The sequence below is a fragment of the Bubalus bubalis genome, chromosome 14, assembly GCF_019923935.1.
Source record: "Bubalus bubalis isolate 160015118507 breed Murrah chromosome 14, NDDB_SH_1, whole genome shotgun sequence".
NCBI classification, from domain to species: Eukaryota; Metazoa; Chordata; class Mammalia; order Artiodactyla; family Bovidae; genus Bubalus; species Bubalus bubalis.
The window spans coordinates 9,061,206-9,132,290 of NC_059170.1; the positions used below are offsets into that span (position 1 = coordinate 9,061,206).

The 71,085-nt window shown below is 43.5% G+C and overlaps 3 protein-coding genes and 2 non-coding genes across 5 annotated transcripts; all 5 read left to right on the forward strand.

Annotated features, from left to right (window-relative positions):
* Positions 1-17,652: 17,652 nt before the first annotated feature.
* Positions 17,653-25,965, forward strand: WFDC8 (WAP four-disulfide core domain 8). The gene is made up of 5 exons (XM_025264707.2): positions 17,653-17,821; positions 21,449-21,589; positions 22,872-23,039; positions 24,598-24,738; positions 25,826-25,965. The coding sequence occupies exons 1-5, from the start codon at positions 17,653-17,655 to the stop codon at positions 25,963-25,965; spliced, it is 759 nt and encodes a 252-aa protein (XP_025120492.2).
* Positions 25,966-33,350: 7,385 nt separating this feature from the next.
* On the forward strand, positions 33,351-40,415 carry LOC102391237 (eppin). The gene is made up of 4 exons (XM_044927589.1): positions 33,351-33,736; positions 35,233-35,364; positions 39,397-39,564; positions 40,096-40,415. Exons 1-4 carry the CDS (start codon positions 33,646-33,648, stop codon positions 40,107-40,109), a joined length of 405 nt encoding a protein of 134 aa, XP_044783524.1. The 5' UTR covers positions 33,351-33,645; the 3' UTR covers positions 40,110-40,415.
* Positions 40,416-46,887: 6,472 nt separating this feature from the next.
* WFDC6 (WAP four-disulfide core domain 6) lies at positions 46,888-48,393 on the forward strand. Its single transcript, XM_044927482.2, has 2 exons — positions 46,888-47,028; positions 48,137-48,393. Exons 1-2 carry the CDS (start codon positions 46,907-46,909, stop codon positions 48,387-48,389), a joined length of 375 nt encoding a protein of 124 aa, XP_044783417.1. The 5' UTR covers positions 46,888-46,906; the 3' UTR covers positions 48,390-48,393.
* A 2,879-nt stretch (positions 48,394-51,272) lies between these two features.
* On the forward strand, positions 51,273-51,415 carry LOC112578949. The gene has a single exon (XR_003103390.3). It is a non-coding gene; the product is annotated as a small Cajal body-specific RNA 17 (non-coding RNA).
* Positions 51,416-51,482: 67 nt separating this feature from the next.
* On the forward strand, positions 51,483-51,565 carry LOC112578940. Its single transcript, XR_003103381.3, has one exon. It is a non-coding gene; the product is annotated as a small Cajal body-specific RNA 18 (non-coding RNA).
* Positions 51,566-71,085: the final 19,520 nt, after the last annotated feature.

Here is a 71,085-nt window from a genome sequence, read left to right on the forward strand (position 1 = left end):
ATAGCACCAATGGTCTAGAATGAAAGGAAATACCTCTGGCCTCCCCAAGTTCTCGTCCTGAACAATGCCTAACGTGTTACCATTACTTATTCAATCATTTGGCATCTACAGGGATATTTTCAGATGTAAATACTCCTAGAAATCATAAGCAAGGCCACTCCACATAAATGAGGGTGTCACAAACTCTATCTGTTAGCATTTTACTCAAGGAAGGAGGTATGATCCAAACACGTAGAAACCAGAATGAGACATGACAAGAAGGGGCCAATGGACAGACAGTTGGTGCATTAAAGTACAGAAGACAGGGTAGTTGGTATCGGTGGATGTAATCAGGCTTCCTGCAAGGAGAGATGCTTGGTCCTATCTTGAAGGATAGAGAGGAATTGGAATGCCCCAAATGATAGTTATTTTCCCTCCTTGAGTAGATTAAATATAGACTTGGGAGGAGAGGAAAGGGAACTTGAAAAACATGAAAGCCTGCTACCCTAACCTCCCCCTGCCTCCAATAGCAGCAGACAAGTTTGCCGAAAGGGTTGGATCATGAATTTGGTATTAAATTCTATGACCCTAGCATTTCTAATTTGCAACTTTTCCATTTTGATCTGTGCTGTTATGCCCATTAAGCCTGCAGAGAATAAGTTGTTGTTGTTCAGTTCCTAAGTCACGTCTAACTCTTTGTGACCCCACGGACTGCAGCAAGCCAGACCTCCATGTCCCTCACCATCTTCCAGAGTTGGCCCACGTTCATGTGCATTAAATCGGTGATGCCACCCAACCATCTCAACCTGTTTGCCAAAATTAGTAATGGAGAACAAACAGGCACTAACAGGTGACTGAACCTATCCAAACTCACTGGGCAACTTGATGATGAATGAGTATGCAGACCCCATTCTCCAAACACCTCTGCACTTGAGTTTACTGAAGTTTATCTGTGTCGGGGGACAAAGATGTGTTTCAGGGAAGGGGTCTGGTGGGGAATAGAGTTAGAGAGGGGCACTGTGCAGAAAAACCATTAAGTGAGATGCATGATGGAGGACAGGTCCTCAATGTTTTCCTGGACAAGCAGGGGGTAATTGCCTTAGGACAAAACCAATGAACTAGTCACTGTTGAGTGATTAGAGAAAAAGAAAGTTGAGAAAAATCTCTGGAATCACTTGTCAGAGAGAAGACTCTCATTTCCCCAGGGGTGTGCTAGGAACACACTGAAACAGCCTTTGCACCTGGTTATCTAGCTTCAAAGCGTGGAGTCAACCCACTCTGGAAACGGGTGGTGATTGGTACTCAAAGATGTGTACTGAGAGCCCCCCAGGGGATCTCATTTTGGCTTTACTGGGAGGATTGGTCCTAAGTAAACTGGACTGCCATGGTTGATCAAGCATGATTGATCAGCAGCAGACAGTTTTAACATCCTTCTCTCAGTAACTGATAAAATAGGATGATATGTCTGCTCCCTCCTCCACAAAATCAGCAAAGAGACAGAATATTTGAGCAACATAAAGTGACTATCTGACTTATATCAAAAAGAATTCAGGACTTCCTTGGTGGTCCAGTGGTTAAGAATCATCCTGCCAATGCAGGGAACATGAGTTCAATCCCTGGTCTAGGAAGATTCCACATGCCTCAGGGTAATTAAGTCCCTGTGCCACAACTCCTGAAGCCCCTGCACCTAGAGCCCGGGCTCTTCAGCAAGAGAAGCCACCACAGTGAGAAGCCTGCTCAACACAATAGAGGGAGAGTCCCCACTCTCCGCACCTAGAGAAAGCCCAAGTGTAGCAACAAAGACCGAGTGCAGCCCAAAATAAATAAGTAAATAACAAAGAATTCAGCATTTCTGTGGAATATACTTTTTTCCCCCCAGAGCACGCGTGTGTGGGCTCAGTCCCTTCAGTCATGTCCGACTCTTTGCGACCCTGCGGACTGTAGCCCACCAGGCTCCTTAGTTCATGGGACTTTCCAGGTAAGAGTACTGGAGTGAGTTGCCATGTCCTCCTCCAGGGGCTCTTGCCAACCCAGGGACTGGACCTGCCTCTACTGTGTCTCCGGCATTGCAAGCAAGGTTCTTTACAACTGAGCCACCAGGGAAGCCACATGGGAACGTTAAAGGATGTCTCAATGAATGTCAATAAACTGAAATCAAACTGACTACGGTGGAAATTCAAAGTGACCACTGTGGAAATAAACTAGAAAATAAAATGAAATAGCTAGAAAATTATCCATACATGATTAAAAATAAGGCAATTCTAAGGAACCATGGGTCAAAATGAAATCATGATAGGAAATAGAAAATATTTGGAACTGAAAAATGAAAACATGACAGATCAAAACATATGGATACAGAATGATGTCAATAAAACAATGACCTAGGAGACCCCAGTCTCTGTCCCCCTACAAAGGACAATAATTAGACAGCTATCTGTGAACAAAAATGGCTCTGGGGGAGCTTTGGAGCCCACTTACAAATTCTGAGCAAGAAAATCTGGGCAACACAATGGAATACCACCTGAGAGAACCACGTAAGAGGAGAAGAGAACCGTGAGTTTGTTTTTTGTATTTGTGAGCTTGTTTCTGTTTTGTGAATAAGCTCATTTGTGCCATATTTTAGATTCCACATATAAGTGGTGCCATACATACAAATATGAATAAAACTGAGTCACTTTGCTGCACACCAGAAACTAACATGACATTGTAAATGGACTATTCGTTGTTTCGTCTCTAAGTCGTGTCTGACTCTTTGCGACCTATAGCCCGCCAGGCTCCTCTGTCCATGGGATTTCCCAGGCACGAATACTGGAGTGGGTTGCCATTTCCTTCTCCAGGGGATCTTCCTGATCCAGGGATCAAACAGGAATCAAACCCAATCTATTGTGTCTCCTGCCTTGGCAGGCAGATTTTTTTTTTTTTTTTTTTTTTTTTACCACTGAGCCATCAGGGGAGCCCAATACTTCAACAAAAACAGAAAAAAAAATTTTTTTTAAAAGGAGAAGGGAGAATGGCTGCATTTTGCTCACAGCATCCCATCCCTGAAAGAATAATTGCTTAGGCATTGCTCAGTCCCTAGTATCGAGAAGAATTTTCCCAGGTAGAAGGAATTCTCCTCCCTAGGAAAGAAAGGATTCTCCTAAGAAAGAAAGAATTCTCCCCTAGGAAAGAAAGGAAACATGTCAGAACTTTGGTTATCATCCCTGAGGCTCTGAATACCTTTTTCAATATATTTTTCTCTGTTGTTCAAATTGGATAATTTCTATTGCTCTGTCTTCAAGTTCACTGCTCTTTTCTCTGCCATCTACTTTCTGATATTAAGCCCATCTAGTGAGTTTTTTATTTCAGTTATCATATTCTTCTCTTAAAAAGTTTCTATTTCAGTCTTCTTTATCTCATCTATTTCTTTGCTGAGGCTTTTAACTTTTCCATCAGTTTCAAGGGTGTTCATAATTGCTTGCTGCAGAATTTCTATAGTAGCTGCTTTCAAGTCTTCATCAGTGACCTAAATGGGAAACAAATCTAAAAAGAAGTGGATATATATGTATATAATTGACTCACTTTGCTGTACAGCAGAAACTAACACAACTTTGTAAAATAACTATACTCCAGTGAAAAAATCAGAGAAGGCAATGGCACCCCACTCCAGTACTCTTGCCTGGAAAATCCCATGGACGAAGGAGCCTGGTGGGCTGCAGTCCATGAGGTCGCTAAGAGTCAGACACGACTGAGCGACTTCACTTTCACTTTTCACTTTCATGCATTGAAGAAGGAAATGGCAACCCCTCCAGTGTTCTTGCCTGGAGAATCCCAGGGATGGGGGAGCCTGGTGGGCTGCTGTCTGTGGGGTTGCACAGAGTCGGACACAATGAAGCGACTTAGCATCAGCAGCAGCAGTGAAAAAATACTTTTAAAAAAGATAACAACAACAAAATCCCTCAATCGTAATTACCTTGCCTCTCCCAACTTTATAGAAGAGGGAACAACTCTTATTGTAAGACCTTTGTCATTCAATACAAAGTAAGTTACAGAAATAGGAAAGATTAGGATGCCTATTACAAGCTGTTCATCAACTAAGAATGGATGCTTTTGGAACAGTTAAGATGTGGTCAAGGTTTAAAAATTTTGAAAAAATATTAAATGATTTATTTACAGAGAGAAGTTTTTAGATGCATAGAGTAATCTTTGATCTTTACTATGTGAATCAACAGAATGCAAGAAAACTTCCACTCATGTTTTTGCTCTTCTTCAAGAACATCAGTGAATTTGTGGAGAAAATATCACTGGAACGTCCATATATACATGTACATACTAAGTATTTTATATTTTTATTACTTGATATCTTATGAAAAAATATCAAAGAAATGTAAAAAAAAAAAGTCTTTGTCAGATAATTCCAACATTTATTTCATCTAAGAATTGGAGTCTCTGGATAGTCTTTTCCCTTATGAGTTATCTTCCTTTTCCTTCATCCAGTTTCTAGTTCACTCACTCAGTCGTGTCCAACTTTTTGTGATCCCATGGACTGCAGCACTCCAGGCTTCCCTGTCCATCACCAGTTCCTGGAGCCTGCTCAAACTCATGTCCATTGAATCGGTGATGCCATCCAACCATCTCATCTTCTGTGGTCTTCTCCTCCCGCCTTCAGTCTTTCCCGGCATCAGGGTTTTTTCCAATGAGTCAGATCTTCACATCAGGTGGCCAAAGTATTGGAGCGTTCAGCTTCAGCATCAGTCCTTCCAATGAATGTTCAGGACTGATTTCCTTTAGGACTGACTGGTTTGATCCCCTTGCAGTTCAAGGGACTCTCAAGAGTCTTCTCCAACACCACAGTTCAAAAACATCATTTGCTGCTCAGCTTTCTTTATAGTCCAACTCTCACATCCATGCATGACTACTGGACAAACCATAGCTTTGACTAGATGAGCCTTTGTTGGCAAAGTAACATCTCTGCTTTTTAATATGCTGTCTAGGTTGGTCATAACTTTCTTTCCAAGAAGCAAGCATCTTTTAATTTCATGGCTGCAGTCACCATCTGCAGTGATTTTGGAGCCCAAGAAAATAAAGTCTGTCACTGTTTCCATTGTTTCCCCATCTATTTGCCATGAAGGGATGGGACTGCATGCCATGATCTTTGTTTTTTGAATGTTGAGTTTTAAGCCAGCTTTTTTCACTCTCCTCTTGCACTTTCATCAAGAGGCTATTCAGTTGCTCTTCACTTTCTGCCATAAGGATGGTGTCATCTGCATATCTGAGGTTGTTTATATTTCTCCTGGCAATCTTAATTCCAGCTTGTGCTTCATCCAACGTGGCATTTCGCATGATGTACTCTGTGTAAAAGTTAAACAAGTAGGGTGACAATAAACAGCCTTGATGTACTCCTTTTCCAATTTGGATCCAGTCCTTGTTTCCATGTCTGGTTTAACTGTTGCTTCTTGACCTGCATACAGATTTCTCAGGAGGCACGTAAGGTGTTCTGGTATTCCCATCTCTTTCAGAATTTTCCATAATTTGTTGTGATCTACACAGTCAAAGGCTTTGGTGTAATCAATAAAGTAGAAGTAGATGTTTTTTTCTGGAATTTTCTTGCTTTTTCTATGATCCAACAGATGTTGGCAATTTGATCTCTGGTTCCTCTGCCTTTTCTAAATCCAGCTTGAACATCTGGAAGTTCATGGTTAATGTATTGTTGAAACCTGGCTAGGAGAATTTCGAGCATTACTTTGCTAGCATGTGAGATGCTAAATAATTTTGGATTATATACTGGGCATTTTGAATATTGTATTATGCGACTCTTGGGTCTTGTTTAAATCCACTGGAAAAAACTGATATTTTGTTTTTAAAAGTCATTGAAATGGTTAGGTTCAGGTTTAAAAGTTCCATCTGTCTTCTGTGGGTGGTGGTTCCAATGTCAGTACAATTTCTAAAGCTTTGCAGTTCATTCAGTAACTTCCCTGCCCATGTACCACTTGGTGGCTAGTCTGGGACCTAGGGAGTGGTGTATTTGTTCATTTCTCAAGGCAATGGCACCCCACTCCAGTACTCTTGCCTGGAAAATCCCATGGTCGGAGGAGCCTGGTGGGCTGCAGTCCATGGGGTCGCTAAGAGTCGGATACGACTGAGCGACTTCACTGTCACTTTTCACTTTCATGCATTGGAGAAGGAAATGGCAACCCACTCCAGTGTTCTTGCCTGGAGCATCCCAGGGATGGGGGAGCCTGGTGGGCTGCTGTCTGTGGGGTTGCACAGAGTTGGACACGACTGAAGCGACTTAGCAGCAGCAGCAGCAAGGTATGTTAAATAGGCTTCCATACATGCTTGGAGGTGAGCCTAGGAGTAACCAAATAACTTTCCTGAGTTCTTTTCCCTGTGATCTCCCCAGTATCTTGTGTTTCTTCAAAACACCTAAAAGTAAGGGCTTTGGTTACCCTGCTCCTCCAGGCACTTCCATAACTGCATCCATATTCAGGGCCAAGTGGCAGAAGAACAAAGAAAGAAGTGGAGGATGGCAGGGGTCCATCCACTCTCTTAAAAGTACAACTATACCCCATGAGGAAGATTTCCCTTCTTTCAGGGTCTTGGTTCCTTCTAATTCCTGTACTAATTGCAGTCGTCACTAGCATAGAATTTCTTAGGGGCCAGGGTGAAAAAGAACAAAAAAAAAAAAAAAAAAAAGAAAGGAAAAAATAAAAACAAAAAACCTGCACCTGTGTTGAACATTGCAAGTTCCTTTTCACATGCATCAAGCCAAAATTAGAAGGTTTCTTTTGAAGCTCTGTCTCTCTGCACCTTAGTGCTTATTTCCTGGTTAACCAGGAATATTTGATGGAGGAAAAAAATGCCAGTAAACTCATGATTGGTAGTGTGGCCCTTGCAGTCTTTCCCAGTCTGCCGGCTATTACTTACTTTACAGCGTTTATACTCTATTCAGTGGGAGACACAAGGAACCAGAACCAGTAAGTAGCTTTTCTTACCCCTGGAAATAGGCTCACCTTTCCTTCTACTAGGCGTTGAGTTTGTGTGAATCTGTTTCAGAGCAGGGCTGAGTTTGGGGTGACTGGTTGATGGTTGCTGTGGTTGCCCTTGAGTGCACCGTGAATTTTAAATTTCATCCTCAAAACAGAAATAGTGTCTGTGTTTAGGGTGGAGCTGGGTTTATCAGGTTTCCCCCCCCCCCCCCCCAACAACTGCTCTGATTTCAGCTTCGGGCTGGCTCTGAGAATGACACTCTTGCAAGTTGCTTATTATTCAGTGTTTTTAGCCAGGTGAGGCGGGAGGAGGTGTGGTTGGGGTCCATTCTGTGTTGTTCTGGTTAAGCCTCAGTCTTAGGTAGACGCACTGTCCTGAGTCTCAGGGGAGTGGTCTTAGTGATCTTACCCTTCCCCGCACTCTCAGGGACAAAGTTCTGAATCTGGCCAATATTTGGACCCCTCCTCCGGCTGCACAGAGATTTCACTGGTACCCTTAGGGCAATAGTATTGCTTCATTCTCTCTAAATGAGAAGTCCCTTTGGAGGAAGGACAGGAAAGCTTTCAGGTGGAATTTCTTGCCCTTCCATAGTGGGGGCTGCCTCGTCTCCCCCCACCCCCCCAAGTGTTGCCCCTCCAAGAGACTTTATCAGAACTGTAAATTTTTTTCTATGAGGGCCCCGTGGGATTCCTGAGAGGAGCGTGTGGACTTCCCGCTGTAATTGCAGCTTCAGGGACTGCACTATCTTGCCAGTGCCCACTCAGCCCCCAGCCATTTGCCAGCCCTGGAGGTGTACTCCTTTTACACGTCCTGCATGGTGACTGCTGCACTTCTCCAGGTAATCCAGCTCACGGTGTGTCTCTCTCAACAGGTGCCCATCTTTCTCTAGATCCTGGACGGGTTGATTGGTGAATTCAAGAAAAGCTGTCCACCTTTTTTTCAAGGTAAGTTTGGGAGGTTTATTCAGCTCTCTGCATCTCTGAGCATAAAGCAAGAGTCTCTTTCCTTTTATTATTAAAATTATTTTCAATTGTGGTAAAATATGCATATATAAAGTAGACATACACCTGTGTGTTAGTTGCGTGGTCTTATCCAACTCTTTGCGGCCCCATGGACTGGGGCCCGCCAGGTTCCTCCTCTGTCCATGGAATTCTCCAGGCAAGAATACTGGAGTGGGTGGCCAGTTCCTTCTTCAGAGGATCTTCCTAACCCAGGGATTGAACCTGGGTCTCCTGCATTGCAGGCAGACTCTTTACCATCTGAACCACCAGGGAAAACCAACTACACAGTTCAGTGGTTTTAAATACATTCATCTTGTTGTGCCACCATCATCATCACCCATATCTATTACTTTTTCTGTTATTTATTTTCCATTATGGTTTATTAAGTCAAGTCAAGTCGCTCGCTCAGTCGTGTCCGACTCTTTGCAACCCTGTGGACTGTAGCCCACCCGACTCCTCCGTCCATGGGATTCTCCAGGCAAGAATACTGGAATGGGTTGCCATTTCCTTCTCCAAGGGATCTTCCCGACCCAGGGATCGAACCCAGGTCTCCCGCATTGCAGGCAGACGCTTTAACCTCTAAGCCATCAGGGAAGCCTTATGGTTTATTACGAGATATTGAATATAGTTCCCAATCCATTCCTCCCCCTCTCCCTCCACCCCCTTGGCAACTACGAGCACTTACTACTTTTTATAGCCTGAAATAGCTAATTCTTTTGGCTATATCAGCAACGTCATGACCCAGTCATCTCTGAAGCAAGGAAGAAATGGCCCTTTCAGCAAGGAAGTATCTTCACTGAAATGCAATTGGTAGCCTGAGGGCAGCTTCTATTACTCTTTTCATTTTGCAGAACTGAAATTCTATATGTACTAATTAATGACTCCCCATTTTTCCCTCTTTCTGCTCCTGGAAACCATAATTCTACTTCTGTCTCTATAAATTTGACTGCTGTTTGTGGTTCATGTAAGTGTAATCATAGAATACTTGTCTCTTTGTGACTGGCTTATTTCACTTGGTTTATTGTCCTCAAAGATCATCCATATTGTAGCATATGTCAAAATCTTCCTTCCTTTTAAAGACTGAATAATTTTCCATATATATATATATATTCCACATTTTATTTATCCATGCAGTAGAGTAGGGAAAAAAGACCCCTACAAGAGTTCTACAAACTAGTTTCCTAGTGACAGTGAAGCAGGAATTAGTACATGTGATATAGAGTCTGAGAAATCTAAAGCAATGGGTCTAATTCAAAATAGTTTGAGTTGTTTGGGTAATATGGACAATAAACGGATTTTGAAAATGCTTCCTTAAATACAGCCTTTCAAGAAATTCTACAGATAAAGTACCATTAGAGGTAAAGTGAAAGTGAAAGTTAAGTCTTTCAGTTGTGTCCGACTCTTTGCGACCCCGTGGACTGTAGCCCACCAGGCTTCTCTGTCTATGGGATTCTCCAGGAAGAATACTGGAGTGGGGTGCCAGTTCCTTCTCCAGCTTCCATTAAATATAGGAGCTCACATACAAACACACACAGACATACACATTCACACATAGGTTAGAAAACAAGAAAAGATGGGGGGGAAAGAGTAAAGAGAAACAAGAGAGAACATGTTAAAACAATGAGATTAGAACATTTATTCACACCACATACAAAAATAAACTCAAAATGGAATAAAGATCTAAATGCAAGATCTGAAACCATAAAACTCCTAGAAGAGAACGTTGGCAGAACACTCTTTGGCATAACTCATAGCAATGCTTTTTCCTTTTTTTTTTTGGATCTGTGTCCTATGGGCATAAGAAATAGAACCAAAAATAAACAAATGGGACCTAATTAAACTTAAAAGATTTTGCACAGCAAAGGAAACCAGTAACAAAATAAAAAGGCAACCTATGGACTGGGAGAAAATATTTGCAAATAATATGACTGACAAGAGGTTAATATCAAAAATAAATAAACAGCTCACACAACTCAATGTCAGACAAACAAACGACAACCCAATAAAATATTGGGTTCAAGGCCTGAATAGACATTTTTCCAGAGAAGAAATACAGATGGCCAACAGGCACACAGAAACAAGCTTAGCATTGCTTATTACTAGCGAAGTCCAGATTAAAACAACTATGAGGTATCACTTCACACCTGTCAGAAAGGCTATCATAAAGAAGTATACAAATCACAAATGCTGGAGAGGATGTGGAGAAAAGGGAACACCTGTGTGCTGTTGGTGGGAATGTACATTGGTGTAGCCACTGTGGAAAACGGTATGAAGGTTCCTCAAAAACTAAAATTAGCATGCCATATGATCCAGCAATCCCACTCCTGGACATAGAGCTGGAAAAAATGAAAACACTAATTTGAAAAGATACATGCACTCCAATGTTCATAGCAGTATTATTTATAACTGCTAAGATGTGGAAGCAACCCATGTATCCATCAACAGATGAATGGATAAAGAGATGCAATATATATATGAATATTAGCCATAAAAAAGAATGAAATTCTGCCATTTGCAGAATGGATCTAGAGAATACTATGTTCAGTGAAGTAAGTCAGACAGAGAAAGACAAGTACTATATGATATCACTTATGTGGAATCTTAAAAAAGTCAAACTAGTAAGTATAACACAAAAAGACTCACTTGGGGAATTCCCTGGTGGTCCAGTTGGTTAGGATTCAACACATTCACTGCTGTGGGCCAGGGTTTGATCTCTGGTCAGGGACTAAGGTGCCATAAGCTGTGTGGTTGGGCCAAAACAAACAACAGAAGGCAGATATAGAGAACTAGTGGTAATCAGTGAGGAGAGGAAAGTGGTGGGGGTGGGAGGGAGCAGGCAAAATAGGGGTAGAGGATTAAGAGTTAGAAACTAATAGGTATAAAATAAATAAGCTACCAGGATATATTGTGCAGCACAGGGAATATAGCCAATATTTTATAATAACTATAAATGGAGCATAATCTACAAAAATTTGAATCACTATGTTGTACACTTGAAATTAATATAAAACATATAAGTAAATAAACTATACTTTAATTAAAAAACACATAAGTGCCTTGAAAGGTTGAAAGCAAGAAGATGGAAAAAAGTCAAGGTGTGTCTGTGCTCAGTTGCTCAGGTGTGTCCAACTCTTTGCAATCCCATGGACTGTAGCCTGCTAGGCTCCTCTGTCCATGGAATTTTCCAGACAAGAATAGTGGAGTGGGTTGCCATTTCCTCTTCCAGGGTATCTTCCCGGCCCAGGGATTGAACCCGAGTTTCCTGCAGCTCCTGCATTGGCAGGCAGATTCTTTACCACTGAGCTACCAGAGAAGCCCCAAAGTCTAGATAACTGCGAACAAAAGAAATGGTATAGTTTGGTTAATATCCGACAATCAAGAACTCTAAGGTGAATATTTATTTTAGCGATAGAGAGTAGGTCACTATAGAATGACAGAAGATACAATTCACAAGGAATGCATTGTTTCGCTGGTGGATCAGAGGTAAAGAATCCACCTGCCAATGCAGGTTCAGTCCCTGAGTCAGGAAGATCCCCTGGAGAAGGGAATGGCAACTGACTTCAGTTTCCTCACCTGGAAAATGCCTTGGACAAACGAGCCTGGCGGGCTACAGTCCATGGGGTTGCAAAGAGTCAAACACGACTAAGCGATTAAAACAGCAACAGCAACAATAAGTATATAGAATCAGGATATATTAAACAAACATTAGTGGAATTACAGGCATAAACTGAGACACCTATGGCTATATTGATAGCCCTCAACACATCTTTTCCAATTACTGATAGGTTAAAGAGACAAAAAACTAGAAAGATTTAAGATCCTTAACACAGTTTGGAGACACATAGCGCTCTGCATTCCACCCCTAGAGACTGCCTTTCCTCAGTATCAGAGTGTAGATCGCAAAGTAGGAGTTGTTTAGAAGGCTGTATCTTTGGAAGAGGCGTCTACTTACGCTACCTGAGCTTAGGGCGTGCTGTGTGTGTGCTCAGTTGCTTCAGTTGTGTCCGACTCTTTGTGATTCTATGGACTATAGCCCTCCAGGCTCCTTTGACCATGGGGATTCTCCAGGCAAGAATACTGGAGTGGGTTGCCATGCCCTTCTCTAGGGGATCTTCCTGACCCAGGGATCAAACCCACATCTCTTACATCTCCTGCATTGGCAGGTGGCTTCTTTACCACTAGCGCCACCTGGGAAGCTCATCCACAGAGCTAACTGTCCTCCTCAAGATCTCCTGCCCAGGGACGGAGGCTCAAGGCACATTACTGGTTGAGCCACACTACACCAGAAGAAGATGAGAGTGAGGAGCTCTCAGCCATGGAAACAGGGCTGGGTTTGCTCCCAGTAGGGGAGTTAGAGCATAGTGGGACATAGTGGAGACAAGGTGGAGCCTTTACCTGTGGTTCCAAAGGTTGTAACCTGGAAATTCACATGTTCCCCCAGCTCCTGGCCATCTGTAGACCTTTCAGTTGCAACATGCTCCTCAGTCTACTGCCAAGAGCAACCTCAGCCACGCAGGGAAGCTGGGAAAAGAGGTAGGTTCAATGATGGGGCTCTGGGGACACTCCTGACCAAGCAGGCTCAGGAACCAAGGAGGATGCTGGGCTTGAAAGTGCCCTAAGGAAAGTTGGAAAATAGGAGAAATCTCCCTGTCATCCTTCTCGGTGGCTTAGATTCTTACAGATCTAGAAATTTAAGCAAACTACTTTAATCTCTTAAAAGGTTTTGCAGTCTTACCACTATGCATCTATGAGAATGATCAAAATAAAAGCATTTACATTAACACATTTACATTACTATATATATGATAGATACCCAACAAAGACCTACTGTATAGCATAGGGAAGGATACTCAATATTGTGTCCTAACCCACATATCTATATCTGAATCACTGACTGTACACCTGAAACTGACATGGCATTGTAAATCAACTGTACTTCAATTAAAAAGCAAAAAAATATTTACAATACTAAGTTCTAGCAATCGTGTGGAGCAGGTGGAACTCTCATCGAATCCTTGTGGAAATGCAAAATAGTACAGCCATTTTGAAAAACATTTTGGTAGTTTCTTATAAATGTGTGTGCCTGTCTCTCAGTCGTGTCCGACTCTTTGTGAACCCATGGATGACAGCCTCCCAGGCTTTTCTGCCCATGGAATTTGTCAGGCAAAAATACTGGACTGGGTTGCCATTTCCTACTCCAGGGAATCTTCCAGACCCAGGGATCGAATCTAGCACGTTCGATCAACTTCAGTACTGAGAGGCGGATTCTTTACCAATGAGCCACCAGGGAAGTAAAAAGATACCTTACATTCATGCAAAATCCTATATGCAAATGTTTTTAGGGAGTTTATTCATAATTGTCCCAAACTGGAAAAATCCAAATATCCTTTAGTGAATGGATAAACAACCTGTGAGACATCCATATAGTGGATTTAGGACTCATCAATAAAATGGTACAAACAACACATAGAAACATGAATGAATCTCAAATGCATTATGCAAACATGTTGTAAAGTTTTTTTTGGCCATGCCATGAGGCCTGTGGGATTTTAGTTTGCTGATGAGGGATTAGAACCCATCCCTCAGCAGAGAGAGCATGGTGTACCAACCACTGTACTGCCAGGGAATTCCCTGTTGTAAATACTAATACTTTACAAAAACCCTGCTACATAACAAATGAATCAGTTGGGGCCAAAATACCATAATAACTTGATATAAAGCATCATTCATTTAAAAAATACGTGAAAAGCACTTGAACAGTTGGAAAATTTAAAACACTTCTCCTTGAACTTCTCTTTCCATTGCTCTTACCCCACAGACTTAATCTGATGAAATACAATCTTACGCTCAAAAGCCTTTTATTCATGACTTTTTCATATTGCTATGCAACAAAAACATGAGTATAAATTAAAATTTAGCCTTTTCATTTACAGTGATCATAAGACTATAGGAATAAAATGTTTTCTTTGGATTGATTTTTCACTCCATTTGTTATTTAAATAACATAATAATAGTAATGACTATATAAATAAATACATTGAAATTATTGATAAATAAAAATTTATTGATAAATTCCATAGGTAATGCAACTCAATGATATGTAAGTACATGGGAACAAATGGAGTTTGGTTATAGGTATGTCACTCGGTTCTTTGAACTTCTAGCAAGTTGCCCCCCAGTCACATAATTCTGTATAATAAAAATGTATTTTAATGATCTAGTTAAATGTTTAAGAAAGTTTTATTAAGCCCTCTTTCAATTTTTATTTAGACATACAATTGGAAAACCTACCCTTGAAAATAATTTGTTTCCAGTAATTAGAATACTGATCACAAATCACAAGTGATTTTCTTAATTTCTGGAAAGTTTACCAAAAAGGTTTTAAGAGTATTTGCCAAATGATCAAAGATGTTTGATTACATCCATTACTCTTTTACTTAGACACCTTTATAATCTTATACATTCTGTAAATGTTGGAAAGCTTGAATACTATTAACCTGATTGACCTTTGATAGCGTATTTTCATAAAATGCATTAATCTTATTGCAGTCTCTTAGTACATTAAAAAAAAATCTTTGATGCTACAGATTTTCTGTTCAGTTCACTCACTCAGTCATGTCTGACTCTTTGTGACCTCATGAACCACAGCACGCCAGGCCTCCCTGTCCATCACCAACTCCTGGAGTCCACCCAAACCCCTGTGCATTGAGTCAGTGATGCCATCCAACCATCTCATCCTCTGTCATCCCCTTCTCCTCCTGCCCTCAGTCTTTCCCAGCATCAGGGTCTTTTCCAATGAGTCAGCTCTTCTCATCAGGTGGCCAAAGTATTGGAGTTTCAGCTTCAGCATCAGTCCTTCCAATGAATATTTAGGACTGATTTCCTTTAGGATGGACTGGTTGGATCTCCTTGCAGTCCAAGGGACTCTCAAGAGTCTTCTCCAACACCACAGTTCAAAAACATCAATTCTTCGGTGCTCAGTTTTCTTTATAGTCCAACTCTCACATCCATACGTGACCATTGGAAAAACCATAGCCTTGACTGGGTGGACCTTTGTTGGCAAAGTAACGTCTCTGCTTTTGAATATGCTGTCTAAGTTGGTCATAACTTTCCTTCCAAGGAGTAAGCATCTTTTAATTTCATGGCTGCAATCACCATCTGCAGTGATTTTGGAGCTCAGAAAAATAAAGTCAACCACTGTTTCCCCATCTATTTCCCATGAAATGATGGGACCGGATGCCATGATCTTAGTTTTCTGAATGTTGAGCTTTAAGCCAACTTTTTCACTCTCCTCTTTAACTTTCATCAAGAGGCTCTTTAGTTCCTCTTCACTTTCTGCTGTAAGGGTGTTGTCGTCTGCATATCTGAGGTTATTGATATTTCTCCCGGCAATCTTGATTCCAGCTTGTGCTTCTTCCAACCCAGTGTTTCTCATGATGTACTCTGGATATAAGTTAAACAAGTAGGGTGACAATATACAGCCTTGACGTACTCCTCTTTATTTGGAACCAGTCTGTTGTTCCATGTCCAGTTCTAACTGTTGCTTCCTGACCTGCATACAGATTTCTGAAGAGGCAGGTTATGCACTATATTTGTGGAAAAATGTTAACCAAATTGTCTAATTGGCAAAGTCAGTCCTCAGTCAACCAAATCAAATGACTTTCTTCCATAAAAAGATTGAATTAATTGTTCAATTTAAATGTTTTAATACACATCCCTGTAGCAACTATCATTCTTCTGAATTCTAATTCTATTGCCCAAACAAGTCCCCTTCCAATCAAAATGAATTGATTCTGTTTTAAAGTTTCCAGATTTAACAAGTACAAATACGTGATGACCAATTCAATTTGGGGGGTTCTTTTGGCTGTGCTATACAGCTGAGGGCCGAAGAATTGATGCTTTTGAATTGTGGTGTTGGAGAAGACTCTTGAGAGTCCCTTGGACTGCAAGGAGATCCAACCAGTTCATCCTAAAGGAAATCAGTCCTAAATATTCATTGGAAGGACTGATGCTGAAGCTGAAACTCCAATACTTTGGCCACCGGATGCGAAGAGCTGACTCATTGGAAAAGACCCTGATGCTGGGAAAGACTGAAGGCAGGAGGAGAAGGGGATGACAGAGGATGAGATGGTTGGATGGCATCACCGACTCAATGGAAATGAGTTTGAGTAAACTTGAGGAGTTGGTGATGGGCAGGGAAGCCTGGCGTGCTGCAGTCCATGGAGTCGCAATAAGTTGGATATGACTGAGCGACTGAACTGATTGACACAGCATGCAGGATCTTAGATCCCCAACCAGGGATGGAAACCATGCCCTCTGCAGTGGAAGTGCAGAGTCTTAGCCCTTTAACCTCCAGGGAAGTCCCAACCAACTCAGTTTGAATGAATAATTTTTGGTGTAACTACAGTCCTTACATTGCATGGGATATGCTTATACTAAAAATGATAACTGGACATCCTATATTATATTTGGTAATCTTATTTATCCGTATCCTTCCCTTTACCCCTTTACAGGCGTTCTGCTTCCTACTAACTGACTATAGGCTAATCCGATCAACTAACTTTCACGAGTTAATAGGTGTTACTTCCCTGGTGGCTCAGTGGTAAAGAATCCACTTGCCAACGCAGGAGACTTGGGTTCGATCCCTGGGTTGGGAAGATTCTCTGGAGAAGGAAATGGCAACTCACTCCAGTATTCTTGCCTGGAAAATTTCAAGGACAAAGGAGCCTGGCAGGCTACAGTCCATGGAGTCACGAAAGAGTCAGACCTGACTTAGCAACTCAACAACAACACACTTTGGCATAAAAACTTTCTCTCTTCCCTACCCTCTTCCTTTCTGTCTTCCTCCCTTTCTTCTTGCCTCCTTCTCTTGCTATTTTTGAAATTTACTCCAAGAGAGGCAATACAGTAAGACATTATCAGTTCTTCACATTATTAAAAAAAAATAGATAAAGGCCAGGAAAATACATAGAAAATGGAGACTTAAGTAAGTGGGGGAAGATGTCCATTTATCTGGTTGTCTGGACATGTCATAAGCTCCTAGGCTTGGATAACATCAGAAGGAATAAGAGGGATCCCTTTGTTAACCTCGGGCTTCCTTTGTGGCTCAGCTGGTAAAGAATCTGCCTGCAGTGTAGGATACCTGGGTTTGACCTCTGGATTGAGAAGATCCCCTGGAGAAGGGAAAGACTACCACTCTAGTATTCTGGCCTGGAGAATTCCATGGACTGTATAGTCCATGGGGTCGCAAAGAGTCAGACATGACTGAGCGACTTTCACTTCACTTTGTTAACCTCAGATCAACTGGCATCTTTTTGGCTCTTGGGGCACTAGAACCCAGCGGGATATGCCCAGGCCTCCCTGGAAATCTCATACCATCATCAGTTTCTTGTTCAGTGGAGCAAAGAAAAGATTCTCAGTAGTGTCTGGGGTTGCCCCAGGACTGATTGTGGGCAAATCAACTTTGTGTTCCAAACAGATCCCTGTGATCATTCATATGTGGCCTCTAGCCTGGGAGCAAGACAAAGGGCAAGTGTCTGGGTAGGTAATGTACAATCCACAGCAGAGCGTGGGGCCCCTGGGAGGGTGTTGGGGCTGAGAGACCTGCCCTGCTTGCCATGTGACTGATCTCACGTGATGTACCTTGGTTTTCTGCTCTGTGAACTAAGGGAATTGGTGGATCAGCTCCAAGGTTCATCTGCAGATGCTTGCGCCTCTCTGGCTTGTGCCTAATCCCTGCCCTCTTCTCTTCCCCTTCCACAGGCATCTTCCTCTCCACAGCTCCACCTTCTCCTGGAGAAATGTTGCCCTCCTGCTGCTTCTCTCCCTCTCTTTGGAGCAGACATCTGCCTCGCCAAGCTACAGAGTCAAAAGTGGGTTCAGAAAAGCTGCAGCTGCTCTTCTTTAGAAGGAGATCTTGGGGACTGAGGATTAGATACGTGGCAAGGACTTATGTCAGAGGAGGCCACTGCAATGGTGGCTTCAGAGAACTAGCCCCACTCACCTGTCCTGAGCCCTTTAAATCCTTCCCTCACCTTCCTCCCCCCAAATTATTCCCCGACTTTTCCTGATACATGTCTTTTCCAAGTTTAATTTTTGAAAATTTGTCAGTGGCTAGGCAGGACTCTGAGGGCAGAAGACTGATGAGGAGCCTGGTGCAGTAGTTGAGGGGGGAGATGGGAGAAGGTTGGGCTTCCTTAGCAGCAAGAGTGGTGAAGAATCCACCTCCTAAAGCAGGAGGTGCAAGAGACACAGGTTCAATCCTGGGGTTGGGAAGATGCCCTGGAATAGGAAATGGCAGTCCTTTGCCTGGAAGATTCCATGGACAGAGGAATCTGGCAGGCTCTAGTCCATGGGGGTCTCAAAGCGCTAGACATGACTTGGTGACTGAGCACACAAAGCATGCCTGGGAGGAGGTCAGCTGCTGCCCTGAGGAAGTGGAGCAAAGAGGAAGAAGAGATGGGATTTAGAGAGCTGAATTGACCCAAGTCTATGGCTGGTAAAATGCTGGGGTGGTGGCGAGTGAGGGAATTGCATCTCAGGATTCTAATAACAGATCAGGGGACTGTTGATGCCAAACATCAAGACGGAAACAGAGAGAAGGTGCTGTTTGGACGTGGGGAGATGCTAGCTCCATTTTGTCTTCTTCTTATTTTTTTAACTGAAGTATAGTTGATTTACAAAGTTGTGCTGATCTCTGCTGTGCAGCAAGATGACTCATATATATACACACATATATACATTTTAAAAATATTCTTTTCCATTATGGTTTATCCCAGGGTATTGAATATAGATCCCTGTGCTATATATCAGGATTTTGTTGTTTATCCACTCTAACCCCACACTCCCCGTCCATCTCCCTCTTTCCCCTCTCTTCCTTAGCAACCATGGGTCTGTTCTCTATGCCTGAGTCTGTTTCTGTTTTGTAGATAAGTTCATTTGTGCCATATTTTAGATTCCATGTGTAAGTGATTAGTTCCATTTTAAACATGTTGGAACAGAGGTGTTTATTAAATGCCCAAATGGTGTTTTCCATTGGATATAAGGTGTCTTAGCTTGGAAGAGAGGCTAGGTCTGAGAGGAGCTATAGGAACCACAGTTGGGATTGTGGGAATGGATGTGATCTCCTGGGAAGTATGAGCCAAGGAATGACAGGAGACGGCTGATACCATCTTCTTTTCTCGGCTTCAGGCCATCCTTTGAGAGTGCATTAAGGATAGCATGAAGGGGGGGCATCCCTGGTGGTCCAGTGGTTAAGACTTTGCACTTCTGATGCAGGGGGCACAGGTTTGATCCCTGTTAGGGGAGCTGAGATCCCACATGCTTTGAGGCTTGGCCAAGAAAATAATAAATAAATAAATAAATAAATGTTTTTAAAAAGGGTAGTATGAAGGGCAAGAAATATATTTGGAAAGCACTAGAAATCTCAGTGGCCAGTCCTCACCAAAGAAGCGTGTCTTCTGGAAAAAGCCATGGACTGGAAGTCCCAGACCTGCCCCCAATTCACTATATTATTCTACGTGACCTCGCTCTTTCTTATTTTAACCTATTAGATTAAGAAGTTGATATCAATGATAAATATGTTTTTTCTAATTCGAAACTTCTGTAATTTCAAGATTCAGTAGTATCCAAAAGATTTATGTCTCTCCGGTCAGATTCCACCAGAGAGATGCTCAGTTTTGAGACATGGAGCCACAATAAATATTGTATCAGTTATCTTGCTGTGTAACAAATTACCTGTAGGTTGGAAGTCTGGCATGGAGTGTTGAGGTTCTCTGCTCAGGTTCTCACCAGACTGAAATCAAGGTGTCCATCAAGGCTGCCATTCTTATATGGGCTCAGGGGTCTCCTCCTATCTCATTGGTTGTTAGCAGAATCATTCCTGGCAGCTGTAGCACTGAGGTTTCCTCACTGGTTGTCAACTTTTAGCAGCCACCCTCATTCCTAGGCAATTAGCCTCTTCCATCTTCAAAGCGACAAATAGCAGGCCAGATTCTTCTTTGAATATCTCTGACCTCTTCTCTACCAATCTGGAAAAAACCTTCTTTTAAAAAGACTTAACAGATTGGGCTGAACTCCAGTTACTCCTTGCCTCTCTGGGAGGCTCTCTACAATCAGCAGGGGGTTCTGACCTTGGCTCCTTTCAAATCACTGCTTCTGCCCTGGGTCCCAGAGCAGGTGAGATTTTGTGTGTGTCCTTCAACAGTGGAATCTTTTTCACAGCCCTCTGCCTCTCTTGAAAGTAAGCCCCTCTGGCCTTTGAAGTCAAGCATTCTGGGTCTTGTCGTCCTGATATAGGACTCCTGTGTTGGGGAGCCCAATTGTGGGACTCAGACCCCCTCACTTCCTGGTGATAATCTCTTCAAATTGTAATTATCCTTCTGTTTGTGGGTTTCCTACCTGGGGTATAGGTCTTGAGTAGACATCTCTGCCCCTCCTACCCATGTTATTGTGGTTCCTTCTTTGTATCTTTCATTGTAGAAGATCTTTTCTGCTAGTCTTCTGGTCTTTCTCCTGCAGAGTTGCTCCATGAAGAGTTGTAATTTTGGTGTGCCTATGGGAGGAGGTGAGCTCAGAGTCTTCCTACTCTGCTATCTTAATCCTTCTGAAGAGCCTATAGAGATTGTAATTCTCATTTCATAGATGGGAAATTTATAACTCAGACAAAGGAAGACATTTCCCCCAAGATTATTTAGCTGTTGTGTAGAGTCAAGCACCTAAGCCAGAGTTGTCTTATTTATAGTGATTCTTCCACTCCACCATTTCTTCCTCCTTAGAGACAACTGCAGAGTCGTAGAGTGGAACTCAGATTGGTCTTGAATTCACAAGGAGTCAGGAACCAAAATCAGGGCTCCTGACTCCTATGTCCATGATATTTCCACCACTCCTCACTAATTAACTTCCCTTATCAACTAAGATACAGGAGGCAGAGGAATTAGGCATTAAAATAATTAGTTTTGAGAGGAGAAAGGAGATCCTGAATTTAAGACTAGGGTCTTGATCCCTATAAAACCCCCTGCCCTGGAATCTGAATGGGTAAAGAAAATGTGGTGTATATATATGTATATATATTACTATTACTCGGCCATAAAAAGAATGAAATAATGCCATTTGTGGCAACATGGATAGACCTAGAGATGATCATGCTCTGTGAAGTAAGTCAGAGAAGGACAGATATGATTTCACTTATATGTGGAATCTAATTAAAAATAATGTAATGAACTTAGTCATGAAACAGAAACAGACTCACAGATTTTGAAAACAAACTTAAGGTTACTAAGATGCTTCCCCTTTGGTTCTACCTGGGCATAAATTCCTGATTCAGATCTACCTAAATGTGTGAAGAGTAGGGAGAGGTAGACCCTGAATACAGCAGAGTGACAGTTAGGAATTGAAGGTAGAGCATAGGATTGAAGGAATCTCACTATCCACTTTTTTCCATGGGCTGATAAGAGCTGAAACTCTCAAAAGATGTGAATTTGGACATTTCTTTCTTACAGTGAAGCCAGGAAAGTGCCCCCAGGAAAGGATCACCTGTAGTTCTAAAGCCCCAGACTTATGCAAAACAGATTTCAATTGCGATGAATACCTCAAGTGCTGCTCTTTCGCCTGTGGGAAGAAGTGCATGGATCCGTATGAAGGTAGGGCCATCCAGGCTGAGAGCAAGGGTGTCTGTGAGGTGTCCTGCTTCCTGCTCTGTCAAGACCTGCTGGAATGACCCCCTTGAATGTTGGGATAGGGAGGCCAGGGTTCAGGCTTTTCGCCTTCTCTAATGAGCCTCCCAACCCTCAAGTACAAACAATGAGTCTAGGCATGGTGGACATCAATGGATACTCTTGATGTTATTCTTCTTTGGTCCAACATCCAGTCACTCCCAGTAACTAAGGCTTGCTGCTTGTTCACTGTGCGTCAAGAAACTATTGTTGGCACTGTGGCAAGTAGCAACCTCAGGCAGTTCAGAGGCTGGACTTGCTCTCTGATTCTTTGCCCTTCGAGGAGGTTTTCTGGTAATTCAAAGTATCTAATAGTAGGGAACTGTGCATTTTGTATAGATTCACTCTTCATTCATTCATTCCTTCAACAAATAAGTAGTATCAATGCCCTTGGTTAAAGACCACCAGGAACAGACCTGCAGTTGAACAAGTTGAGCTTATCACTTGCTGCAGCGAGGGAGAAAGTTCACCGCAGACAACTTGAAGTGTCTCAAGAAGAAACTGTTAGGAAGTATCTACTACAGGATGAAGGCTTTGGGGAATTTGGGGGAAGATCTAAGGAAGTGGGAATTCACCCTAGATTGGGTGCTGTCAGAAAGTGGGGGGAGTTGTGTAACTATCCTGGTAAGTCTCTTCAATAGAGTGGGAAGGTTAGGAGGAGGGTAAAGCTGTAACTGGTAGAGAAGCATACATCACTCATAGGTGTTTGGTATTTTGTAGGTTTCACAGTGATCTTTTTTTTTTGGTCCCACTCTATCACCTCAGAGTAACTTTGTTTGATGTGGATATCCTGTGGGGTTAAGCCCAACAAGAGAACAATATGGCTTAGCTGTGAGCATCAGATCAATTTCCAGACAGAGAGGGGCTGCTCTTTTTCTGTCTCAGGACCTCATTCTATGTGCCAGGTGCTTTGATAGGCAGTTTGGATATAGTTCTTGAACAAGTCTTTCCCTCTCAAAACTCAAAGCAGTGAAGAAGTAAGATCAGCTCTGAATCTTTCTTATATGCTCTTTGTGACCTCCCTTGCAAGGTAGGAAGAATGCTCAGGGATGTTAAAGAGTGACCATATAGAGCTAGGACCAGAACTTTTATTGATCATGGATCTTTCTACAACTTGGATAATAACACCTTGAGCTATACAAAAGCTGAGGGCCTAACCCCTATCTTTTTTGCTACTCTTCTGTTCTTCCCTCTCTGTCTCCTGTCTCAGAACCCTGCTTGTTACCCTTAGACCAAGGACACTGCAAGAATACAGTCATGCAGTGGTATTTTAACACCAAAGAACGTGTATGCAAACCCTTTTTATATGGAGGCTGCCTTGGGAATGCCAACAACTTCTCCAAGAAGGAAGACTGCATGAGGGCTTGCTCATCAGCTGGTAAGACTCATACCCTTGGCAATCTGTGAGCCTAGTCTGATGAGAAATAGTATACCATCCCAGTTGCAGATTCAGGCTTTGAGGTGAGATTGCCTTGGTTCAAATCTCTGCTGTGTCATTCACTGGCTGGGTAGTCTTAGTTTTGTGTCTTTCATGGGCTTTAGTTCTCCTGTCTATAAAATGGGAATAATAATAGTCTTTACCTAATGGAGTTGTGCCAAAAAATGAGGTAGTGCACATCAATTGTTGGTAAACTTTGGCCAGTGGGATCTGAGAGTCAGGTCTACACTTTGAAAACAGGTTATTTTCTCATGACATTGACCTGCTGAATATTACCTAAGGATTCACCCAAGAATGAAGCATAGACAGGTCAGCTCTGGAATCCCATGGAATAGGGATGGAGCAGGGAGAAGGTGGAGAGTAGAGCAAGGAAAGGGTTTCCCTGGTGGCTCAGAGGAATGGCAACCCACTCCAGTATTCTTGCCTGGAGAATTCCATGGACAGAGGAGCCCGGGGGGCTACAGTTCATGGGGTCAGAAAGAGGTGGACATGACTTTCACTTTCAGAGTGGGCTAAAGGTAAAGTCTGTGGATTAATTCCTATGCAATGACCAGTAAGGATACAGCATGACAGCGTGATACAGAGCTTAGGAGTCAAAATACTGGCTAGAAATCTGTCTTTCTCACTGCAAATTTCCTCACCTCTTTGAGTTTCAGTTCCTCCCCTTGTAATACTGGAATAATAGTATTGGAATACTGGAATAGTACCTCACTGAATTGTTGACAGGGTTATGTATTATCAAGGACACAAAGATTTGACAAGGTTACAGGGTCACTAAGGAGGAGGAGGAGGAGAGCAAGAAGGAGAATGACAAGGACAAGGAGAAAAAAACATTTCTTGCTGTCAGGGAATTTACAATCAGATGAGGACAAACAGAGACATGCACATGCATCCTTGATATCTGTCTTTCTCAATCAACATCCTTTGTTAAGAAGTCATTTTAGACTCACCTGGAAAAGAGATCCAGAATCGGATCAGTTCTTACCACAACCACAGCCGCCACCCTCACCTGAGGTGCCATCTTCTCATCTAGAGTAATCGCAATGACCTCCTAACAGATCTCCTTGTTTCTCTCCTTCCCTTCTTACAAGTCTGTTATGAACACAGTAGCCACAGTGATTCTTTCAAAATTCGAGTCAGATCACATCACTCCTCCTGCAAAGTAAAGCACGTCCCCTAAAATAGCTTACATGGACTTGTGTGGATGTCACATAATTAATCCTACCTTGTAGAGAAGGAAACTGGAGTCATTCATTAACTGGCAGGACGGGGATTTTACCTTGGGCCTTCAAACACCAAGTTTAACTCTCTTTCTACTGCATCTCCTGATACAGCAGGGCATTTCATCACTCCACAGCCTACTAGAGGTGCCTGTGGACAGGGTAGAATGAACCAACATCCCAGAAAGAGATACTAGTTTTAAAGAAAAGGAGAAGCTGTTTGAAGGGTGATGGGAGAGGATGGGGTTTGAAGGAACTCACATCTGCTCTCATTTCAGTCAAGGATGGACAGTGCCCACTCTTCCCTTTTAAGAACCGTATGGAGTGTTCAGCTTCGTGTAAGAGTGACTACGATTGCCCCTTAAATGAAAAATGTTGCGAATCCATGTGTGGCTTTGACTGTGCCATGGCCTGGACAGGTAAGGACTGCAGATATACTTCCCAAAGTCTACTGGGCAAACCCTGAGAATGCCAAGCTGTCCCAGAGTGGTGGATGCCCCTTTGTTTAACTCAGAAGTCTCTCGGGAAATTTCCCTCACTTAATGGCCAACCAGGGCTCTCATGTTGCCTTCTTGACCTTGGGAGACTGTTGTGCTATTCTTCCAAGCCAATCTTGCATGGTAACCCTCTTCATATTTCTCAATGAAAATGTATTTATTTCAAGTCTCATTCTTCAGTGTCCTACAAGGTGACTGTATCCACTTATTCATATAGAAAATTCATAACCATTCATAGGTATAATTCAGATGAATCCTATGTCTGCACAGAACCTCATGTAAAGTGTGCAGGGGAAAAGATGGGTAGCAAAGTGCTACTGGAGTAGAAGCGAACTCTTCCTCTATAGATGCTATTCATTCCCTCATGCAGTGCTAAGATACTGTAGTCTTGTCCCAGGGATTGTCAGTGTTTTGAGGAACAACATGGTATGGCAGAAGGAGTCAAAGGCTTTTCAACTGACTTCAACTTTCCTGCTTGTTCTCTGTGTGACCTTAGGCAACTCAATTCCCCCTTTATGGTCCTTAGTATCTATGGTTTATAAAACAAGGAAGTTCTTCGTGTTCTCTAACACTCCTACTTCTGGTACTCTGGGATTAGATAACCCAAATCTATTAATTTTGTAGAGTCAATAAGGAATCCTATCAGATTTTATAAATCAGAGATGGCAAAACTTTGTTTTCTGCCCATTAAAAAAATATTTATTTTTAAATGAAGGATAATTGCTCTACAGTATTGTATTCATATCTGCCAAACATTAACATGAATCAGCCATAGGTATGCATATATTCCCTACCTCTTGGCAAGACTTTCTGATTCTCCTCAAATAATTATTAAAATTATCACATAGAAGTTGATACTCCACCTATTCCACCTTATTGTTACTCTAGGGGGGAGGGTAAGAAGCTTAATTAGAGGAAAACCTTATTTAAGGTTCCCAAGATACCCCTAATTTGTATCAAAGTATGGTCAAGTATTTCAAGGTCAAGTGTCTTGCTTTACCTCATAAAGTCAAAGCAGGTTTTTGCCCAAACAAGCCGCCAATATGTTCCACGATTGATAGACCCAGGTGCCTGCAGGATAATGATTGCCCATTGACAACGAAATGCTGTTCACGCTGTGGACTAAAGTGCCTGGAATCCCTGAAATGAATAGTAAGTTTAAAATGTTATCATCAAAGTAATTAATGATGAGCAGCATAATAAAAGGGCTTCCCTTGTGGCTCATGTGGTAAAGAATCCACCTGCAATGTGGGAGACCTGGGTTCCATCCTTGGGTTGGGAAGATCCCCTAGAGAAGGGAAAGGCTACCCACTTCAATATTCTGGCCTGGAGAATTCCATGGACTGTATAGTCCATGGGGTTGCAAAGAGTTGGACACGACTGAGTGACTTTCACTTTCGGTATAATAAAGAGCTATCAATTTTGTCTTGCATCCGACTAGTTTGCTGAATGGCCTTATTAAGTATAACAATATTTATTGGGGTTACTTTGATTTTATATACAATCATATAATCTGAAAATGATGATAAATTTGACTCTTTTTTTCCCCAACTTTATGACTTACTTTTTAAAAATTTCAGGGCTTTTTATATTATATAGAACCTCTGAAATAATGTTGAGAATAAATTCAATAAGCTCTAGCCCTGTCCAGTTCTTTATTTTAAACTCAGTGTCTCTGGCTGTATAAAATGACATTTGTTTTTGGGTTTGGGACATATAGGTTTTATTGCCCTTGGGTCATTTTCTCTTTAATCCATTTATAGCTGCTGCAGAAAATTACTACTAAATTTTGTCATATATTTTTTCAGCATCTAGTGATACAATTATTTTTTTCTTCTAATTTGTTGGTATAAAAACTTATACAATTTTTTTCAATACCTTTAGACCATGAAATTTCTGCACCTGGTCTTATGCCTCTGGATATGTTCCAGTGTCTCCTACCTTATAGTCTATGGGAACTTAATAGAATTTGTATCCTACTGTTGTGTGAAAATTGTATAAATCTTAATTACATCAAGTTGGTTCATAATGTTTTTCAGATCCACTATCTTCATCTACCGGAGAAGGCAATGGCATCCCACTCCAGTACTCTTGCCTGGAAAATCCCATGGATGGAGGAGCCTGGTAGGCTGCAGTCCATGGGGTCACTAAGAGTCGGACATGACTGAGCAACTTCACTTTCACTTTTCACTTTTATGCACTGGAGAAGGAAATGGCAACCCACTCCAGTGTTCTTGCCTGGAGAATCCCAGGGATGGGGGAGCCTGGTGGGCTGCCGTCTATGGGGTCGCACAGGGTCGGACACGATTGAAGCAAGTTAGCAGCAGCAGCAGCAGCATCTTCATCTACTTTTCTGTACATTCATTCTATTAATTTCCAAGAGTTTGATATTGAAACCGCAACTAAAAATCTTAATTTATCTACTTAAAACAAACAATGGTAATATATAGTGGAATTACATGTAACTTTGTTCTGTATTTTCCAAGTCTCCTGTAAATGTGTTATCATATTTTCATAATTTAGAAAATAAAAAAGAAAGACAAAAAAACTTACACAAATTTTCATATGTTGAACCATCCTCATATTCCTAGAATGACTTTAATCATGTTGAAGGTATAATTGAATTAATACATTGTTGGTTCTTTTAGCAAATAGTTTATTTAGAATTCCCATATCTATAGTTAAAAGAAAAAACTAGGCCTATGATTTTTGAGTACTTTGTTATTTGAGTCATATTACCTCAGAAAACTAGCTTGGAAGACTATTTGGAAAACTTGCCTATTTTCGGCTCCTTCTATAATAGTATATATATATATATATATATATATTATATATATATATATTTTAGGTTAGATAGGATTTTTTTCAATTGAAGTATATAATTGATTTGCAATTTTAGTTTCAGTGATTCAGTTATATATACATACATATGTAAATATCATAATGGTATATTTTTACTTATTTTTTGATACTTCATCTTAGAGTTTGTATAGGCTTTCTACCTCATCTGTAAATTTTGGCCTATTTTGCTAAAATTGATAAATTTTCTCCCTATTTATAAATGTATGACTTTATAGTAGTATAAATTATTCTGTATACAGTCCCTTTCTTTTCTTCAACTTTAGTTAATATTTCCATTCATGTTTCCACCCCCACCTACCTATCCATCAACCATTCAGTCCATTTATTCACCCCTCCATCCACTCACTTTGCCCTCTGTTGACATACGTTTCAACTAATTTATCTTTGCACCCATTCTTTCACCCATATATCCATCCAACTTACCCTTCTCACTCATCTTCCTTCTGCCTGTTCAGCTGCCCAAATTATATCCAGTCTTTCATCCATCTACCTATTTATCTACCTACTTATCTTTCACACTCACACACTTCTCATATCCATCAATGTACTTCTCCATCATTTCTACATCCGTATTTCTTCCTTACACCCACCAATAACTCATATGCTTTCCATTCAAACAGCTTTCATCAATAGACCCATTCATTGCATCACTAACCTATCCATCCTTTTATCCAAAGCAATTTACTTCTTGGCCCAGCTGTTCATCCACCCATCCATATCCATGCATTCATGCACTTAAATATTCATGCTACCCTCACTCTTTCTTCTTCCTACTAATCCAACCACCTTCCCACTTATCACACCTTGGTCCATCTATCCATCCACATGTCCACTTACCAATCCTGTACCTCCATAGCTCATTCAACAGAATGTTCTAAATATGAGGTTCTACAACAAGGACATACTGAATAGCACAGAGAACTCTACTCAATACACTCTAATAACCTAAATGGGAAAAAAATTTGAAAAAGAATAGATACATGCATATGTACTAGGAATCACTTTGCTATACACCTGAAAATGATACAACATTGTTAATCAACTATATTCTGATATAAAATAAAATTTTAAAAAATGTAAATCTCAGACTTCCCTGGAGGCACAGTGCATAAGACTCTGCCTACCAATGCAGGGGACATGGTTTAATCCCTGGTCCGGGAAGATTCCGCATGTTGTGGAGCAGGTAAGCCTGTGACCACAACTACTGAGCCCTCGGAGCTGCAACTACTGAAGCCCATGTGTCTAGACCCTGCGCTCCCCAACAAGAGAAACCACCACAGTGAGAAGCCTGCACGCCACAGTGAAGAGTAGCCCCCACTCACCACAACCAGAGAAAAGCCCATGAGCAGCAATGAAGACCCAGTGCAACTGGAAATAAGATAAATAAATAAGATTAAAAAATGTAAACACTAGGATCTAGACACAGACCTGTTCAGAGGAGCTCAGAGTTTCTTTGGGAAACCAACATGGCACTCAGTGATTAAGTCAGAGGCACAGGGAACAATACAGAAAGCCAGGGACTGGAAGTCAGCATGTGATACGTCTTGGTCTAGTGAAGAAGCCGAAGTTTCCAGGTAGAGGCCATCTACCTTGGTGTCCTTTGGAGTCCCTCATTCTGAGCACAAGATTGGCCCTAAGACAGAAGTGTGGCTAAGGCAGAGGTAGGGTACACTGACCGTTGGTGAGATGCCAGAGGGAAGGAGGGACAAAAATCCAGGTGGATCCTTACTCAGCCTTCTCCAAGAAATTAGACGAAGGAATGGTCCCCAAGTAACATTAATCCAAGGCCCCCAAAATCTAAATTTCATCTCACCTGCTTCTAAAGTGAGACCTTTGGATAAGGCTGAAAATTTAACAAGACAGAATGGGATAGAGCAACCAGAAATTCTGAGATTTCATTTATTTTTAAGAAAATTTACAGAAAAATTCAGTCTTATTTGGGAACCCTGGGAACGACTTGGACACTTATAGACTCTGTTGGCCTTTAGTTTCTCTGTGTTTGCTCAGCCACTCAGTCATTCCATTCTTTGCAACCCTGTGGACTGTAGTCCACCAAGCTCCTCTGTCCATGGGATTCTCCAGGCAAGAATACTGGAGTGGGTTGCCATTCACTTCTCCAGGGGATCTTCCTGACCCTGCATCTCTTGCGCCTCCCGTGTTGGCAGGCAGATTCTTTACCGTTGCACTACTTGGGAAGCCCTGGTCTTTAGCCTGTGTTGCCACTAAAATATTATTTTCCTCCTCTTTGAACTCACCATTCCTCTCTACCTTCAACTCTCTACTAAAATAATATATCCACACCAATGCAGAAGATTCTCTCATGACCTCTGGCAAGGGCTTAGGAACTCAACTCCCTCCTAACTTTATTTCTGGCACTCACTTGCTAGGTGAAGTTGGGTCAGCATCTTCACTTCTCTGGACCATATGATCTCTAGCTGTAATTTGAGGAAATGGGACTTGATGGGCCCCCAGGGTTTTTCCACTTAAATATTTCAGCTTTCTATTCCCTGCGGGCTGAGTTTGGGAGAATGCAAGTAGTAGAATAAGAAGGACGCTACTGCTTAAGACATCTTGGCGGTTCATTAAAAATTCTGTTCCCTAGTTTCTTTGTGGGATCTGGTGAGATCATGTAGTTGGTGGGAAAGTATTCTGTAGTGCCTGATGTTAAGCTTTTGATTGTCGGGACATCCATTTTGACGACATCCCTCTTGAGTAAGCATATTGCCAGTTATTTGACATAGCAAAACAACTTGGCAAGGAACCAGGCTGCCCCCATCTGTAAAGTTTCCCTCTTAGAAAGCCCAAGTACTGAAACTGTGTTCAAGCCCCTGTGTCCTTGTCTTCTGAAGTAAAATATTGACTCAAGAGTTAATAGTTGGGAAATGTGAAGATGCAGAAACAAAGAATAGTTGTTGACTGGGGAGCTGGTAACATTATCTACTATAATTCTGCCACACAGCAGAACTCCTGAATTCCCAGTTCCCTGAAAGATACAGATGAAGGCCTGGCACAAGTTCCTAAGTTGTTTTTACAGGAAGAAGACTCCCTTCAGATGAAAACTGCTCACTGCAAGAATATAGACCCTGCTGCTGCTGCTAAGTCACTTCAGTCATGTCCGACTCTGTGCAACCCCATAGACGTCAGCCCACCAGGCTCCCCCACCCCTGGGATTCTCCAGGCAAGAACACTGGAGTGGGTTGCCATTTCCTTCTCCAATGCAGGAAAGTGAAAAGTGAAAGTGAAGTTGCTCAGTCGTGTCTGACTCTTAGCGACCCCCTGGACTGCAGCCTGCCAGGATCCTCCATCCATGGGATTTTCCAGGCAAGAGTACTGGAGTGGGGTGCCACTGCCTTCTCCGAATATAGACCCTAGACTGGTTGAAATCAGGACATTGAAGATGCTTGAAACTTCACTTGGATGCCAGTCAATCTGAGAATTGTCTACAAGCTGATGAGGCCCTGCTCCTTGAACACTAGAGAGCTCCTGTCTACCTCGCCCAGGGTGGGTTACACAATCTTGAGGGCATTAGCCCCCTGTGGACTCCTTCCTCTGGCAAAGCACTAAAAGCTACTTTTTTCTATTTTACCCAAAACTCTTGTCTCTGCCTTTTTATTCGGCACTGGTGAACAGAGGCTGAGTTTTGGCAACATAACCTAGATGAGTAACCACTGGGTGACCTGGTTTCTCCCTTCCATGCCCTCATTCCTGCTTTCATGCTTTAAACTCACCAATAAAGAGTGAAGTCTTAGGATTTTCCTGTGGTCCAGTGGTTAAGAATCCACCTTCCAATGTAGGGGATGTGGGTTCAATCCCTGGTTGGGGAGCTAAGATTCCACATGCCATGGGGCAACTAAGCCCAATGCCACAACTAGAGAGCCCACTCGCTCTAGAATCCATGCTCCACAAGAGATTCCCAGCTACTGAGCCCGTGCAACGCAGAACAGACCCAGTGTAGCCAAAAAAAAAAAAAAAAAAAAAAGAGGTTGTGGGGAGAAGGGCAGAAATTGTTTAAAAAAAAAAGAGTGAAACCTTAGACACTCCATCTTGAACCCTAATAAAGGCAGAGCTCCAGGTCTACACTTTCTTCATCTTTCTCTGCTTGTGATCTTAACTATGTGGCCCTCGGGCCTGTCATGTACCCTCCAGGACTTGTGAATAATAAAAACCTTGTTCTGCAAAGTTCCATTAAAAAAATACAACTCAACTGAGTAAATTTGAAGGTCAAACTGGCTTTCTTAGGTGACTGATGAATTGAGTAGCATCCACTGAACTGCTAGAAGGTGCTCCAATGGGTTGTACAAAATGGAGGGTTTTTACAGGAAGAGCTATGAGACAAGGGAGCTATAAGCAAAAGAAAGGAAAGGATTACTTTTAGACTGGGATATGCTTTTGGAGGGAAGAGAATCACGGGTCCTTATCACACAGATTGCCTGTTCTTGGGGAGTGGGACGCATGGAGACGGCCCACGTGACAGATTGCCTCATTGGTGCTGACCCGGGAATTCCAGACTGAGTAATGCTACATTTCTGGTGAAGGTCAAAACTGCAGTTAGGTTAGGTATTAAATCTAGGCTTGGTGTCGTAGACTTGAGCATAAATGATGCCATTTGTGGCCTGTGGTTTTTCCCTTTAACAGTTCCTTGAGGATTTTGCAGAGATGTGTCCTGCAACCACCTGAAGAACCACAAAGGTTAGTCCAGACCCAACCTCGGCCCTGGTGATGATGGAAGGAATGTCTGTGGGGCTCTACAAGAGTAAATACAGGCTGTCTGAGTGCCTCAGGCAGTCTTGGCCAAGAACATCACTATCAGTAGGCTCAGACCCACATGATAGATTCCATAGGGACTTTGTCATGATCCTAGATTTTGTGACCATAGAGTCAGTCACCGATAATAAGGTTGGTTTTTGTCTGGCTTCTCCAGCAGGTAAGACAGTTGGAAAATAAAGCTTTGCCCAAATGTGCAACATCTATTTAGGGAAGAAAACAGGGACCCTACTGATGACATTTGTCTCTTCCTCTACCAGGACTGATTGACGGGCTGGGGTTCTGGGTTCCGTAGCTGAAGGAAAGCTGACAAGTCCTACAGCACCACCCCCCACTCTCTCCCACAGCCTGTCTGTTAGTTAGAGGTCCGTTAGCTAGTTAGAAACCAGAAACTCTGCTGTGTTATTGACCTTTACTGAGTTGTGGTCTCAGGCAGGTCTCTTCCCTTCACAGTTCCCCATCAGACAACAGGGAGTTTGCACCAGATGGTAGATGGTCTGTACAAGCTCCAACCTTCCTGACCTTCCCTCCTGCTCTCAGGACAATGCAATCTTGACAAACGTTATCTGCAAACTCTGCTATCAGCCTGCTTCCTCCTCCCCACATCACTCTGGGGCAACATCTTTACTCTTTGGTCTTAGTCAGAGTTTGAGTGGAGTGAGACAAAGAGAAAAAGGATGATGGGAGGCCAGTGTGGGAGAGGGAGACAAAGAAACATAGGGACCATGGGAGACTTACAGAAACAAAGAGATACTAAGAGCTTAATAGATGCACATGGATCAAACAAAACAAGAGGGGGTGTGCCAGTTGAAATGGAAAATAAATAGAGAATGAGGTCCTCCTACAACTCTCAAAGTTATCAAGATGAAGACCTCTGATGGTGGCATTCACTCCTAATCTAGCCTGGAAAGTGAGAGCAGCTTTGCCCACTTGCCCTGGTTGACCAGAAGACCCACTGCAGTTGAGGGGGCTAACAATCAAGAGCCACCCGTAAGAGACCCTTGCCCAGGGCTGTGGGATGTGGATGCCAGCTAGTCACGTTGATGACCTCAGGAACCCAGTGTTCCCACCAGGAAAGGAGGTGATTGGCTTGACTCCAGCTCTCAAGTATCCAAGACACTGACCACTGAAAGATTAGGCTGGACAAAGGCAGCCAGACATTTTTATGATCTGGAACAACCAGCAGGACAGCTTTCCTTCAGAATGGAGTCTTCTGCTCTTTTGAGCATCTTGGTGCTATCCCTCCTTCTAGTGAATGTCCAGGGACCTGCTTTGACTGATTGGTTCTTTCCCCGTAAGTACTGGGGCCTCAGCCCTTGCCCTGGAGAGAAAGAATATGGTTGGGAGGAAGAAACAAGCTTTCCACCACCTTAGCCCTGGGCCTGGGTTAGGGATGAGGGAGATATTTGGGTTATTTCTTCCCTTTTTCTTTTCTATGGAAGATCTCTTCAGTGAATGCAAGAATCCAGACCTGGGCAATTCGTATTTTCAGCCCCTTTGAAAGGGAAGGTATTTTTGAGTTGAGGTGGGGTGGTGGGGTGAGTATCACAAAATCTAGCATTTAGGGGAGGGGCTATAAGGATCTGGGATGCGTAAGGGACTTTTCCCTCACCCCATGACAAAAATAGCCTCCTTTCTTGAAATGCCACCTCTATTAACTCCTGAGTCTTTCAAATGTAGTTCTAGAAAGTGTTCCCACCTCCCCAGGGGTTCCTTGACTTTTTGAAGTTCCTTTGAATTTAAGACAGTAATACTCCATGCCCGGCATGCTGCAGTCCATGGGGCTGCAAAGAGTTGGACACGACTGAGCGACTGAATAACGACAAATAGAGTAATATTGATAATTGCTACCATTTACTGAACATTCTGAAAGAAGGGATTTAAAGAGAGGGAGTCAGACTTGGTGGCTACAAATTCTGCTTGAATTCCCTGTGCTTCAGTTTCCTCATCTGAAAAATGGGGGATATTAATAGAATTAGCTTCATAGAACAATTATGGCGATTATATGAGATAACCTCTTTAAAATGGTTGGAAGAGTGCTACGCTTGTGGTTAACTTAACCAATGTTAGTTAGTTAATATTACTGGGCATCTGTGACGATGATTATAGCTTTACACGCTTTGTCTTAATTCTTCCTCACCTCTCTGTAAGGCTAAAAGGATTTTATAAATGAAGAAACCAAAGTTCAGAGACAGTAAGTGGTAAACCAAGAATGAGAATTAAAAAACCCAGCTGTCTGACTGCCAGGGTGAACAATATTGCTGCACAATAGCGCCCCCCAGAGGAACTCCCAAACACTGTTTTCTCAACCAGCCCAAAGCGACTAGATTGGCTTAGTTAGGCCAGTGGCTTTCAATGGGCTATTTTGCCTTCCAGGGAACACTGACAATGTCTAGAGGCTTTTTTGGTTGCCACAACCGGGGAGTGCTACCGGTAGTCTAGTGGGTAGGGGCCAGGGGTGCTGCCAAACGGCCTACAGTGGACGTCCTACAAAAGGACAACCCTCCTCTACCCATCAAATAATCATCTGGCCCAAATGCCTCCAGTGCCTAGGTTGAGAAATCTTGCCTTAGCGGGTGGGGCTAGGGGAAAGGAGGCAGAGAGTGAGGGGTGCTCAGGAAAGAGGTCGCTGCAGGCAGCCCTGGGAAATAAATGAAAGTCCCCCAGGAAAAGGACCCCTGGGGATGAGCAAAGCGAAAGCAAACTCCCCTGACTCCCCAGAATTGCCTTGGGTCTGGAGAAGTGTGGGCACTGTGACTGTAAGACTCATGGTTGTCGGTCCTTCCCTAGAGAGATGCCCCAGAATCCAGGGTAATTGTGAATTCAAAGAAAGGGATGAATGTTCGAAGAACAGAAAGTGCCCGAAGCATGAGAAGTGTTGCTTCTTCAGCTGCGGAAGAAAATGCTTAAACCTCCAACAAGGTAAACACATATTGAGAGCCTCAATAACCAATCCCTCTACGCATATCCTCCCCTTCTGCTCCTCTGGGCTGGCCCTGTCCCTTGTTCACTAAGGGCTGGTCTCTGAGCAAGACTGCTGGACTTGGGAAACTTGAAATTTAGATCTATCACTGCCCCTATTTTGATGTTTGACATTAGGGAGTATCTTCATCCTGTTGGGTTTCAGGTTCCGCAAGCAAAATCTAGGTATAAGGTTGGGATTGAACCAGAAAGTCTCTTGGCTCCTTTCCACTCTTATTATTTTCTTACTATTATTTTTTTTACCCTTATGATTTTCTTAGTCCCCAGGGGGCTACTATTGGTTCACCATATATCAACATTGTTGCTGCAAATGATAATTAAGATGTTTGTATTTCTTAAAAATACAAAAAAAATAGCTTTTTGCTCCAGATTCACTGCCTTCCTATACAAATCCACTTTAGCATTAGGAAATCTTTGCTGACCACTCCAGACCAGAGGGCCTATCCTTGCTGATGCAGTCTTAACTCCATGCCCATCTACCTCAACTCCAGAGAGACTATCAAGGATTCTTTTTTTTAAAATTAAAGTATAATGTGTATGTATTACATTAAGTAATACATAATGTATATGTGTTACATTATACATAGGGTTCCTTAGCTGTTCACCTGAAACTACCATAACATTGTTAATTGACTGTACTCCAATACAAAATAAAAAGTTTAAATTTTGAAAAAAAAAATAAAGACAAAAGTTAAAGTATAGTTCCTTACAATGTTTCAGGTGTACAACAAAGTGATTCATATATATATATATTCTTTTCAGTTTCCTTTCCATTGTTAATCATTACAAGATGCTGAATGTAGTTCTATATGTGCTATACAGTAGGTTTTTGTTGTTTATCTATTATATATATAGTAGGATGTATCTATTAGCCCCAAACTCCTGATTTATCCCTTCTCCTTCCTTTCCCTTTTGGTGACCATAAGTTTGTTTTCTATGTCTGTTGAATCTATTAAGACTATCAGAGATTCTTTATTCACTCATTTAAGAAATGCTTGTTGAGTGTCTCTGAGACGTATAATAGGATTTGACCTATTATACAGAGGTTGAGGAAGCCTTCCCTGAGAAAGTAAAACTAGAGTTGAGTTCAGAAGGATGGGCAGCAAATTTTGGGGAAAAGCGGGTGGAAGGGCTTTCCAGGCACAGGCAGTGTACACATACAAAGTCTGGATGGATTCTGGCATCCCGCCATCAAGACTTTGTACATGAGCATGAACATGGTGAAAGGGAAAAAGGTTCTTGTAGGTAGGTTCTTGTCGGATGAGCGTCTCACCTTGCTCTTAAGATCAATGGAAATTCACTGAGGTGGGTGGGCACATGGCGTGGCTTTTACTATGCCTACGAGGCAGGAATGGAGTGACTTAAAGAACTTCAAGATGAAAAAAAATGGTTTCTTGGACTAAGTAGCTGAGAGGGTGGGGAAGAGTCGGATGTGTCTGAAAAGCATGTAGGAAGTGAAGTCAACAGGGCTCGACAGTGGAGTAGACTGGACAGGCAGGGGGACAGTGGGTTGTTCGTCTGCCTATAGTTGAGGAATTCTGTACGCAGACTTCCTGAGTTCAAATCTTAGCTCCAGTTCTCACCAGCCTATTTATCTTGGGCAAATTAACCACTTTCCCTTGTGATGCCTCAGTTTCTAGATAGCAAAAAGACTAATGTTAAAGGTTATTTGAAAGATCAAATATGTTTATGCAGGTGAAATGCTTAGGGCAATGCCTGGCATCTAATAGTCACGTGACACATGTTAGCTCACATTATTCAGTCATTCATGACTGGGAGCTTCTATATAACAGAGGCCATACTTTTGTCTCTTTAAGCACTGAGCACGTAGTAGGTGCTCAAGGAATGACTTATTCAGTTCCAGGCAGGATACATTTTGTTTTACCCTTAGCATTTGCAAAATCCTACACTGTGCATGACCACCTGCTAAGAATGGGGTTCCAAGATGAAATCAGACATGGTCTCATGTGCTCACTACCTCACAGAAGCTCACCACCTCATAGATGAGACCGAAGATGAAAAAAATGGCAAACACACTCACATGACTCAGAAGCACAGTAGAAAAATGCAGGATCAAGTGAGGCACCTGTGGGGGTGCGGTGTGGAGCATGGAGTTCAAGATGCCATAGTGGAGTTGATGTCTGGGAAGGGTTTTGAAGGGAGAATAAGAGTGTGATTAATGAACAATGGAAGGGTGGCAGAGGGATATGGAGTTAAAGGTGTGTGTGTGTGTGTGTTGGGGGTGGGGGGAGGGTGTTGAAGATTGTGGAAGCCTGAAGCTCAAGAGGGGACTGTGGTAGGGGAGGAGGCCAGAGCACCAAACAGGAGCCAGACGAAGTGTCTATAGGCCATGGAAGACCTGCTCATGAAGTCAAGTCTTAGCTGTGGAATGACACAATTAGCTTGGTCTCGGATCCGTCAGGTCCTTCTCTCTGGTGGGCAGCAGGAAGGACTGATTGTAGGAGCCAAGGATAGAGGCTGGAAGATCAATTTGAGGCTCTCTCAACAGCCTGAGACTTAAGGAGAGGGGCAGACAGGTGAGCTCTGAGAAGGTAAAAATCAACAGGACTCAACTGTTTAGCTGTGGGAATTGACTCTTGGGGAACTTATAGTTTAGCTCGGACCTGTGTTAGTTTGCTAGGACTGTTGTAACAAAGTAGCACCAACAAGATGGCTTAAACCACAGAAATGTATTGTCTCACCATTCTGCAGGCTAGAAGTTCAGGGTCACATGTTGGCAAGTTGGTTGCTTCTTTGTCAGGTGGGGAGGGAGACTCTGTTTCACACCTCTTCCTCTAACTTCTGGTGGTTTGCTGGCAATCCCTGGTGTTCCGTGCCATGGAGATCCCTGATCTTCATGTCCACATGGTGTCCTCCCTGTGTGTGTGTCCGTGTCAGAATTTACCCTTTTATTATTAACTTTTTTTATTGGAGTATAATTAATTTACAATGCTATCTTACTTTCAGGTATACAGTACAGTGAATCAGTAAAACGTTTATCCACTCTTTTTAAGATTCTTTTCCCATATAGGCCATTAAAAAATATTGAGTAGAGTTCCCTGTGCTATACAGTGGGTCTTTACTAGGTATCTATTAGAATTTGTCCTTTTTAAGGGACACCAGTCATTTTGGATTAGGGGCCCATCCCATCCCAGTATGGCCTCATCTTAACTAATGATATAGGCCCCAATTTTATTTCCAAACAGGGTCCTTCTGAGGTGCTGAGGGCTAGGTCTTCAGTGTATGAACTGGAATTGGAGGGGGACTCAACCCATAACAGGACAGAAGCTAACTGCAGGGAAAAAAGGGGCTTGACAATCTGAAAAACTACCCTTTGCATTCCCTGCATGGACTTGCCCTTGACTCTGACCCCATATTCTCTTTCTTTGGCACGATTTGAAGGGCAGAGTAAGTGGCTTATAATTTGGCATTTTTGAGGCACTCCTGTATCCATTCAGAATGAATTTATTGAGCACCTATTCTTGCCAGGCACTGTGCTAGAAGCTGCACATTTAGATACAATAAGGAGCTCACAACTTAGCGGGCCTTGACGGTGGTCTTATTTACACCTCAGGACAGCCCCGGGTGACGAGCAGGGTGGGATTTTGCATCCTCATTTTACTGAAGTCAAGGACAAGACTGGTAATGTGGGAGGTCAATGTGCGTGCCCTGAATTAAGCGCACAGCCCTGAAAACAGAGGCTCCTCACTCTCAGGGGAGACACTGAGTTCAGTGACCTGAAGGGAAGGTGGGGACCTGACTTGATGTTCCCTGGGGATGCAGATAGCCAAACAGCTCTGCTCTGGTCTACAAATGGGCAAATATATCAATGGAACTGGGCTCCCGAGGTGTGAAAAGGTAAAAGGAGCCTGTTTGGTTTCATCTGTGCTAGTCACTAGGGGGACAATAACAGCTGCTTTTTTTTTTCTGGTGTGGGCACTTTAAAATCTCAACTCTGGCATCTCCCTGCAGACATATGCAGTATGCCCAAAGAAGCTGGCCCCTGCATGGCTCTTTTCCATCGTTGGTGGTATGATAAGACAAATAATACTTGCTCCAGCTTCATCTATGGTGGTTGTAGAGGAAACAATAACAACTTCCAATCCCAAGCCGTGTGCCAGAGTGCCTGCTCTGCAAAGGGTGAGTCCCAGGGGCCCCAGTCTCTCATCCTTGCCAGGGCCATTCTGATGGGGGGAGTCTGGGTGTTGCTTGGCCCATTCCAGAATAGTTGCATCCTTGACAGACCAAATGAAGACCAGGAACTGACCAGCTATGATCAGCAGGTAAGAATGAGCCTTGCAGAGGGTGGGACCATGGCTTGCTGGGAAACTGAGGTAGGGAGGGGACGTGGTTTTGGGTCAAAGCTGGCAAGTATTAGGAGTGGGAGAGGATGCAGACATGGTGAGGTCTCAGAGACCAACTTCAGAGAGATCACAGGACATCCAGCCTAGTACTGGAGAGGTGGACCAATCACCCCTTCCAGGCCATCAATTTCCCCTCATGACTCTTCGCCAGCAACCCACTCCCAGCCACATCCCATTCAGAGTTTTCCAGGGAAACCCACTTCCTTTTAGTTTCCTGTGAAAAGATGTATAGACATAACTCAAGATTAGTTTGGAAAATAAGCTGAGTCCTAGAAGCTCAGCTGGTCCTATCCTTTGTTCTCAACAGGCTCTAATTCCTGAATGTGAAAGGATACACTGCAGCCGCCACCGGGATTCAGTTTATGACCAAGCGCTGTGCATGTGGCTGCAGATGATCCAGGCTGGCTTCCACTGTTCTTCGTCCAGTGTTCCAAGGCCTTAGAGCTCCCCTAAACTGAATCCTGGTGCCTCTCTCTCCTTTCTCCATCTCAGCCTCTTTTTAGACATAATCTTTCTCTTTTGATCCCATCTCTATGCTTCTTACCTTTATGTACAACTTCTAGAACTGCTTGTTCATATCTGTGAAGCTCTCATTTTCCCCAATAAAGCACTTTATTTAGTGTTGTGTCTCTGAGGCTGAATAATTTATGTCTATTGGCATATTACACTTTGCAGGGAGTAAAGGGTCATTGAGGTTTCTGGTGACATCATTAAAGGGAATGAAGATACTCAGAACCTTGAGAGTTGAGGAGTCCAAGGGCGTTGCTATACTATTCCTCTGTTTTTTCAAAGGATCATATGGCCCTTTTAAGGCAAGAGCTCTTGGGTGCTGCTCCTTTCTAGGAGAAGGGCATGGGTTAAAGTAAGTTTATTTGGGATCTTTCAAGAAATACAAGTTGAGGAGTGGGATAAGTGATACAAGGAAGAGAGGAGTTGATTATGTGTTGGTTACTGTGGTGGGAAAATGCAGCTTAATCCCATTAGGGACCTTCCAAAGAACCTTGTAAAACCTGCCTCTGAATTTTCTTCATTCATGAGGAAGCTGAGGTGTTTAGTCATTGATTTTCATCCTCTACTGGATGCATGTTGATTGTTAAATCCCTCACTCTTCCAGACTCTTCTGCATGCAAGCTGACCAAGTTCCTAGGAAGTCAGAGAGAACTCAGAGCAGAGAGGCAGAGCTCTGATACTTGAAGTGGGAAGCTATTGGTGTGCATCGGATATGATTGAGCCATTGGAACTTCCGCGGTCGCCCAGTAGCTGGGACTCCACACTTCCACTGCAGGGGGGTGTGCGTTCAATTGCTTGTCAGGGAACAGAGATCCTGTGTGCTGTGTGATGTGGCCAAAAACAAAACAAAATTTAGCCATAGAAAGGAATGAAGCACTAATGCATGCTACACTGTGGATGAACCCCAAAAACATTCCACTAAGAAGTCACACAGGGGTGGTAGCCGAGAGGAGCTACCCCAGGTCCGAGGTAAGGAGCAGCAGCTGTGCTTTGCTAGAGCAGCAGTGAAGAGATACCCCACGTCCAAGGTAAGAGAAACCCAAGTAAGACGGTAGGCGCTGAGAGAGGGCATCAGAGGGCAGACAGACTGAAACCACAATCACAGACAACAGACCAGTCTGATCACATGGACCACAGCCCTGTCTAACTCAATGAAACTAAGCCATGCCGTATGGGGCTACCCAAGATGGGCGGGTCATGGTGGAGAGGTCTGACAGAATGTGGTCCACTGGAGAAGGGAATGGCAAACCACTTCAGTATTCTTGTCTTGAGAACCCCATGAACAGTGTGAAAAGGCAAAAATATAGGACACTGAAAGATGAACTCCCTGGTTCAGTAGGTGCCCAGTATGCTACTGGAGATCAGTGGAGAAATAACTCCAGAAAGAATGAAGGGATGGAGCCAAAGCAAAAACAACACCTAGCTGTGGATGAGACCAGTGATAGAAACGAGGTTTGATGCTGTAAAGAGCCATAAATGTAGCATTTTGAAGTAGCTGGGAAAAGTATTCATTTTTGCTTGCATTTTTGTTAATATCTTTACTCCATAAGTTTCTGTTACTAAAATCAACACTAAAAGAATGAAAATAAAGTGTTCATTTGCTTTTCTGCTAAAAAAAGAAAAAAGAGAGCAATATTGCATAGGAACCTGGAAAGTCAGGTCCATGAATCAAGGCAAATTGGAAGTGGTCAAACAGGAGATGGCAAGAGTGAACGTTGACATTCTAGGAATCAGTAAACTAAGATGGACCGGAATGGGTGAATTTAACTCAGATGACCATTATATCTACTACTGAGGGCAGGAATCCCTTAGAAGAAATGGAGTAGCCATCATAGACAACAAAAGAGTCCAAAATTCAGTACTTGGATGCAGTCTCAAAAACAACAGAATGATCTCTGTTCGTTTCCAAGGCAAACCATTCAATATCACAGTAATCCAAGTCTATGCCCCAACCAGTAACGCTGAAGAAGCTGAAGTTGAACAGTTCTATGAAGACCTACAAGACCTTCTAGAACTAACACCCAAAAAAGATGTCCTTTTCATTATAGGGGACTGGAATGTAAAAGTAGGAAGTCAAGAAACACCTGGAGTAACAGGCAAATTTGGCCTTGGAGTACAGAATGAAGCAGGGCAAAGGCTAATAGAGTTCTGCCAAGAGAAAGCACTGGTCATAGCAAACACCGTCTTCAACAACACAAGAGAAGACTCTACACATGGACATCACCAGGTGGTCGACACTGAAATCAGATTGATTATATTCTTTGCAGCCAAAGATGGAGAAGCTCTATACAGTCAGCAAAAACAAGACCAGGAGCTGACTGTAGCTCAGATCATGAACTCCTTGTTGCCAAATTCAGACTGAAATCGAAGAAAGTGGGAAAAACCACTAGACCATTCAGGTATGGCCTAAATCAAATCCCTTATGACTATACAGTGGAAGTGAGAAATAGATTTAAGGGACTAGATCTGATAGACAGAGTGCCTGATGAACTATGGATGGAGGTTCATGACATTGTACAGGAGACAGGGATCAAGACCATCCCCAAGAAAAAGAAATGCAAAAAAGCAAAATGGCTGTCTGAGGAGGCCTTACAAATAGCTGTGAAAAGAAGGGAAGCGAAAAACAGGAGAAAAGGAAAGATCCACCATTTGAATGCAGAGTTCCAAAGAATAGCAAGGAGAGATAAGAAAGCCTTCCTCAGTGATCAATGCAAAGAAATAGAGGAAAACAACAGAATGGGAAAGACTAGAGATCTCTTTAAGAAAATTAGAGATACCAAGGGAATATTCATGCAAATATGGGCTCAATAAAGGACAGAAATGGTAGGGATCTAACAAAAGCAGAAGATATTAGAAGAGGTGGCAAGAATACACAGAAGAACTGTACAAAAAAGATCTTCACGACCCAGATAATCACGATGTTTATCACTGGCCTAGAGCCAGACATCCTGGAATGTGAAGTCAAGTGGGCCTTAGAAAGCATCACTACGAACAAAGCTAGTGGAGGTGATGGAATTCCAGTTGAGCTATTTCAAATCTTGAAAGATGATGCTGTGAAAGTGCTGCACTCAATATGCCAACAAATTTGGAAAACTCAGCAGTGGCCACAGGACTGGAAAAGGTCAGTTTTCATTCCAATCCCAAAGAAAGGCAATGCTAAAGAAAGCTCAAACTACCGCACAATTGCACTCATCTCACATGCTAGTAAAGTAATGCTTAAAATTCTCCAAGCCAGGCTTCAGCAATACGTGAACCATGAACTTCCAGATGTTAAACCTGGTTTTAGAAAAAGCAGAGGAACCAGAGATCAAATTGCCAACATCTGCTGGGTCATCAAAAAAGCAAGAGAGTTCCAGAAAAACACCTATTTCTGCTTTATTGACTATGCCAAAGCCTTTGAGTGTGTGGATCACAATAAACTGTGGAAAATTCTGAAAGAGATGGGAATACCAGACCATCTGACCTGCCTCTTGAGAAACCTGTATGCAGGTCAGGAAGCAACAGTTAGAACTGGACATGGAACAACAGAGTGGTTCCAAATAGGAAAAGGAGTACGTCAAAGCTGTATGTTGTCACCCTGCTTATTTAACTTACATGCAGAGTACACCATGAGAGACGCTGGGCTGGATGAAGCACAAGCTGGAATCAAGATTGCTGGGAGAGATATCAATAACCTCAGATATGCACACGACACCACCCTTATGGCAGAAAGTGAAGAAGAACTAAAGAGCCTCTTGATGAAAGTGAAAGTGGAGAGTGAAAAAGTTGGCTTAAAGCTCAACATTCAGAAAACGAAGATCATGGCATCCAGTCCCATCCCTTCATGGCAAATAGATGGGGAAATGGTGGCTGACTTTATTTTTCTGGGCTTCAAAATCACTGCAGATGGTGATTGCAGCCATGAAATTAAAAGACGCTTACTCCTTGGAAGGAAAGTTATGACCAACCTAAAGAGCATATTCAAAAGCAGAGACATTACTTTGCCAACAAAGTTTCGTCTAGTCAAGGCTATGGTTTTTCCAGTGGTCATGTATGGATGTGAGAGTTGGACTATAAAGAAAGCTGAAGAGACACGTGTACCCCAATGTTCATCGCAGCACTGTTTATAATAGCCAGGACATGGAAGCAACCTAGATGTCCATCAGCAGATGAATGGATAAGAAAGCTGTGGTACATATACACAATGGAGTATTATTCAGCCATTAAAAAGAATACATTTGAATCAGTTCTAATGAGGTGGATGAAACTGGAACCTATTATACAGAGTGAAGCAAGCCAGAAAGAAAAACACCAATACAGTATACTAACGCATATATATAGAATTTAGAAAGATGGTAACAATAACCCTGTGTACGAGACAGCAAAAGAGACACTGATGTATAGAACAGTCTTATGGACTCTGTGGGAGAGGGAGAGGGCGGGAAGATTTGGGAGAATGGCATTGAAACATGTAAAATATCATGTATGAAATGAGTTGCCAGTCCAGGTTTGATGCACGATACTGGATGCTAGGGGCTGGTGCACTGGGACGACCCAGAGGGATGGAATGGGGAGGGAGGAGGGAGGAGGGTTCAGGATGGGGAACACATGTATACCTGTGGTGGATTCATTTTGATATTTGGCAAAACTAATACAGTTATGTAAAGTTTAAAAATAAAATAAAAAAAAAAAAAAAAAAAGAAAGCTGAGTGCATAAGAATTGATGCTTTTGAACCGTGGTGTTGGAAAAGACTCTTCAGAGTCCCTTGGACTGCAAGGAGATCCAATCAGTCCATCCTAAAGGAGATCAGTCCTGGGTGTTCATTGGAAGGACTGATGTTGAAGCTGAAACTCCAATACTTTGGCCATCTGATGCTGAGAGCTGACTCATTGGAAAAGACCCTGATGGTGGGAAAGATTGAGGGCAGGAAGAGACGGGGATGACAGAGGATGAGATGGTTGGATGGCATCACCGACTCAATGGACATGGATTTGAGTGGACTCCAGGAGTTGGTGATGGACAGGGAGGCCTGGCATGCTGCGATTCATGGAGTCATAAAGAGTTGGACACGACTGAGCGACTGAACTGAACTGAATAAGTCACACACAAGAGGTCATATACTATGAGATTCTATTTACATGAACTATCCAGAACAGGTAAATCCATAAAGATAAAAAGAAAATAGTGGTTGCTAGGGGCTGGGATAGGCTGGAGAGGGTGTAGAGTGACTGCTAATGGTATGAGGTTTTCTTTGGGAGTGATGAAAATGTTTTGGAATTAATAAAGGTGAAAGTTGTGCAATATTATGAAGGTACTGAAAAGCTACTGCACTGTTACTTTAAAATTCTTAATGTTATGTAATATGAATTTCACCTCAGTTTACAAAATGGATTAGGAAAAAAAATAACGAACTAGAACTGTCTCCTACAGCTGCAAGTAAAATCAGAGACAAGCCAAGAATATAACCTACGGATGCTGCAAGCCTTAAATTGGAAAGTTCAACAGAACATTCTTCAGGCCCCACTGCTGCAGCTAGCTATGAGGTCATAACTGACGTTTATTCCCCCCTCCTCCAGTCCCTGCATCACTGATTCCAAATTACACTCAGAGGTGATAGAAGCTCTCCATTAGCTATAACCTCCTCTCCTGCTTCCAAAGCACCACAACTTTAACAGGCACTCTGAATATTTGGTTCATTTTGAAATCAGCCTGCTTCTTCCCCCACATGCTACTCATGACAATACCTTTACTCTTTGACAATGATTAAAGAACAGTGGTGCCTATCCAATTAGGTGGTGCTGTGGTAAAGAATCCACCCATCAATGCAGGAGATGCAGGGATCTTTGGTCCCTGAGTCAGGAAGTTCCCCTGGAAAAGGAAATGGCAACCCACTCCAGGATTTTTGCTTGGAAAATCCCACGGACAGAGGAGCCTGGCGGGTTACAGTCCATAGGGTTACAAAGAATTGGACGCAACTGAATGACTGAGCACGCACACACAATGAAAAGGGGTGGCCCAAAAAGAAGGAAGAGAAAGACAGAAGAGAGATGAATGGCAGGGAGAAAGAGACCCAGACAGAGGGAAATGCAAAGAAAAAGAGAGAAATAATAGGCAGTATAAGAGAAAGGTGTCGAGAGAAGGAAAAACAAACAAAAAACGAAAGCAGTGTGAGAAAAATAAGCAGACCAAAATAGATATGTCAGGAGAAGAGTAAGATTAGAAAGAGACAAGAGAACTGGGATCTTCGTGATCTCCAAACTCCCCCTGGAAAACAGAAGATCCTGAAATCAAATACGCCCTTCTGCCTAGGGTCTAGAAGCCCCTGACAAGCTTTGTTCTCCTCCCTGGTTGACCAGAAAGCCAGAGAGCCTCAATGAGATGAGAAGAGGGAGCTGCCCATCAAAGAGCTCTTCCCCACAAGGGTTGACGTTGTGGGAGTCAGCTAGTCCCACTGACGGCCTCCGGGGCTTGTCGTTCTCCAGAAGAGGGAGTGTGGCTGGCTTGGCTCCAGTGATGTGTGGTTTCCTGGAGTGTCAAGCTAGGCCGGGGCAGCCAAAGTTCAGAAGCAGAAGCTGCAGAGCAGGAGTTCCTGGTTTTGGTGCTGCCAGCCAGGCGAGTCCCTCCTGTAATGGGGTTCCTCGGAGTTTTGCCAATCCTGATACTATTCATTCTCTTGAGGGGTGTCCAGGAACCTGGGCTGGTGGAGGCATTCTTTCTAAGTAAGTATCAAAGTAAGTATCAAGGCAAGAATTGAAGACTCAGTCTTCCTAGTGGAGAAACTGAGCTTGTCTGGGACGAAGGAACAAAAATTTTTGCTGATAAGAAATGTGTTCCCCCACCTCTGTCTGGGATCCTGGGGGAGAAAGAACTGTATCCGGAGACCTCCTTTTAGCCCCTTTCCTCCTGGTTAAGATGTCCTTGGTGAATGCAGGAACCCGAGCCTGTGGCAACAGACTTCCCATCATAATTATGAAAGGGCTTCTTCCTGGAAGGGTTTGGATGAAACAGACTAAGGGAAGTTGGGAAAATTCCCCATAAGAAAGGCCACTCCCTGCCCCCAGCACCAGCTTCATCAACTTCTAAGTCTTCTCACTGTAGCCCTCCAAAGTCTCCCCACCCCCACCTCCATACCTACAGGGGATCTTTGTCTTTGGGGTAAATAAGGGTCTTTGAAGGTCCCCGGGAATGCTGACATAATGAAGACCCCTGCCATTAGCAGCAGAGAGAAAACTGAGCCCTCAGACAGCAGCGGAGCCACACATGGCAGGGCCAAATCTTGTTCCACTCCCTGGTAGCCATGTGAACTTGGCAAGTTTACAGCACCTCCTTTTTAACACAATGTGAATGGTGACAAAGCTTACCCAGAAGAGCTGTAAGGAGGACTGAAGGGAAAAGAACAGGGACACAGTAAACACTCAATCAGTACTGGTTATAATGATGAGCAGGAGGAGGATGGGGATGGCGGGTGGGGATGCTGCTGATGTCCCAGGGAGCTTGACAATGGCTTTACAAGGTTTGTCACATGAATCCTTAAAACAGCCCTCTTGGCAAAGGAAGAAAATCAAGGTTCAGGGACAGTTCCTGCCACACCGAGGGATGCACAGAATTCAAAAGCCCTGATTCCAGAAAGGGAGTTTGCAACCACTGAGAGCTGCAACCCCCTCTGCCCCCAGCCAGGGAACATCCAAATACGGAAAGGCCAAGTGACCAGAATAGTCCTGGGATGAGCATCTCTGTCCCTGGGACCTTATGGATGATGGGTTTAGAGATCAGATGTTGAGCGGTTATGTGGTTGGGAGTGGGGATATCATTGGGGAAATTCTGAGCTCCCCGAAGGTGAGAGGTGAAGTGAAAACAGCTTCCCTCCTTTGGTGATGGTGTCCTGGCCCTGGGAAGGGAGGGCTCCAGCCCCTTCAAGGTTCCAGGTGAGTATATCCTTTTGTCCCTCAGGGCATTGTCCCCGAAACAGGGTAAGATGTGAAATACAAGAAAGAGACCTATGTACGAACAGCAGAGATTGCCCAAAGAAGATGAAATGTTGCCAGTTTAGCTGTGGAAAGAAATGTTTAGATATCGACAAAGGTAACTCACCAATCCCCTGGGTTATCTGACACCCTCACCCCTACGGCTGCTTCTGCCACCTGTGCTGGTATTGTCATACTCTTCCCCTAGCTTGTTGTCATACTCTTCCCCTAGCTTGTTGTCATACTCTTCCCCTAGCTTGCTGATGACTGGTCTCTGACCAAGAGACCAGATGCATCTTCAACTTGGCACAAATCCTGTCAATGCTGGGCTGCGGAGGGTGTTGACAGACGTGGGTTTCATCTCATTTCTGCCTCTATTTAGGTGTGTGATGTGAGTAATGTAATTTTTCCTCTAAGGGTCTTAGTTTTCCTGTTTCTAAGAAAGGTGTGAGTATTTTGTGATCCTCTGAGGTGCTAAGTAGCTATTGAAGTCTCAACAAATGCCAGCACGGTGGCAGGTGACATGATAGCTATAAAAAACAGGTATATGATCTGTATTTCCTAGCTTCTTTTCTGGTCTCTCTGTCTGTAGAAATTCTGGATGCCTCTCCTAGACATCTTTGATCTCTTACACTCTTTTCTCTCTGCCCTTATCATTGAGCTCTAAAGAAGACCTTGTTCATCAAGGGTTATTCATTCATTAAACAAACATTTACTAGTGGCCTTGACACCCGTGATGGGCTCCACTTGCTCAGTGTAGCCAGGGGGGACAGGAAAGGAATCCGTGATTTAAGATCTGAAAGATGGATAGAAGGTAGGAAAAATGGAAGGGAAGACGTTTCTGGCACAGGGAACAGCATGTGCAAAGGCCCTGTGTGAGAAGACACCATCCTCAAGCTAGGAAGCCCAGAGAGCAGAGAAGAGCATGAGTATGGTAAGAGATGAGCACGATAAAGCTAGAGTAGGTAGAGAAAGCTCTGACAAGGCAGGGCCTTGCCAGTCAGAGTAAAGGATCTTGTCTCAATGTTAAAAGCAACAGACTATCTACATTCAAATCCCTTACCATCTATATGTGACCTTAGGGAAGTGACTTAGCCTCTCTGAGTCTCAGTTTGTTCATCTGAAAAATGAAGATGATAAGAGGACCTACCTCATAAAACTATGTGTTAATATATATCAAGTACTGAGAACAGTGCCTGACCCTTTAATAACTGTGTGTTCATCGTGCTTCAGACTCTGAGGTTCTAAAGAACTCTATTTGTACCTCCTAGGACTGTGAACAAAACAGCTGCTCAGTAAATGCTTTCGTTCAGGATTTTTTACTGTAAACATTCCTGAAGCATCCATGCAGGATGAGTTCTGTGCCGTGCGCTAAAATTTTCATGCCTTCGCATCCCACTGCCCTCCCATCCCATGCCTTTGCACGTGCTTGGAATGTTCCTTAGGGAGGCAGAAATCCAAACAGCTCTGCCCCTCAATCTCCCTGCAGATGTGTGCACTTTGCCAAAGGTTCCTGGCCCCTGCAACGCCTACTTTGTGCGCTGGTGGTATGATGAGCAAAAAGAAACCTGCTCCTCGTTTATCTATGGAGGTTGCCAAGGGAACAATAACAACTTCCAATCTGAAAGTGTCTGCCATGCTATCTGCCCCCAGAGAAGTAAGTCCCAGTCTCCATGCTAACCTGGGCCACCCTGGGAGGCCTGGTGTTGACTGGTCCATTCCAGAAGCCTGGCAGTCTTGGGGCTTATGATCCAGAGGTAAGAATGCAGCTCACAGAAGGGTAAGTAGAGGATGTTTTGGGAAAGAGAGGGTGGGAAAGGGAGCAGTGGTCCAAGGGATGTGGGTGAATATGAAATGAATGGTGGGTACAGACAGAGTAAGCAGAGGTGGTGGAGTAGCTGAGATCAAGTCAGAAGAAGGCCCAGTGAACCGACCCAGAGCTGGGCACCATGCACCAGCCAGTCGCTCCAGGTCTTAACTTCTATCAAACCTCGTCACTGATTCTTTTTATTTTCTTAAGGTGATTATAGCCAGGGCAACTACATGCTTTATTGACCAAATCAAGATACTTTTAAGAGTGAAAGGAGATGCCAGTAATTATTACACAGGGAACAACAGGCATAAACTGGGACTATTGGAAAAACCAGAACACACGATCACTCTATGAGCCCCTGAAGACACTCCGCTTCTGTTTTCTCTCCCTGTAAAATGATATAAAAATGACGCCATCTCCTTTCTTCCATTAATTGCAAGCTATGGTCCTGAAGGTGAGAAGGGCCCCAGCAACTCACCAGGACATCATTTTTCAACCTGTTGTCTTGCAGGGTCAGTCAGCTGGCTGGGATAAAGAAAGCTGGAACAACCTCCAGGATTTGGCTCTTATTCCAGGGATCTCTCCAGGTGTGCCTGACAGATGTTCCATGTTGGCTTCCACTGGTTGAATCTCAGCTGCGAAGACCTTGGCGGTTCCCTTGAGGAGCCCCATGATTTGCTTACATCCTTTACTCCAGCTCAGCTACTCTTCAAACACAATGCCCTTTGCTCTTTGATCCCTTCTCAGTGTGTGACCCTATTTCTTCAACTTTCAGGGCCCCCATTTATCCTTTGGAAACCTCCAGTTCACCCCAATAAAGCGCTCTGTGAGGTCTGAGTTCTCTGCAGCTGAATAATTCACATGTGTTCCCTCTGCAGAGAACATGTCATTGGATATCCCAGTGACACCAACGGAGGGACAGAAGAGTATGAAAATCCTGTAGAGGGCTGATGATATTTTTGTCCTGGTGCAATTGCCATAAACTTGCTTAAGAATGGAAACAGAGCAGGGCCAGGTTTTGTCTGGACTAAAGCTTGGAAGTTCCTTTAAAAAGGAATGCACACACAGCCCAGGGGGAGGCCAAGGCGGCTGGACCTGCCCGGGAGGCCCGGCGCGAGAAGCGAGACACGGAGGTTGGCAGGTGTGGGGGGCGCGAGAAGTGGGACAGGGAGGTTGGCAGGTGTGGGGTGTAGCGAGTGGCGTAGGGGACAGGGTTGCTCCCGGGTCCACGATGCAGCCCCCGGATGAGGCCGCAGTATTTTCCGTATATGATCGGGCCCCATGGCTGGCGGCGCTGCTGGCCCAGAGCCTGAGATGATTATGAAAACGTGTCAGGCGAAATGGGGCCAGGGACCTGGGGGCTGGGAGATTAGGGGGAGGCAGTTAGGCTAAGATTTGGGTGACGTTAGGGTGGCCCCTGCAAGCCCTGGTCGATGATGACGCGATCACTGCGCAATCTGAGTTCTGGGAACTAGGTGATGGAGCGTGTTCTGAGAACGGACTGAGACCGAGAAAAAAGAAAAAAAAAAAAAAGAATGCATATTAAATTTAAAAGTGAATATTATTTCAAGTGAGAAAGGAAATTGCACCAGTTGCAAAGTTTAAAAAGCTAGCTAGTACTACTAATTGCACAAATCCATTTAGATGAATTATCAATTTTTTAAAATGTAGGACATTATTTCTGTAAAAGTCAATGTCTATGGAAAGATAATTCAGTCTTTGATTTACTGTGGCTGATCAAAAGATGACTATCTTTCTGTTTTGATTATGGTGGGGGTGCATAAATGCCACAGCCATGTGATAGTTGTAGTTCTCCTGCAGGTTTGTGCCCTAAAGACACAGGAATTTTAATAAATTCTCCTTGTATAATTCCATCAAAAAAGAAGAAAATGTATGGTACACTTAAAATTGTACATAATGATTTATCAAGTATATTCTTGCTAGTAAAGAGCATCTGTTCTTGGGATGGGATGTGGGAGGGAGGTTCAAGAGAGAAGGAACATATGTACACCTCTGACTGATTCATGTTGATGTATGGCAGAAACTGAAGAGGAGACGTTAAAATTTAACATAACCTCTTTCTCCCTCTGCCTCTGTAACTCAGCTTGCCCCTTGCAAATTGTAGATCATGTAGGTCACATAGTTTCAGAAAGTGGGGACTTGCAATACTAGGAACTGGAGTTTATTTCACTCACCCTTATCCTGCTCTTTGCAATTGCCCAACCCCTGCAAACCTGCTTAATCGTGCCTGTCCAGGTCAGGCATCCCCCTCCCCATCTTGACTGCTGTTCCCGCACGCGAAACCCCTTTTACTTTAAACCAGCCTATTAACAGCTAGTGTTGCCCACTACAGTCTGTCTATAAAAACTCTGTAATCCCTTTGTTCAGGGCTCAGAGCTTGGAGTGTTAACTCTTCTGGGCCCACCGGCGTAATAAACCTGAGTTTTCCAACTCTCTGAGTGTGGTGCTTGGTTTCTCGAATACTGGTTTCTGCAGCAAACTAATGCAATATTGTAAAGTAATTCTCCTCCAATTAAAAAAAAAAAAGAACACCTGCTCTGAACAGGCTTCTGTAAGAACTAATTTTTTTCTCTTTATATATTTATTTTTCTGATATTTGGAAGAATTGTTTGCAGAATGATTTTTCTTGCTCCATACATTTTAAACCTTGTTTTTCCTCCACTATCCCATCCTTCTAGGTGCATTTTGTACATTTTATTACAACTCAACCTCTAGCCCCACTCCTTAGTGTCATGTGGGTGGTAGGAATGTTGCTTAGCACCATTTTTGCACCAAACAGATGGCAGCAACTTATGATACATAGAAATGTCATGGGAGTGTGTAATTTCCTGGGTTCTATCTCTTCACAACAAAAATTTGAAGCGATGGACGTTAAAGCTCTCGGACAGACCGTGTCACAGCATCTTGTTACAGCTCAGTTTTATTTAGAAAATAAAAGGAAAATACATCCTCGGGGTGTGAAGGCATGCTGACCCAAAAGACGTGAAGAGAAGAGAGCGAGAGAGCCGGGAAGAGAGAGAGCGAGTGAGCGAGCGAGTGAGCGAGCCAGAGAGAGACCCTTGGCCCTTTGGCTCCTCTTTATTTGTTTTTTTCTCCTCCCCCTGGGCCTGCCCTGTGTAGATTGGGCTAGCAGGAGTGCTGTTTGTTCTACCTGAGGACCTCACTCTGGTCCTCGGACATTCCTTTGTTCTATTTTCATGGACTTTTCCCTTCCTTGTCTTTTAGCCACTGCCATTCTGGGCTCCTTTTTCCTATTCTAACTACCCAACAGAAATAACTGATACACAGTACATAGATGTATCATACATACACGAATGACTACTTAAAGACAGGGGCTTCCCAGGTGGCTCTAGTAGTAAAGAACCAGCCTGCCAATGCAAGAGACATAAGAGATGGGGATTCGATCCCTAGGTTGAGAAGATCCCCTGGAGGAGGGCATGGCAACCCACTCCAGGATTCATGTCTGGAGAATCCCATGGACAGAGGAGCCTGGAGGGCTACAGCCCAGAGTGTCTCAAAGAGTCAGACATGACTGAAGCGACTTAGCATGCACACATCTAAATATATCCCACTAATTCCAAACTCAGTTGTTTCCCCAACTCAACTTCCTTTTAGCTGGATGCCATAAATGCTGGCAGCCATTTAAATATCACGACATGGGAGAGGGAAAGATGGAGTGGAAAGAGAAAGCAGGCTGGTTGGTTAAAAGATCTTGCTTTCAGAGATGATATGGAGCATACTACCTGGGCCACTCTCAGAGTCTTACAAGGGGTCTGTTTGAGCGAGGAGCCCTAAGGCTTGAGGCTTAATAGAGGGCAGCTCCATCTTGGAAAGGGCTTGTGCATCTGCCACAGAGAGGGAGGGGACCAACTACACTGAGATGATCATGCTGAAGAGGCTCCTGTAGGTGATCTGGTCCACAGCCCCAGAGAAGCTCTGCCTAAGGAGCAGCATCAGTCTCCAGCCACATGAATGAGCTCATAACCCATCAGAGCCTCCAGCAAACATCAACCCTATGAAGACCCCAAGAGAGGACCACCCAGCTGATTCCTTCCCATTTCCTCACCCACAAAAAATACAATGTTTGTTTTAAACTACCAAGTTTGGGGAATTAAAAAAGTGCTTTATTTGGCTGCACCGGGTGTTAGTTGCATCATGCTGGGTCTTGGTTGTGGCCTCTGGACTCTCTAGTTGTGACTGGTGCACTCTGGAGCCCATGGGCTTTAGCCATTGTAGTGTGTGGGCTTAGCTGCTACGTGGCTTGCGGGGTCTTAGTTCCCTGACCAGGGATGGAATCTGCGTCCCCTGCATTGCAAGGCAGAATCTTAACTATTGGACCACCAGGGAAGTCCCTGGGGAAAGTTTATTTGCAGCAATTGGTAGATAATTGGAACAGATGAAATAAGGAAGTGAATAGAATGGAAGCAGGAAGCGGGGAGGGGAGAGGAAGAGGAAAGACATGGAGAAGCCTGGGTGAACAAAAAGGGGTCCCCAAAAGACAGGGCAAGACAAGAGGGCACAAGGCTTGAGAAGGGAGCCCCACAGCACACATCTTGGATGTCATTTTTGAATAAACGCCTTGTTTGCTTTGACTTGCACCAAGAGCTTCTAAAGAGAGTCTGGGGTACACTTACTGGTCAAGTAAGACCTATCATCTTCTCAACTCTCAGTTTCTTCCTCTTTAAAAAGGGCTGCTTACATTTATGACTATTTCTGAAAATGATGTTCGCAAACACCTACATTAGGGTCACTTAGGGTCACTTATAGGGCTTCCCTGGTAGCTCAGTGTTGAAGAATTTGTTTGCCAATGCAGGAGCCACAGGACATGCAGGTTTGATTGCTGGGTCTGAAAGATCTGGAGGAGGGCATGGCAACACACTCCAGTATTCTTGCCCGGAGACTCCCCATGGACAGAAGAGCCTGGCTGGTCACTTAGGGTAGGAAGGACTTGTCTAAAGTGTGGGTCCTCCAGAAATTGTCTTCTAAGAAATTGTCATCTCAAGAAAGAGAGTCCAGGAATCTTCAAGATCTAAGTGATTTTATCAGAACCTGTGGATGGAATGATACTTAAGGGGCAATCCATCAGTGAGGAAAAAAAAAAAAAATAGAGGTTTAACATGTTTATTGGTGTCTGCTCCTGGTACAGAAGGACATTAGGAGAAAATACTAGAATCTTTGAAAGTTGGGGAGGATCAGGCGGGGTAGGGCTGCAGACCTCCAAAACACTCTAATTTGGCAGTTTTGCAGAGTGACCACCTGGCCAAGTGGTCTTTGTGTGTGGTATCTCCCACATTTACATTGCTCTTGCCTTCACACCTCTGTTCTCCTGGGAAGCCTGTTCCAGTCCTGTGCATCTTTGTAATGAAGGCCAAATTACCAAAAAGTCATCATTAATCTGCATCCTATGGGGAGAGCGCTTCTCTGGGAATAAAGACGTTGAAATGAGTCTCAACTTTGCCCCTCATTGAATGTATGGCCAGACTGGGACAGGGTAGGGTGGAGAGGTACTCCTCTCAGAATCTCAGTTTCCCATCTGTTAGATGAAAGTGGTGGACTAATATTCAGAGTATTTCTAAAGTTGAGAAAATATGAAAGCTCAGGAACCCTGCCAAATCCGATAAGCAACTGATGCTTGTCCATCCCATTGGTAACTCTCAGTTCTTGATTAGAAGTTTACAGGCATGAGCGATTGGAACAGAATCGTCTGCCCTCATGGACCACAGAGGTCCTTGTAAATGGCCGAGTGTGCTTTGTGGACGACAGTGTCTGCATTCTGTGCTCAGACACTCCTGTGCAGAGCCCTCAGGGTTGGGCATAGGTCCTTATATGGAAGGTGCTGTGTCTCCTTGATGTCAACTGTTTGCTCATTACTCTGCCCCTTAGAACCCTACTCAAGAGGATACCTTGAGTAGGATTTTTAGGTGTTACTTGTGGTGGCAGGCAGACCCAGGACTCCTCATCTCCCTTCTCCTTCTCCTTCTCTTTTCAAAACTACCTCCAGAGCCAGAAATGCCCAGAGGAAGCTGTGGATGGCTTGGAACCTCTGGGAATGAGCTGGTAAAGGAGACTAGAGAGTTCTCACAGCCCAATAACTTTCCCCTCTTCTTTTTTTAAAACACATGTACAAATAGAAGCTTCTAGCAGGAAGCAGACTTGTCCGAAGTCATATAGCAAATCAATAACACATCTGGATCTAAAATCCAGGTTTGAAGGGTAGCAAGGTGTTGCTCGGTGGCTCAGACTGTAGAGTCTGCATGCAATGCAGGAAACTCAGGTTCGATTCCTGGGTCGGGAAGATCCTCTAGACAAGGGAATGGCTACCCACTCCAGTATTCTTGCCTGGAGAATTCCATCGACAGAGGAGCCTGGCAAGCCATAGTCCACAGGGTCACGAAGAGCTGGGTACAACTGAATGACTAACGCAAGGTGTTGCCAGATCCCGCAGCCTAATGGGAAACCAAGGTGGACATAATGGCTGTTTGTCATTTTTTTTTTTTTTAATATTCAGCATCTTAATCTCATCCCTACAGATGAATCCTACAGATGAAGAATTCCCTATCCAGGGGAGTCTTGGAATGAGGTAAAACCAGCATTCCAATGTAAAAGCTGAGAGGGTCAGATACTATCAGTCAGAGTTCATTAAAGGACACTGAAACCACCATATTTTGTATTTCAAACAGAGAGAATTAAAAAATATGAATTGGTTACATGAGTATTGGGAGGATGAAAGGCCAAAAGGAAGGGGGCTGAGGCATCCATCACTCCTAGATTTGGGAGAATAAAAGATTTGGGGTTATCAGATGTAAAAGTTCATAGAAGGGGCCCAGGCATATCTGGGGCTCACACTTTTGGAAGGACAGAGCTGGGGGCTGTGTGGTGGGCACTCAATCTTCTAAAATGCCCTGCGGCTGGTATTTGGCCCTCTGAAATGAGGGGAAGCTGGCTCCAATGGTACTTGATCTACTGTGTCAGCAGGCAGAGCCGGCTGGTGCTGGTATTTCCAAGGAGGTGCAAATGTATCTGCTTGAAAAGCGATCTAGAGAGTGGCACTCTAACTCTTTTCTGCTGCTGGAAAGATGCTGACGGGAGACAGAAAAAATCTTCTCCCTTCATCTCATCTGTCAGTTTTCTTTCAGAGTCTCTCATTCACAGAGTCTAACTGAAGGCAAACTGGCAAAAGAATAAGGGAAAACTTTGTTTGTAGAGAGTCCCATCCTCAGCAGAACAAGGATGGGCTTGGAGCTAGAAGAGAGGAGGTTATTACTAGCATACTCTCTCTCCCAGCCTGTCTTGCAGCTGGTAAATAGGCACTAGTCTTGGGTTCAGATAATCAGACACCTCACTTAAAACACTGAATTGGGAGCTAGGAAGCAAGAAGCAAGGATAAGAGAGAATTCATTCTGAGGGCAGCAGCAAGAGCAGAGAGCCTCATCCTGTTTCTGGGGGGCAGTGGGCATGATGGTAAAGGTGTTGGTACAAGATGGGTCCCCAGTATTCAGGGCTCTGATGATGTGGCCCTGGCTTTGTCGCCTTCCTTATTCCCATCCATTCCCCTAATCTTATTTTCCTGTCCAGTTGGGCATCCTGCAAACCACCCAGAATTTGAAAAATAGATTTCCATCATGTTTAAAATAACCTGGATTGCATTTGTGTCTGGAGACCCTGACTGATATATGAGGATGGCACCTGGAAGAGTCTAGAAGTCCGAATGATCATAAGGTTCAGTCACTCAGTTGTGTCCAACTCTTTGTGACTCCATGGACTGAAGCCTTCCAGGCTCCTCTGTCTATAGGATTTTATAGGCGAGAACACTCGAGTGGGTTCTCCAGGGGATGGAATATAACTTGAGTCTCTTTCATTTCCTGCATTGGCAGGCTGATTCTTTACCACTAGCACCACCTGGAAATCTCAGTGAGCACAGAGGACTTTTTTTTCTCGTGACAGGTTGTCGGCCTAACGTGATGTGGTCCAATGAAGTCCTTCCACAACTGGTTCCTGAAGTTTGTCATTATGCTATGGGCCCCATATTCCTCTGGGTTAGGTTTTTCTTTGGAATGGGTGTCCTTTAGAGCATGAAAACCCAGAAGTGAGTAACTCTGAGGTCATTTACCCTCTTACTCTCTCATTGCAAGGATATGGATATGATGAAAAAACTGGGGCTTGAGTGGAAATCAGAAAGAATATTCTCTTCAAAATAGCAGGGTAAAGCGAGACCACTTCCATGAAGAGTAGAAAGAGCTGTGGGCTTAGGGAACTGGTCTCTAATGCTGGCCCCAGCCCTTGAACTATGCGACAGTGAATAAGCTGCTCTTCTCTCTGGGCCCTGGTATTACCACACCTGCACCACTGGGAAAAGACAGAGGACCTTCCTCTGTAGACTCACTGTAGACTCTGTAGACCTGGGTTTTGGGTTTGGAGGGCAGTTTTCACTCTTGATCAACACGATGTATACTTCAGTATCCACAAGTACTGACATCTGAGCTGCTCTAAGACATCCCAGACACAACTTCAGCAGGCTCTGTCAAGAAGATGAAAAAACATTTTTAATGCCTTTTAAATACCTTATCTGCCTTTGAGTAGGTCAAGGGTTTTTTTTTTTTTTTTTTTCTTCCTTTTTTAAGCCACATACCTAAGGCAGTGGGGCACCAACACTAGTACATTGAGAACTCAGAGATTCTAGACTTTTCCAAGCAAAACAAACAGACAAACAAAAAACAAACTTAAAAGAAAGGTCCCAAGGTAATTCTGATATGTTACAAGTTTGGAACTACTGGCCTAACACCTTCTCCATTTAATATCACAATTCTTGATAAATATTATAAAATGCAGAGCGTATCATTTCTAATTCATCATATTTATACTTCTGTACTCCTTCTGCTATTAATTTTGAGACTAAAGATTCTTCCTTCTTGATCTTCCATTCCTGATAAGTATTATCCAGTGGAGAACATCTCATACCTGTTTCATCATATTTATCTTTTGCACTACTTTCCTTTCCTTTTCTCCTTACCACCTACTTTTGGCATATTAATTCATCAAGCAAAATGAAGACAGACTTACTCAGTGTTCTTTCAAGATCACTGAGCAAGTGAAAAGAGGACATCAGAAGAAGGCTAAGCTTCAGTGAACTTTATTTTTCATGGCTGGAGAGGCTCCCTATCTTCCTCTCAACCCCCTACCCAAAGCTAATACATTGGTGAACCTGGTCGAGTCAGGCTCCTCTCTCCCTCATTCCCTGAGCTATAGCCTTATTGGTCTTATTTCAGTTTCTCAAATGTGCAGAGCTCCTTTCCATCCCAAAGCATCCATGTAAGCTGGTCCACATTATGTGGATTCCTCTCTCTCTGAATCTTCAGGCATCCTATACTTCTCTGTGATGGCCCTTATCATGGTATGAAGCTAAATATTTTTAAAAATTGAACCATAGTTTATTTGGGTTTCCTTGGTGGCTCAGATGGTAAAGAATCTGCCTGCAATGCAGGAGACCTGGGTTTGAACCCTGGGTCAGGAAGATCCCCTGGAGAAGGGAACGGCTAACCACTTCAGTGTTCTTGCCTGGAGCATTCCATGAATGGAGGAGCCTGGCTGGGTATACAGTCCATGGGGGCTCAAAGAGTTGGACACGACTGAGTGACTGACACTTTGGGGTTTCCCAAGTGGCACTAGTGGTAAAGAACCCATCTGCCAATGCAGGAGATAGAAGAGACTCAGCTTTGATCCCTGGGTTGGGAAAATCCCTTGGAAGAGGGCATGTCAACCTACTCCAGTATTCTTGCCTGGAGAACCCCCACAGACAGAGGAGCCTGGCGGGCAATAGGCATAGGGTTGGAAAGAGCTGGACACTACTGAAGTGACTTAGCATGCACTTATGTTTGATTTACAATGTTGTGTTACTTTCAGGTGTACAGCAAAAATGATTAATATATACATATATTATTATATATTACATATATATTATACATGTATATAATACATATATTCTTTTTAAGATTCTTTTCCCTTACAGGTTATTACAACATATTGAGTATAGTTACATGTGCTATACAATAGGTCCTTGTTGGTTATCTATTCTGTGTATTGTAGTGAATGTATGTTGATCCCAACCTCTTAATTCATCCCTCCCTGCCCTTTCCGTTTTGGTAACCATACATTTATTTTCTATGTCTGTTGGCCTATTTATGTTTTGCAGATAAATTCATTTGTATGATTTTCTCAGTCCACACATTAGCCAGATCATGGTATTTGTCTTTCTCTGTCTGACTTACGTCACTTAGTATGATAATCTCTAGGTCCATCCATGTTGCTGCAAAAGGCATCATTTCATTCTTTTTTATGGCTGAGTAATATTCCACTATTACTTTGCTATTAAATCAGCCATATAACTATGACTGATTTGCACAGTTGTACCTCCCTCTTGAGTCTCCCTCTCCTCCCCGCTGCCCCCGATCCCATCCCTCTAGGTCATCACAGAGCACCAGGCTGGGTTCCCTATTGTTATATAGCAACTTCTTATTAGCTATCTGTTTTACGCACAATAGTGTATATATGTCAATGCGACTTTCTCCATTCGTCCCACTCTTTCCTTCCCTTATTGTGTCCACAAGTCTGTTCTCTCTATCTGCGTCTCCATTCCTTCCCTGCAAATAGGTTCATCAATGCCATTTTCCAGATCCTGTATTTATGAATTAATATACTATATTTGTTTTTCTCTTTCTGACTTACTTCACTCAAATAACACGCTCTAGGTTCATCCTTCTCACTATAACTGACTCAAATTTTATCAGCATTAGGTCAATAGATGTACACGCAATCCTATGTACATCCTAAACTCAGGATCTCTAAGATCTCTCTGCCACCCCAAACATGACTCTGTGAGTTCCTCTACTCCATGACTCATTTCCCAAAGAATAAAGCCCTGAAGTGGATAGGCATTGAGTTCATGGAGAATTGATGGTCTCTCTGGGGCATGAAAATGATGGAGGGGAATGTCCTTTCTGCAGGACAGAGGTCCTTGGCAGGGTAGTGGTAGAATACACAGTATAATGGTTTAACAAAGGCTTGGGTCAGAGAAACATAAGTCACCCCCCAGATGGATCAATTATGAACTAAATAAACTTGGGCATGTCTCACAATGTCTGTGGGTCATGGTTTCCTCATCTGTGAAAAACGCAAAATGATAAAATCTGAGCCACAGAGTTTTTGTGAAGGTCACACAAGATGATTTATGTGAGGTGCTTAGCATACTCCCTGGTATGCTGGAGATATTTCATGACCAAAAAAGGGCTAGTACGAGAACAAACAGTGCGAAATGCAGGCATTGCTTCACGGGTCAACCACCCAGATGCGAACTGTATAGAGTCACAACTCCCAGGAAAATGGCCAGTCTGGAGCTGTGGGAACTCACTGTGTCTCAGGGAGAATTTCAACCTCCTGAGTTTTAGGGACATTTTCTTCCCTCCACTGAAGACCCTAGTCATATGCAAGCCATTTGGCATGGAATGCTAAAAATTATCCCCGGCTAAAATTCTCACTTGTCTTTCTGAAGACATAAATTGATTTCCCTGGTGGCACAGTGGATGGGAATCCACCTGCTCATGCAGGGGACACAAGTTTGGCTTGGTCCTGAAGGATCCCACATGCCACAGAGCAACTAAGCTTGTGACCACAACTGCTGAGCCTGTGTGCCAGAAAGCCAGTGCTCTGCAACAAGAGATGCCCCAACACCATGACTAGAGAGTAGCCCCCACTTTCCACAACTAGAGAAAAGCCTGCACAGCAATGAAGACCCAACACTATCGAAAATAAAAAAAAAATAAATTGACTCTGCTTTTAAAGTAATCAAGCTTATTTCCCCCTTCTGGACATTTATTTTGAACATAAATAAGGTTGAAACAAAAATAAAATCTCCTGGTATGTGTGCGTGTGTGGTAAACGTATTTGTTATATGTACAAGCAAGTCGTCTAAGTCTTCATTTCTCTGTTGTGTTCATTATCTTGGGATGATAATAGTATCTGTCCCAAGGTCTTTTCATGAGAATGTGAAGAGTCAAGGCAGAAAATTCCCTGACGTGTAGCTGGTACTCAGATGATGTTGGTCTCCTTCCCCCTTCTAGAAAAGATAAAGATAAACTTTACATGGAGGTTTTAGTCTGAATGGGAAGATTTTACTTTTCCAATATTCCACCCTTATTTACTTCCCCTATCATTACACTGGACTTCCCTCGTGGCTCAGTGGTATAAAGAATCTGTCTGTCAATGCAGGAGATGTAGGTTTGATCCCTGGGTCAGGAAGCTCCATACCCTGGGAGAAGGATATGACAACCCCTCCAGTTTTCTTTCTTGGGAAATCCCAAGGACAGAGGAGCCCGGCAGGCTACAGTCCATGGGTTCACAAAAGAGTCAGACATCACTTAGTAATTAAACAACAGCAAAAGTCCCTACACTACCCAAAAGCATCAGGTCTCAATTAATAGTAATTTATTTATTTATTTTTTAATTAATAGTAATTTAATTAATTCTTTACATATGTGTACACAGAACACATACATGGTTGACATGGGGTTAGTACAGGTCACTTTTTTTTTTTTAAAGATAGACAGTACCAAATATTTATTCAAAATAGTTGTAGAAATCATTGAAACTATATAGGTAACCCTGAAATGATAGGAAATTAATATAAAGATTTATTATGTCATCAGAAATAATCAATCCATTTTCTTATTTTATTGAAGTATACTTGATTAGTAGGACTCCTTTGATGAGTATAAGTACTAGTAACTAGAAAGAACTTCCTGCTAGCTTCTCCAATGAGCTTTTAATAAATCTTGCACTAGCCCTCCAGCTTCTGGAATTATAGTCATCAGTCACCTGAAGAAAGGCCGAGTCACTGAGTCATCGCCAGAGATCGCCCAGGGCAACTGGGTATAGAGTGCCTGGTTTGAAAAGGTCAGTCCCTCCCACACCCACCTACAAAGCTTGTTCAGTCAGTAAGGACAGACACAGCTCACCAAGCACCGCATTTACTTTGTGGAATCCATATCACGCTGCCAATGTAAGGTCCAGTGGTTAGGACTCTGCACCTTTATTGTCAAGGGGGCCCCGGGTTAGATCTCTGGTCGGGAAGTGTTTATATCCATAACTTTAATGCAGGTTGCTTAACCTCAGCAATATTTGACATTTGAGGGCAGATAATTCTTTATGTTGAGGCTGTCCTACGTCTTGTAGAGTGTTTAGCAGCATCCTTGGCCTTTACCAGGTGCCCCTCGCCCCTAAGTTGTGTCACTCAAAAACATCTCTAGATATTGTCCCTGGGAGGCCAGAATTATCCCCTCCCCAGATGAAAACTGCTTTTCTGGGAAAGCAGAAACTTTTCTGAAAAACATTTTTCTTTTGTAGTTTGTGGGACCTGACCCGAGATGGAAACTGGGCCCGTGGCAGAGAAGACCTGGAGTCCTAACCACCGGACTAGCGGGGAATTCCTAAAAACTGCTTTTCTGAATTTAGAGGCCAATTCTCACTCTAGAAGAGGGAACATTGTGGTAAAGCTCTCAGCCAAGGGAACCTGTAGGCAATCCTGCCTTTCCTTTGTTTGAATAGAATGTCTGTTTACTTCCTGGGAGCCTCCTTCTGCCATTATTTTGGTTTCTAATGAGCTGATTTGACCACCTAAGAGAGCTAAGAAAAGACATACCAGGAATAATGCTGCTAGAGCCACCAAGGTGCAAAAGAGGATGCACTCTTGGATATGTGGAAATGCAGGCTTTCGAGAAGCCTTCAAGGGAATACAGTGAAGCTCTGAAGGTGATGAGATGGTTGACCAGTCACTGTGTGAACTATAGTTGTGAGAAGCAATGCCAATGAATGAGGATCATGGCTTCAGGGAATTTAAAGAGAAGGAAGGAAGAGTTACCACTAATGTGTAAAGATGGGTAACAAGTTTCTATAGAGACCAAGTGTGATGCTGATCCAGCTGGCACTCTCATTTCCAGTTTGGGGCAATTATGAATAAACCCCTTACAAACATTTGCATATAGGATTTTGCAAGAACATAAGGTATCCTTTGGCTTCCTGATGGCTCAGTGGTAAAGAATCCGCCTGCCAATGCAGGAGAAAGTGAAAGTGAAAGCCTCTAGTCATGTCCGACTCTGTGACCCCATGGACTACACAGTCCATGGAATTCTCCAGGCAAGAATACTGGAGCGGGTAGCTGTTCCCTTCTCCATGGGATCTTCCCAACCCAGGAATCCAACCGGGATCTCCTGCATTGCAGGCACAGTCTTTACCAGCTGAGCCACAAGAGAAGCCCAGGAATACTGCAGTGGGTAGCCTAACCTTTCTGCAGGGGATCTTCCCGACCCAGGAATCCACCTGGGGTCTCCTGCATTGCAGACAGATTCTTTACCAGCTGAGCTACCAGGGAAGCAAGGGTTCGGTCTCTGGGTCGGGAAGATCCCTTGGAGAAGGAAATGGCAACACATTCTAGTATTCTTGCCTGGGAAGTCCTATGAACAGAAGGTGCTTGGTAGGCTATAGTCTATGGAGTCCCCAAAAGAGTTGGACCTGACTTAGTGACTAAACAACAACAAGCCTTGCCGGGATCTTGTGTGGATTCAAGGGAGCTAATGAATGAAGAGTATTTTATTGGGTGCTTGGAAAGGTAAAGGCACTCAACAAATGGTAGCTGTTGTTTTATTAATTGTTTAAGGGGCTTGCGCCATGAAGTATAGTAAAGCAGCCTTTGATAAATTCAGATCAGGTAAAGTCAAAGGAGAAAGGCAGAACTGTGCTTTGGATGGACACTCTGTTCCAAGGGTGGACCAGCCTTCTGAACTGCAGAAGTTAGGGATGAATGATTTGGATGTAGGATCAGACTCCTCCTTGGTCACCCCTTTCTCTAAAATGCCAACCCCAAGCTGGGCTGCTGACTAGGAGGCAACCATGCAGATCTGGGTCTCTCTCTTACTTCTCCAGCTCTTCAACTCCTGCCAAGGGCAAAGTTAGTATAGAACATGGGAACTCCAAGAATAGCCTGGGAATAGGATGGGTGTGTGTGTGGGGTGGGGGGTGGGGTCGGCAAGCAGCAACACAGAGAAAGTCTGGGACCAACACTTTCTAGCATGACATTAGGAAAGACACTTCACCTCTTTGACTTTTAGCTTTTTTCATGTAAAGTTGAAAGTCCCAATATCTACCTTGAAGAGTAATTGCAAGGATAAAGTTGTTCACTTACAAGGAACATAAAAGGAAATTTATGCTTTTTTAACATAAAAGGAGTTTTATGTTTTCTTGTTTTTTTTTTACAAGAAACTTGTAACACTGCCTTAGATTCATGGTTGTCCCCCCCAGCGCCCCCCACCACAACCCCATTAACAAATATTTCCTGAGAACTCAGAGCCAGGTGTGTGTTAGGTGTGTAGCCTCCAGAAAGAGTATTATGAGGTCCCTGTTTTCAGAATCTTCTTGGTTAAGGAAGGAAAAGAGTGATTGAGAGCATCTTCCCTGATAGCTCAGTTGGTAAAGAATCTGCCTGCAATGTGGGAGACCTGGGTTCGATCCCTGGGTTGGGAAGATCCCTTGGAGAAGGGAAAGGCTACCCACTCCAGTACTGTGGCCTAGAGAATTCCATGGACTGTATAGTCCATGGGGTTACAAAGAGTCAGACACGACTGAACGATTTTCATTTTTCAGGGTTTACTGATGATTTTCTATTTATCAAGCTTCCCACTGGTCATCTGTCACCCTTCAGATCAGATCAGATCAGATCAGTCGCTCAGTCGTGTCCGACTCTTTGCGACCCCATGAATTGCAGCACGCCAGGCCTCCCTGTCCATCACCAACTCCCGGAGTTCACTCAGACTCATGCCCATCAAGTCAGTGATGCCATCCAGCCATCTCATCCTCTGTCGTCCCCTTCTCCTCCTGCCCCCAATCCCTCCCAGCATCAGAGTCTTTTCCAGTGAGTCAACTCTTCACATGAGGTGGCCAAAATACTGGAGTTTCAGCTTTAGCATCATTCCTTCCAAAGAAATCCCAGGGCTGATCTCCTTCAGAATGGACTGGTTGGATCTCCTTGCAGTCCAAGGGACTCTCAAGAGTCTTCTCCAACATCACAATTCAAAAGCATCAATTCTTCGGTGCTCAGCCTTCTTCACAGTCCAACTCTCACATCCATACATGACCACAGGAAAAACCATAGCCTTGACTAGATGAACCTTTGTTGGCAAAGTAATGTCTCTGCTTTTGAATATGCTATCTAGATTGGTCATAACTTTCCTTCCAAGGAGTAAGGGTCTTTTAATTTCATGGCTGCAATCACCATCTGCAGTGATTTTGGAGCCCAGAAAAATAAAGTCTGACACTGTTTCAACTGTTTCCCCATCTCTTTCCCATGAAGTGATGGGACCAGATGCCATGATCTTCTTTTTCTGAATGTTGAGCTTTAAGCCAACTTTTTCACTCTCCACTTTCACTTTCATCAAGAGGCTTTTCAGTTCCTTTTCACTTTCTGCCATAAGGTTGGTGTCATCTGCATATCTGAGGTTATTGATATTTCTCCCGGCAATCTTGATTCCAGCTTGTGTTTCTTCCAGTCCGGCATTTCTCATGATGTACTCTGCATAAAAGTTAAATAAACAGGGTGACAATATACAGCCTTGACGTACTCCTTTTCCTATTTGGAACCAGTCTGTCACCCTTCAGTAAGTCTAAAATGTGCCTATTTTGTTATTTTAGTGCTAAGTTGTGTCTGATTCTTTGGCTACTCTTTTTAGCCCGCCAGGCTCCTCTGTCCATAGGATTTCCCAGGCAAGAATACTGGAGTAGGTTGCCATTTTCTTCTCCAGGGGATCTTCCCGACCCAAGGATTGAACCCACGTCTCTTGTGTCTCCTGCATTGGCAGGCGGGTTCTTTATTGCTGAGTCACCAGGGAAGCCCAAAATGTGCATATACACCCATTTTACAGTATATATTTGTAAATTTGAGTGTCAAAAAGATAGGTGATTTATCCAAGCTAGGAAATGATTGAGTCAAGTTCAATCCTGCTCTCAGATTCAAGTTGGTCCTTGCCTCATGATCAGATATCTTTTCTAGAAAGACAGTGAGAGGGCGGTGGATACCTGAGAAATCTTTCTCATCAAATCCTAGAAAATCAGACCCGGAAGGATGCTCAGAGATGGTGGAGTTCAGCTCCCTAATTTTACAAATGAAGAGATGGCAATTTGAAGACACTGCTGCTGCTGCTGCTAAGTTGCTTCAGTCGTGTCCGACTCTGTGCGGCCCCAGAGACGCAGCCCACCCCAGGCAAGAACACTGGAGTGGGTTGCCATTTCCTTCTCCAATGTATGAAAGTGAAAGGTCAAAGTGAAGTCCCTCAGTCATGTCTGACTCTTGGCGACCCCATGGACTGCAGCCTACTAGGCTCCTCCGGTGGGTGCCATTGCCTTACTACGTTGATATAATATCACATGGTATTAACAGTAAGTGGCAGGGCTAGGACTTGCAGCCGCTTGAGTGGAAGTCTCAAGTCTCGGGTTTTCACCACATCAGGCTACTCCCAGAAGTGAAAATCTCAACTGCTGTGTAAATGGAGAAGGAACTAGGTGGACTAGGTGGGTTGACTGGGAACAAACAGAATTTAGCTATTACAGACAGCCCGGGGCTTGTGGCCAGGGTCATTCCCTGCCCCCACCCGCCTCTGCATATGGAAATAAGAAGTGAGCCTCTCTCTACCACTTTCTCTCTTTAGTCAGAATGGGCGTTGCAAATGTTTGCAAATATCCTATAAACACTGGCCCCTGTGCAGAATGGACCCAGCACTGGTTTTACAACTGGAAAACTTCTGATTGTGAGTCTTTAAATTTTGGAGGTTGTTATGGCAATGGCAACAACTTTGAGAAGAAAACAGAATGTGAAGAAACCTGCAAGAAACCTGATTTTCTAATAAGTCAGCCTTCCCTGGAGCCAGGCTTGCTCTAGGGCAGTAGAAGGTATTTTTGTGAATAAGAAGTGCATTCCTTCACCTCCTTCTCTCTGCCATGCTCTTTAAAAAAAAAAAAAAAAAAATTAATTAATTAGGCTTCACCAAGTTTTAATTTTGGCATGTGGGACTTAGTTCTCTAACTAAGGATAGAAATCAGGCCCCTTGGGAGCCACAGTCTTAGCCACTGGACCTCCAGGGAAGTCCCCCTAGTGTGTTCTTAATTTTCAAAAAATTTATTTATTTTTAATTAGAGGATAGTTGCTTTACAATATTGCATTGGTTTCTGCTGTGAATCAAAATGAATCAGCCATAGATATACATATTTCTCCTCCCTCTTGAACCTTCCGCCCACTTCCCACCCCTTCCCCCTCCTCTAGGTTGTCACAGAGCCCCGGTTTGAGTTTCCTGAGTCATACAGCAAATTCCCATTGGCTATCTAGTTTACATCTGGTATACATGTTTCCATGCTACTCTCTTCATCCATCCCCTCTCTCCTTCCTCCCCCGTACCCCTGTCCATAAGGCTGTTTTCTATGTCTGTGTCTCCATTGCTGCTCTGCATACAGATTCATCCGTACCATATTTTTAGATTCCATCAGTCAGTTCAGTTCAGTTCAGTCGTGTCCGGCTCTCTGCGACCCCATGAATCGCAGCACGCCAGGCCTCCCTGTCCGTCACCAACTCCCGGAGTTCACTCAGACTCATGTCCATCGAGTCAGTGATGCCATCCAGCCATCTCATCCTCTGTCATCCCCTTCTCCTCCTGCCCTCAATCCCTCCCAGCATCAGAGTCTTTTCCAGTGAGTCAACTCTTCGCATGAGGTGGCCAAAGTACTGGAGTTTCAGCTTTAGCATCATTCCTTCCAAAGAAATCCCAGGGCTGATCTCCTTCAGAATGGACTGGTTGGATCTCCTTGCTGTCCAAGGGACTCTCAAGAGTCTTCTCCAACACCACAATTCAAAAGCATCAATTCTTCGGTGCTCAGCCTTCTTCACAGTCCAACTCTCACATCCATACATGACCACAGGAAAAACCATAGCCTTGACTAGATGAACCTTTGTTGGCAAAGTAATGTCTCTGCTTTTGAATATGCTATCTAGATTGGTCATAACTTTCCTTCCAAGGAGTAAGGGTCTTTTAATTTCATGGCTGCAATCACCATCTGCAGTGATTTTGGAGCCCAGAAAAATAAAGTCTGACACTGTTTCAACTGTTTCCCCATCTCTTTCCCATGAAGTGATGGGACCAGATGCCATGATCTTCTTTTTCTGAATGTTGAGCTTTAAGCCAACTTTTTCACTCTCCACTTTCACTTTCATCAAGAGGCTTTTCAGTTCCTTTTCACTTTCTGCCATAAGGTTGGTGTCATCTGCATATCTGAGGTTATTGATATTTCTCCCGGCAATCTTGATTCCAGCTTGTGTTTCTTCCAGTCCGGCATTTCTCATGATGTACTCTGCATAAAAGTTAAATAAACAGGGTGACAATATACAGCCTTGACGTACTCCTTTTCCTATTTGGAACCAGTCTGTCACCCTTCAGTAAGTCTAAAATGTGCCTATTTTGTTATTTTAGTGCTAAGTTGTGTCTGATTCTTTGGCTACTCTTTTTAGCCCGCCAGGCTCCTCTGTCCATAGGATTTCCCAGGCAAGAATACTGGAGTAGGTTGCCATTTTCTTCTCCAGGGGATCTTCCCGACCCAAGGATTGAACCCACGTCTCTTGTGTCTCCTGCATTGGCAGGCGGGTTCTTTATTGCTGAGTCACCAGGGAAGCCCAAAATGTGCATATACACCCATTTTACAGTATATATTTGTAAATTTGAGTGTCAAAAAGATAGGTGATTTATCCAAGCTAGGAAATGATTGAGTCAAGTTCAATCCTGCTCTCAGATTCAAGTTGGTCCTTGCCTCATGATCAGATATCTTTTCTAGAAAGACAGTGAGAGGGCGGTGGATACCTGAGAAATCTTTCTCATCAAATCCTAGAAAATCAGACCCGGAAGGATGCTCAGAGATGGTGGAGTTCAGCTCCCTAATTTTACAAATGAAGAGATGGCAATTTGAAGACACTGCTGCTGCTGCTGCTAAGTTGCTTCAGTCGTGTCCGACTCTGTGCGGCCCCAGAGACGCAGCCCACCCCAGGCAAGAACACTGGAGTGGGTTGCCATTTCCTTCTCCAATGTATGAAAGTGAAAGGTCAAAGTGAAGTCCCTCAGTCATGTCTGACTCTTGGCGACCCCATGGACTGCAGCCTACTAGGCTCCTCCGGTGGGGTGCCATTGCCTTACTACGTTGATATAATATCACATGGTATTAACAGTAAGTGGCAGGGCTAGGACTTGCAGCCGCTTGAGTGGAAGTCTCAAGTCTCGGGTTTTCACCACATCAGGCTACTCCCAGAAGTGAAAATCTCAACTGCTGTGTAAATGGAGAAGGAACTAGGTGGACTAGGTGGGTTGACTGGGAACAAACAGAATTTAGCTATTACAGACAGCCCGGGGCTTGTGGCCAGGGTCATTCCCTGCCCCCACCCGCCTCTGCATATGGAAATAAGAAGTGAGCCTCTCTCTACCACTTTCTCTCTTTAGTCAGAATGGGCGTTGCAAATGTTTGCAAATATCCTATAAACACTGGCCCCTGTGCAGAATGGACCCAGCACTGGTTTTACAACTGGAAAACTTCTGATTGTGAGTCTTTAAATTTTGGAGGTTGTTATGGCAATGGCAACAACTTTGAGAAGAAAACAGAATGTGAAGAAACCTGCAAGAAACCTGATTTTCTAATAAGTCAGCCTTCCCTGGAGCCAGGCTTGCTCTAGGGCAGTAGAAGGTATTTTTGTGAATAAGAAGTGCATTCCTTCACCTCCTTCTCTCTGCCATGCTCTTTAAAAAAAAAAAAAAAAAAATTAATTAATTAGGCTTCACCAAGTTTTAATTTTGGCATGTGGGACTTAGTTCTCTAACTAAGGATAGAAATCAGGCCCCTTGGGAGCCACAGTCTTAGCCACTGGACCTCCAGGGAAGTCCTCCT

Excerpts from the sequence above, each read along its gene's own strand:
- WFDC8 (XM_025264707.2), top strand. The coding sequence starts at position 17,653 with ATGCTTGCGCCTCTCTGGCTTGTGCCTAATCCCTGCCCTCTTCTCTTC. Across the intron at positions 17,822-21,448 it reads GCCAAGCTACAGAGTCAAAA|TGAAGCCAGGAAAGTGCCCC; the intron begins GTGGGTTCAGAA and ends TCTTTCTTACAG. Across the intron at positions 23,040-24,597 it reads GAGGGCTTGCTCATCAGCTG|TCAAGGATGGACAGTGCCCA; the intron begins GTAAGACTCATA and ends CTCTCATTTCAG.
- LOC102391237 (XM_044927589.1), top strand. The coding sequence starts at position 33,646 with ATGGAGTCTTCTGCTCTTTTGAGCATCTTGGTGCTATCCCTCCTTCTA. Across the intron at positions 33,737-35,232 it reads GACTGATTGGTTCTTTCCCC|AGAGATGCCCCAGAATCCAG; the intron begins GTAAGTACTGGG and ends GTCCTTCCCTAG. Across the intron at positions 35,365-39,396 it reads ATGCTTAAACCTCCAACAAG|ACATATGCAGTATGCCCAAA; the intron begins GTAAACACATAT and ends ATCTCCCTGCAG.
- WFDC6 (XM_044927482.2), top strand. The coding sequence starts at position 46,907 with ATGGGGTTCCTCGGAGTTTTGCCAATCCTGATACTATTCATTCTCTTG. Across the intron at positions 47,029-48,136 it reads AGTAAGTATCAAGGCAAGAA|CTTCCCTCCTTTGGTGATGG; the intron begins TTGAAGACTCAG and ends AAGTGAAAACAG.